Here is a 72,089-nt window from a genome sequence, read left to right as displayed (position 1 = left end):
TGTATCTCTTATGTATCTCTTATGTATCTCTTATGTATCTCTTATATATCTTTTTTATATCTCTTATATATCTCTTATGTATCTCTTATGTATCTCTTATATATCTCTTATATATCTCTTATATATCTCTTATGTATCTCTTATATATCTCTTATATATCTCTTATGTATCTCTTATCTCTTATATATCTCTTATGTATCTCTTATCTCTTATATATCTCTTATGTATCTCTTATGTATCTCTTATGTATCTCTTATGTATCTCTTATGTATCTCTTATGTATCTCTTATGTATCTCTCACGTATCTCTCACGTATCTCTCATGTATCTCTCATGTATCTCTCATGTATCTCTCATGTATCTCTCATGTATCTCTCCTGTATCTCTCCTGTATCTCTCCTGTATCTCTCCTGTATCTCTCCTGTATCTCTCCTGTATCTCTCCTGTATCTCTCATGTATCTCTTATGTATCTCTTATGTATCTCCTATGTATCTCCTATATCTCTCCTATATCTCTCCTATATCTCTCCTATATCTCTCCTATATCTCTTATATATCTCTTATATATCTCTTATCTCTTATATATCTCTTATATAAGAGATATAGGAGATATATAAGAGATATATAAGAGATATATAAGAGATAAGAGATATATAAGAGATATATAAGAGATATATAAGAGATATATAAGAGATATATAAGAGATATATAAGAGATATAGGAGATATATAAGAGATATATATCTCTTATGTATCTCTTATATATCTCTTATATATCTCTTATATATCTCTTATATATCTCTTATATATCTCTTATATATCTCTTATATATCTCTTATATATCTCTTATATATCTCTTATATATCTCTTATCTCTTATGTATCTCTTATGTATCTCTTATGTATCTCTTATGTATCTCTTATATATCTCTTATGTATCTCTTATATATCTCTTATATATCTCTTATATATCTCCTATATCGCTTATATATCTCTTATATATCTCTTATATATCTCTTATATATCTCTTATATATCTCTATATCTCTTATATATCTCTTATATATCTCTATCTCTTATATATCTTATATATCTCCTATATATCTCCTATATATCTCCTATATATCTCTTATGTATCTCTTATATATATCTCTTATATATCTCTTATGTATCTCTTATATATCTCTTATATATCTCTTATATCTTATATATCTCTTGTATATCTCTTATATATCTCCTATATCTCTTATATATCTCTTATATATCTCTTATATATCTCTATATATCTCTTATGTATCTCTTATATATATCTCTTATATATATCTTATATATCTCTATATCTCTTATATATCTCTTATATATCTCCTATATTTCTAATGTATCTCTTATATATCTCTTATATATCTCTTATATATCTCTTATATATCTCTTATATATCTCTTATCTCCTATATATCTCTTATATATCTCTTATATATCTCTTATATATCTCTTATATATCTCTTATCTCCTATATATCTCTTATATATCTCTTATATATCTCTTATATATCTCTTATGGCTTATATATCTCTTATGTATCTCTTATATATCTCTTATATATCTCTTATCTCTTATATATCTCTTATATATCTCTTATATATCTCTTATATATCTCTTATCTCTTATATATCTCTTATATATCTCTTATATACCTCTTATCTCCTATATATCTCTTATATATCTCTTATGTATCTCTTATATATCTCTTATATATCTCTTATATATCTCTTATATATCTCTTATATATCTCTTATATCTCTTATATATCTCTTATCTCTTATATATCTCTTATCTCTTATATATCTCTTATTTATCTCTTATATATCTCTTATTTATCTCTTATATATCTCTTATATATCTCTTATATATCTCTTATATATCTCTTATATATCTCTTATGTATCTCTTATATATCTCTTATATATCTCTTATATATCTCTTATCTCTTATATATCTCTTATGTATCTCTTATGTATCTCTTATGTATCTCTTATATATCTCTTATGTATCTCTTATATATCTCTTATATATCTCTTATATATCTCCTATATCGCTTATATATCTCTTATATATCTCTTATATATCTCTTATATATCTCTATATCTCTTATATATCTCTTATGTATCTCTTATATATCTTTTTTATATCTCTTATATATCTCTTATATATCTCTTATGTATCTCTTATATATCTCCTATATCTCTTATATATCTCTTATATATCTCTTATGTATCTTTTTTATATCTCTTATATATCTCTTATATATCTCTTATATATCTCTTATATATCTTTTTTGTATCTCTTATATATCTCCTATATCTCTCCTATATCTCTCCTATATCTCTCATATATCTCTTATATATCTCTTATATATCTCCTATATCTCTCCTATATCTCTCCTATATCTCTCCTGTATCTCTCATGTATCTCTCATGTATCTCTTATATATCTCTTATATATCTCTTATATATCTCTTATATATCTCTTATATATATATATATATATATATATATATATCTTATATATCTCTTATATATCTCTTATATATCTCTTATCTCTTATATATCTCTTATATATCTCTTATGTATCTCTTATGTATCTCTTATGTATCTCTTATATATCTCTTATATATCTCTTATATATCTCTTATATATCTTTTTTATATCTCTTATATATCTCTTATGTATCTCTTATGTATCTCTTATATATCTCTTATATATCTCTTATATATCTCTTATGTATCTCTTATATATCTCTTATATATCTCTTATGTATCTCTTATCTCTTATATATCTCTTATGTATCTCTTATCTCTTATATATCTCTTATGTATCTCTTATCTCTTATGTATCTCTTATGTATCTCTTATGTATCTCTTATATATCTCTTATGTATCTCTTATCTCTTATGTATCTCTTATGTATTTCTTATGTATCTCTTATGTATCTCTCATGTATCTCTCATGTATCTCTCATGTATCTCTCCTGTATCTCTCCTGTATCTCTCCTGTATCTCTCCTGTATCTCTCCTGTATCTCTCCTGTATCTCTCCTGTATCTCTCCTGTATCTCTCCTGTATCTCTCCTGTATCTCTCCTGTATCTCTCCTGTATCTCCTATGTATCTCCTATATCTCTCCTATATCTCTCCTATATCTCTCCTATATCTCTCCTATATCTCTTATATATCTCTTATCTCTTATATATCTCTTATATAAGAGATATAGGAGATATATAAGAGATATATAAGAGATATATAAGAGATAAGAGATATATAAGAGATATATAAGAGATATATAAGAGATATATAAGAGATATATAAGAAATATAGGAGATATATAAGAGATATATATCTCTTATATATCTCTTATATATCTCTTATATATCTCTTATATATCTCTTATATATCTCTTATGTATCTCTTATGTATCTCTTATGTATCTCTTATGTATCTCTTATATATCTCTTATATATCTCTTATATATCTCTTATATCTCTTATATATCTCTTATCTCTTATATATCTCTTATCTCTTATATATCTCTTATTTATCTCTTATATATCTCTTATTTATCTCTTATATATCTCTTATATATCTCTTATATATCTCTTATATATCTCTTATATATCTCTTATGTATCTCTTATATATCTCTTATATATCTCTTATATATCTCTTATCTCTTATATATCTCTTATGTATCTCTTATGTATCTCTTATGTATCTCTTATATATCTCTTATGTATCTCTTATATATCTCTTATATATCTCTTATATATCTCCTATATCGCTTATATATCTCTTATATATCTCTTATATATCTCTTATATATCTCTTATATATCTCTATATCTCTTATATATCTCTTATGTATCTCTTATATATCTTTTTTATATCTCTTATATATCTCTTATATATCTCTTATGTATCTCTTATATATCTCCTATATCTCTTATATATCTCTTATATATCTCTTATGTATCTTTTTTATATCTCTTATATATCTCTTATATATCTCTTATATATCTCTTATATATCTTTTTTGTATCTCTTATATATCTCCTATATCTCTCCTATATCTCTCATATATCTCTCATATATCTCTCATATATCTCTTATGTATCTCTTATGTATCTCTTATGTATCTCTTATGTATCTCTTATGTATCTCTTATATATCTCTTATATATCTCCTATATCTCTCCTATATCTCTCCTATATCTCTCCTGTATCTCTCATGTATCTCTCATGTATCTCTTATATATCTCTTATATATCTCTTATATATCTCTTATCTCTTATATATCTCTTATATATCTCTTATGTATCTCTTATGTATCTCTTATGTATCTCTTATATATCTCTTATATATCTCTTATATATCTCTTATATATCTTTTTTATATCTCTTATATATCTCTTATGTATCTCTTATGTATCTCTTATATATCTCTTATATATCTCTTATATATCTCTTATGTATCTCTTATATATCTCTTATATATCTCTTATGTATCTCTTATCTCTTATATATCTCTTATGTATCTCTTATCTCTTATATATCTCTTATGTATCTCTTATCTCTTATGTATCTCTTATGTATCTCTTATGTATCTCTTATATATCTCTTATGTATCTCTTATCTCTTATGTATCTCTTATGTATTTCTTATGTATCTCTTATGTATCTCTCATGTATCTCTCATGTATCTCTCATGTATCTCTCATGTATCTCTCCTGTATCTCTCCTGTATCTCTCCTGTATCTCTCCTGTATCTCTCCTGTATCTCTCCTGTATCTCTCCTGTATCTCTCCTGTATCTCTCCTGTATCTCTCCTGTATCTCTCCTGTATCTCCTATGTATCTCCTATATCTCTCCTATATCTCTCCTATATCTCTCCTATATCTCTCCTATATCTCTTATATATCTCTTATCTCTTATATATCTCTTATATAAGAGATATAGGAGATATATAAGAGATATATAAGAGATATATAAGAGATAAGAGATATATAAGAGATATATAAGAGATATATAAGAGATATATAAGAGATATATAAGAAATATAGGAGATATATAAGAGATATATATCTCTTATATATCTCTTATATATCTCTTATATATCTCTTATATATCTCTTATATATCTCTTATGTATCTCTTATGTATCTCTTATGTATCTCTTATGTATCTCTTATATATCTCTTATATATCTCTTATATATCTCTTATATCTCTTATATATCTCTTATCTCTTATATATCTCTTATCTCTTATATATCTCTTATTTATCTCTTATATATCTCTTATTTATCTCTTATATATCTCTTATATATCTCTTATATATCTCTTATATATCTCTTATATATCTCTTATGTATCTCTTATATATCTCTTATATATCTCTTATATATCTCTTATCTCTTATATATCTCTTATGTATCTCTTATGTATCTCTTATGTATCTCTTATATATCTCTTATGTATCTCTTATATATCTCTTATATATCTCTTATATATCTCCTATATCGCTTATATATCTCTTATATATCTCTTATATATCTCTTATATATCTCTTATATATCTCTATATCTCTTATATATCTCTTATGTATCTCTTATATATCTTTTTTATATCTCTTATATATCTCTTATATATCTCTTATGTATCTCTTATATATCTCCTATATCTCTTATATATCTCTTATATATCTCTTATGTATCTTTTTTATATCTCTTATATATCTCTTATATATCTCTTATATATCTCTTATATATCTTTTTTGTATCTCTTATATATCTCCTATATCTCTCCTATATCTCTCATATATCTCTCATATATCTCTCATATATCTCTTATGTATCTCTTATGTATCTCTTATGTATCTCTTATGTATCTCTTATGTATCTCTTATATATCTCTTATATATCTCCTATATCTCTCCTATATCTCTCCTATATCTCTCCTGTATCTCTCATGTATCTCTCATGTATCTCTTATATATCTCTTATATATCTCTTATATATCTCTTATCTCTTATATATCTCTTATATATCTCTTATGTATCTCTTATGTATCTCTTATATATCTCTTATATATCTCTTATATATCTCTTATATATCTTTTTTATATCTCTTATATATCTCTTATGTATCTCTTATATATCTCTTATATATCTCTTATATATCTCTTATGTATCTCTTATATATATCTTATATATCTCTTATGTATCTCTTATCTCTTATATATCTCTTATGTATCTCTTATCTCTTATATATCTCTTATGTATCTCTTATCTCTTATGTATCTCTTATGTATCTCTTATGTATCTCTTATGTATCTTTTATCTCTTATGTATCTCTTATGTATTTCTTATGTATCTCTTATGTATCTCTTATGTATCTCTCATGTATCTCTCATGTATCTCTCATGTATCTCTCATGTATCTCTCCTGTATCTCTCCTGTATCTCTCCTGTATCTCTCCTGTATCTCTCCTGTATCTCTCCTGTATCTCTCCTGTATCTCTCCTGTATCTCTCCTGTATCTCTCCTGTATCTCCTATGTATCTCCTATGTATCTCCTATGTATCTCCTATATCTCTCCTATATCTCTCCTATATCTCTCCTATATCTCTCCTATATCTCTTATATATCTCTTATCTCTTATATATCTCTTATATAAGAGATATAGGAGATATATAAGAGATATATAAGAGATATATAAGAGATAAGAGATATATAAGAGATATATAAGAGATATATAAGAGATATATAAGAGATATATAAGAGATATAGGAGATATATAAGAGATATATATCTCTTATATATCTCTTATATATCTCTTATATATCTCTTATATATCTCTTATATATCTCTTATGTATCTCTTATGTATCTCTTATGTATCTCTTATATATCTCTTATGTATCTCTTATATATCTCTTATATATCTCTTATATATCTCCTATATCGCTTATATATCTCTTATATATCTCTTATATATCTCTTATATATCTCTTATATATCTCTATATCTCTTATATATCTCTTATATATCTCTATCTCTTATATATCTTATATATCTCCTATATATCTCCTATATATCTCTTATATATCTCCTATATATCTCTTATGTATCTCTTATATATATCTCTTATATATCTCTTATGTATCTCTTATATATCTCTTATATATCTCTTATATCTTATATATCTCTTGTATATCTCTTATATATCTCCTATATCTCTTATATATCTCTTATATATCTCTTATATATCTCTATATATCTCTTATGTATCTCTTATATATATCTTATATATCTCTATATCTCTTATATATCTCTTATATATCTCTTATATATCTCTTATCTCTTATATATCTCTTATATATCTCTTATATATCTCTTATCTCCTATATATCTCTTATATATCTCTTATGTATCTCTTATATATCTCTTATATATCTCTTATATATCTCTTATATATCTCTTATATATCTCTTATATATCTCTTATATATCTCTTATATATCTCTTATATCTCTTATATATCTCTTATTTATCTCTTATTTATCTCTTATATATCTCTTATATATCTCTTATATATCTCTTATATATCTCTTATCTCTTATATATCTCTTATGTATCTCTTATGTATCTCTTATGTATCTCTTATATATCTCTTATGTATCTCTTATATATCTCTTATATATCTCTTATATATCTCCTATATCGCTTATATATCTCTTATGTATCTCTTATGTATCTCTTATGTATCTCTTATGTATCTCTTATGTATCTCCTATGTATCTCCTGTATCTCTCCTGTATCTCTCTTGTATCTCTTATGTATCTCTTATGTATCTCCTATGTATCTCCTATATCTCTCCTATATCTCTCCTATATCTCTCCTATATCTCTCATATATCTCTTATATATCTCTTATCTCTTATATATCTCTTATATAAGAGATATAGGAGATATATAAGAGATATATAAGAGATATATAAGAGAAAAGAGATATATAAGAGATATATAAGAGATATATAAGAGATATATAAGAGATATATAAGAGATATATAAGAGATATAGGAGATATATAAGAGATATATATCTCTTATATATCTCTTATATATCTCTTATATATCTCTTATATATCTCTTATATATCTCTTATATATCTCTTATGTATCTCTTATGTATCTCTTATGTATCTCTTATGTATCTCTTATATATCTCTTATGTATCTCTTATGTATCTCTTATGTATCTCTTATGTATCTCTTATGTATCTCTTATATATCTCTTATGTATCTCTTATATATCTCTTATATATCTCTTATATATCTCCTATATCGCTTATATATCTCTTATATATCTCTTATATATCTCTTATATATCTCTTATATATCTCTATCTCTTATATATCTTATATATCTCCTATATATCTCCTATATATCTCTTATATATCTCCTATATATCTCTTATGTATCTCTTATATATATCTCTTATATATCTCTTATGTATCTCTTATATATCTCTTATATATCTCTTATATCTTATATATCTCTTATATATCTCTTATATATCTCTATATATCTCTTATGTATCTCTTATATATATCTCTTATATATATCTTATATATCTCTATATCTCTTATATATCTCTTATATATCTCCTATATTTCTAATGTATCTCTTATATATCTCTTATATATCTCTTATATATCTCTTATATATCTCTTATATATCTCTTATCTCCTATATATCTCTTATATATCTCTTATATATCTCTTATATATCTCTTATATATCTCTTATCTCCTATATATCTCTTATATATCTCTTATATATCTCTTATATATCTCTTATATATCTCTTATGGCTTATATATCTCTTATGTATCTCTTATATATCTCTTATATATCTCTTATCTCTTATATATCTCTTATATATCTCTTATATATCTCTTATATATCTCTTATCTCTTATATATCTCTTATATGTCTCTTATATATCTCTTATCTCCTATATATCTCTTATATATCTCTTATCTCTTATATATCTCTTATCTCTTATATATCTCTTATCTCTTATATATCTCTTATTTATCTCTTATATATCTCTTATTTATCTCTTATATATCTCTTATATATCTCTTATATATCTCTTATATATCTCTTATATATCTCTTATATATCTCTTATGTATCTCTTATATATCTCTTATATATCTCTTATATATCTCTTATCTCTTATATATCTCTTATGTATCTCTTATGTATCTCTTATGTATCTCTTATATATCTCTTATGTATCTCTTATATATCTCTTATATATCTCTTATATATCTCCTATATCGCTTATATATCTCTTATATATCTCTTATTTATCTCTTATATATCTCTTATATATCTCCTATATCTCTTATATATCTCTTATATATCTCTTATGTATCTCTTATGTATCTCTTATGTATCTCTTATATATCTCTTATGTATCTCTTATATATCTCTTATATATCTCTTATATATCTCCTATATCGCTTATATATCTCTTATATATCTCTTATATATCTCTTATATATCTCTTATATATCTCCTATATCTCTTATATATCTCTTATATATCTCTTATGTATCTCTTATGTATCTCTTATGTATCTCTTATGTATCTCTTATGTATCTCTTATATATCTCTTATGTATCTCTTATATATCTCTTATATATCTCTTATATATCTCCTATATCGCTTATATATCTCTTATATATCTCTTATATATCTCTTATATATCTCTTATATATCTCTATATCTCTTATATATCTCTTATGTATCTCTTATATATCTTTTTTATATCTCTTATATATCTCTTATATATCTCTTATGTATCTCTTATATATCTCCTATATCTCTTATATATCTCTTATATATCTCTTATGTATCTTTTTTATATCTCTTATATATCTCTTATATATCTCTTATATATCTCTTATATATCTTTTTTGTATCTCTTATATATCTCCTATATCTCTCCTATATCTCTCATATATCTCTCATATATCTCTCATATATCTCTTATGTATCTCTTATGTATCTCTTATGTATCTCTTATGTATCTCTTATGTATCTCTTATATATCTCTTATATATCTCCTATATCTCTCCTATATCTCTCCTATATCTCTCCTGTATCTCTCATGTATCTCTCATGTATCTCTTATATATCTCTTATATATCTCTTATATATCTCTTATATATCTCTTATATATCTCTTATATATATATATATATATATATATATATATATATATATCTCTTATATATCTCTTATATATCTCTTATATATCTCTTATCTCTTATATATCTCTTATATATCTCTTATGTATCTCTTATATATCTCTTATATATCTTTTTTATATCTCTTATATATCTCTTATGTATCTCTTATGTATCTCTTATATATCTCTTATATATCTCTTATATATCTCTTATGTATCTCTTATATATCTCTTATGTATCTCTTATATATCTCTTATATATCTCTTATGTATCTCTTATCTCTTATGTATCTCTTATGTATCTCTTATCTCTTATATATCTCTTATGTATCTCTTATCTCTTATGTATCTCTTATGTATCTCTTATGTATCTCTTATGTATCTCTTATGTATCTCTCATGTATCTCTCCTGTATCTCTCCTGTATCTCTCCTGTATCTCTCCTGTATCTCTCCTGTATCTCTCCTGTATCTCTCCTGTATCTCTCCTGTATCTCTCCTGTATCTCTCCTGTATCTCTCCTATATCTCTCCTATATCTCTCCTATATCTCTCCTATATCTCTTATATATCTCTTATCTCTTATATATCTCTTATATAAGAGATATAGGAGATATATAAGAGATATATAAGAGATATATAAGAGATATATAAGAGATATATAAGAGATATATAAGAGATATAGGAGATATATAAGAGATATATATCTCTTATATATCTCTTATATATCTCTTATATATCTCTTATATATCTCTTATATATCTCTTATGTATCTCTTATGTATCTCTTATGTATCTCTTATGTATCTCTTATGTATCTCTTATATATCTCTTATGTATCTCTTATATATCTCTTATATATCTCTTATATATCTCCTATATCGCTTATATATCTCTTATATATCTCTTATATATCTCTTATATATCTCTATATCTCTTATATATCTCTTATATATCTCTATCTCTTATATATCTTATATATCTCCTATATATCTCCTATATATCTCTTATATATCTCCTATATATCTCTTATGTATCTCTTATATATATATCTCTTATATATCTCTTATATATCTCTTATATATCTCTTATGTATCTCTTATATATCTCTTATATATCTCTTATATCTTATATATCTCTTATATATCTCTTATATATCTCTATATATCTCTTATGTATCTCTTATATATATCTTATATATCTCTATATCTCTTATATATCTCTTATATATCTCCTATATTTCTAATGTATCTCTTATATATCTCTTATATATCTCTTATATATCTCTTATATATCTCTTATATATCTCTTATATATCTCTTATCTCCTATATATCTCTTATATATCTCTTATATATCTCTTATATATCTCTTATATATCTCTTATATATCTCTTATATATCTCTTATCTCCTATATATCTCTTATTTATCTCTTATATATCTCTTATATATCTCTTATATATCTCTTATCTCCTATATATCTCTTATATATCTCTTATGTATCTCTTATATATCTCTTATATATCTCTTATATATCTCTTATATATCTCTTATATATCTCTTATATATCTCTTATATATCTCTTATATCTCTTATATATCTCTTATTTATCTCTTATTTATCTCTTATATATCTCTTATATATCTCTTATGTATCTCTTATATATCTCTTATATATATATCTCTTATATATCTCTTATATATCTCTTATATATCTCTTATCTCTTATATATCTCTTATATATCTCTTATGTATCTCTTATGTATCTCTTATGTATCTCTTATGTATCTCTTATGTATCTCTTATATATCTCTTATATATCTCTTATATATCTTTTTTATATCTCTTATATATCTCTTATGTATCTCTTATGTATCTCTTATGTATCTCTTATATATCTCTTATGTATCTCTTATGTATCTCTTATATATCTCTTATATATCTCTTATGTATCTCTTATGTATCTCTTATATATCTCTTATATATCTCTTATGTATCTCTTATCTCTTATATATCTCTTATGTATCTCTTATATATCTCTTATGTATCTCTTATGTATCTCTTATGTATCTCTTATGTATCTCTTATCTCTTATATATCTCTTATGTATCTCTTATCTCTTATATATCTCTTATATATCTCTTATATGTCTCTTATGTATCTCTTATATATCTCTTATATATCTCTTATGTATCTCTTATCTCTTATATATCTCTTATATATCTCTTATATATCTCCTATATCGCTTATATATCTCTTATGTATCTCTTATGTATCTCTTATGTATCTCTTATGTATCTCTTATATATCTCTTATATATCTCTTATATATCTCTTATATATCTCCTATATCTCTTATATATCTCTTATATATCTCTTATATATCTCTTATGTATCTCTTATGTATCTCTTATGTATCTCTTATGTATCTCTTATGTATCTCTTATATATCTCTTATATATCTCTTATGTATCTCTTATATATCTCTTATATATCTCTTATATATCTCCTATATCGCTTATATATCTCTTATATATCTCTTATATATCTCTTATATATCTCTTATATATCTCTATATCTCTTATATATCTCTTATGTATCTCTTATATATCTTTTTTATATCTCTTATATATCTCTTATATATCTCTTATGTATCTCTTATATATCTCCTGTATCTCTTATATATCTCTTATATATCTCTTATTTATCTCTTATATATCTCTTATGTATCTTTTTTATATCTCTTATATATCTCTTATATATCTCTTATATATCTCTTATATCTCTTATATATCTCTTATCTCTTATATATCTCTTATCTCTTATATATCTCTTATTTATCTCTTAAATATCTCTTATATATCTCTTATATATCTCTTATCTCTTATATATCTCTTATGTATCTCTTATGTATCTCTTATATATCTCTTATGTATCTCTTATATATCTCTTATATATCTCTTATATATCTCTTATATATCTCCTATATCGCTTATATATCTCTTATATATCTCTTATATATCTCTTATATATCTCCTATATCTCTTATATATCTCTTATATATCTCTTATATATCTCTTATGTATCTCTTATGTATCTCTTATGTATCTCTTATGTATCTCTTATGTATCTCTTATATATCTCTTATATATCTCTTATATATCTCTTATATATCTCTATATCTCTTATATATCTCTTATGTATCTCTTATATATCTTTTTTATATCTCTTATATATCTCTTATATATCTCTTATGTATCTCTTATATATCTCCTATATCTCTTATATATCTCTTATATATCTCTTATTTATCTCTTATATATCTCTTATATATCTCTTATGTATCTTTTTTATATCTCTTATATATCTCTTATATATCTCTTATATATCTCTTATATATCTTTTTTGTATCTCTTATGTATCTCTTATGTATCTCTTATGTATCTCTTATATATCTCTTATATATCTCCTATATCTCTCCTATATCTCTCATATATCTCTCATATATCTCTCATATATCTCTTATGTATCTCTTATGTATCTCTTATGTATCTCTTATATATCTCTTATATATCTCTTATATATCTCCTATATCGCTTATATATCTCTTATATATCTCTTATATATCTCTTATATATCTCTATATCTCTTATATATCTCTTATGTATCTCTTATATATCTTTTTTATACCTCTTATATATCTCTTATATATCTCTTATGTATCTCTTATATATCTCCTATATCTCTTATATATCTCTTATATATCTCTTATTTATCTCTTATATATCTCTTATATATCTCTTATGTATCTTTTTTATATCTCTTATATATCTCTTATATATCTCTTATATATCTCTTATATCTCTTATATATCTCTTATCTCTTATATATCTCTTATCTCTTATATATCTCTTATTTATCTCTTATATATCTCTTATTTATCTCTTATATATCTCTTATATATCTCTTATATATCTCTTATATATCTCTTATGTATCTCTTATATATCTCTTATATATCTCTTATATATCTCTTATATATCTCTTATCTCTTATATATCTCTTATGTATCTCTTATGTATCTCTTATGTATCTCTTATGTATCTCTTATATATCTCTTATGTATCTCTTATGTATCTCTTATATATCTCTTATATATCTCTTATATATCTCCTATATCGCTTATATATCTCTTATATATCTCTTATATATCTCTTATATATCTCTTATATATCTCCTATATCTCTTATATATCTCTTATATATCTCTTATATATCTCTTATATATCTCTTATATATCTCTTATGTATCTCTTATGTATCTCTTATGTATCTCTTATGTATCTCTTATGTATCTCTTATGTATCTCTTATGTATCTCTTATATATCTCTTATATATCTCTTATATATCTCTTATGTATCTCTTATATATCTCTTATGTATCTCTTATATATCTCTTATATATCTCTTATGTATCTCTTATCTCTTATGTATCTCTTATGTATCTCTTATCTCTTATATATCTCTTATGTATCTCTTATCTCTTATGTATCTCTTATGTATCTCTTATGTATCTCTTATGTATCTCTTATGTATCTCTCATGTATCTCTCCTGTATCTCTCCTGTATCTCTCCTGTATCTCTCCTGTATCTCTCCTGTATCTCTCCTGTATCTCTCCTGTATCTCTCCTGTATCTCTCCTGTATCTCTCCTGTATCTCTCCTATATCTCTCCTATATCTCTCCTATATCTCTCCTATATCTCTTATATATCTCTTATCTCTTATATATCTCTTATATAAGAGATATAGGAGATATATAAGAGATATATAAGAGATATATAAGAGATATATAAGAGATATATAAGAGATATATAAGAGATATATAAGAGATATAGGAGATATATAAGAGATATATATCTCTTATATATCTCTTATATATCTCTTATATATCTCTTATATATCTCTTATATATCTCTTATGTATCTCTTATGTATCTCTTATGTATCTCTTATGTATCTCTTATATATCTCTTATGTATCTCTTATATATCTCTTATATATCTCTTATATATCTCCTATATCGCTTATATATCTCTTATATATCTCTTATATATCTCTATATCTCTTATATATCTCTTATATATCTCTATCTCTTATATATCTTATATATCTCCTATATATCTCCTATATATCTCTTATATATCTCCTATATATCTCTTATGTATCTCTTATATATATATCTCTTATATATCTCTTATATATCTCTTATGTATCTCTTATGTATCTGTTATGTATCTCTTATGTATCTCTTATGTATCTCTTATATATCTCTTATATATCTCTTATATATCTTTTTTATATCTCTTATATATCTCTTATGTATCTCTTATGTATCTCTTATGTATCTCTTATATATCTCTTATGTATCTCTTATGTATCTCTTATATATCTCTTATATATCTCTTATGTATCTCTTATGTATCTCTTATATATCTCTTATATATCTCTTATGTATCTCTTATCTCTTATATATCTCTTATGTATCTCTTATATATCTCTTATGTATCTCTTATGTATCTCTTATGTATCTCTTATGTATCTCTTATGTATCTCTTATCTCTTATATATCTCTTATGTATCTCTTATCTCTTATGTATCTCTTATATATCTCTTATGTATCTCTTATATATCTCTTATATATCTCTTATATATCTCCTATATCGCTTATATATCTCTTATATATCTCTTATATATCTCTATATCTCTTATATATCTCTTATATATCTCTATCTCTTATATATCTTATATATCTCCTATATATCTCCTATATATCTCTTATATATCTCCTATATATCTCTTATGTATCTCTTATATATATATCTCTTATATATCTCTTATATATCTCTTATGTATCTCTTATGTATCTCTTATGTATCTCTTATGTATCTCTTATGTATCTCTTATATATCTCTTATATATCTCTTATATATCTTTTTTATATCTCTTATATATCTCTTATGTATCTCTTATGTATCTCTTATGTATCTCTTATATATCTCTTATGTATCTCTTATGTATCTCTTATATATCTCTTATATATCTCTTATGTATCTCTTATGTATCTCTTATATATCTCTTATATATCTCTTATGTATCTCTTATCTCTTATATATCTCTTATGTATCTCTTATATATCTCTTATGTATCTCTTATGTATCTCTTATGTATCTCTTATGTATCTCTTATGTATCTCTTATCTCTTATATATCTCTTATGTATCTCTTATCTCTTATATATCTCTTATATATCTCTTATATATCTCTTATGTATCTCTTATATATCTCTTATATATCTCTTATGTATCTCTTATCTCTTATATATCTCTTATATATCTCTTATATATCTCCTATATCGCTTATATATCTCTTATGTATCTCTTATGTATCTCTTATGTATCTCTTATGTATCTCTTATGTATCTCTTATATATCTCTTATATATCTCTTATATATCTCTTATATATCTCCTATATCTCTTATATATCTCTTATATATCTCTTATATATCTCTTATGTATCTCTTATGTATCTCTTATGTATCTCTTATGTATCTCTTATGTATCTCTTATATATCTCTTATATATCTCTTATATATCTCTTATATATCTCCTATATCGCTTATATATCTCTTATATATCTCTTATATATCTCTTATATATCTCTTATATATCTCTATATCTCTTATATATCTCTTATGTATCTCTTATATATCTTTTTTATATCTCTTATATATCTCTTATATATCTCTTATGTATCTCTTATATATCTCCTGTATCTCTTATATATCTCTTATATATCTCTTATTTATCTCTTATATATCTCTTATGTATCTTTTTTATATCTCTTATATATCTCTTATATATCTCTTATATATCTTATATATCTCTTATCTCTTATATATCTCTTATCTCTTATATATCTCTTATTTATCTCTTAAATATCTCTTATATATCTCTTATATATCTCTTATCTCTTATATATCTCTTATATATCTCCTATATCTCTTATATATCTCTTATATATCTCTTATATATCTCTTATGTATCTCTTATGTATCTCTTATGTATCTCTTATGTATCTCTTATGTATCTCTTATATATCTCTTATATATCTCTTATATATCTCTTATATATCTCTATATCTCTTATATATCTCTTATGTATCTCTTATATATCTTTTTTATATCTCTTATATATCTCTTATATATCTCTTATGTATCTCTTATATATCTCCTATATCTCTTATATATCTCTTATATATCTCTTATTTATCTCTTATATATCTCTTATATATCTCTTATGTATCTTTTTTATATCTCTTATATATCTCTTATATATCTCTTATATATCTCTTATATATCTTTTTTGTATCTCTTATGTATCTCTTATGTATCTCTTATGTATCTCTTATATATCTCTTATATATCTCCTATATCTCTCCTATATCTCTCATATATCTCTCATATATCTCTCATATATCTCTTATGTATCTCTTATGTATCTCTTATGTATCTCTTATATATCTCTTATATATCTCTTATATATCTCCTTTATCGCTTATATATCTCTTATATATCTCTTATATATCTCTTATATATCTCTATATCTCTTATATATCTCTTATGTATCTCTTATATATCTTTTTTATACCTCTTATATATCTCTTATATATCTCTTATGTATCTCTTATATATCTCTTATATATCTCTTATGTATCTTTTTTATATCTCTTATATATCTCTTATATATCTCTTATATATCTCTTATATCTCTTATATATCTCTTATCTCTTATATATCTCTTATCTCTTATATATCTCTTATTTATCTCTTATATATCTCTTATTTATCTCTTATATATCTCTTATATATCTCTTATATATCTCTTATATATCTCTTATGTATCTCTTATATATCTCTTATATATCTCTTATCTCTTATATATCTCTTATGTATCTCTTATGTATCTCTTATGTATCTCTTATGTATCTCTTATATATCTCTTATGTATCTCTTATGTATCTCTTATATATCTCTTATATATCTCTTATATATCTCCTATATCGCTTATATATCTCTTATATATCTCTTATATATCTCTTATATATCTCTTATATATCTCCTATATCTCTTATATATCTCTTATATATCTCTTATATATCTCTTATATATCTCTTATATATCTCTTATGTATCTCTTATGTATCTCTTATGTATCTCTTATGTATCTCTTATGTATCTCTTATGTATCTCTTATGTATCTCTTATATATCTCTTATATATCTCCTATATCGCTTATATATCTCTTATATATCTCTTATATATCTCTTATATATCTCTATATCTCTTATATATCTCTTATGTATCTCTTATATATCTTTTTTATATCTCTTATATATCTCTTATATATCTCTTATGTATCTCTTATATATCTCCTATATCTCTTATATATCTCTTATATATCTCTTATGTATCTCTTATGTATCTTTTTTATATCTCTTATATATCTCTTATATATCTCTTATATATCTCTTATATATCTTTTTTGTATCTCTTATGTATCTCTTATGTATCTCTTATATATCTCTTATATATCTCCTATATCTCTCCTATATCTCTCCTATATCTCTCATGTATCTCTCATGTATCTCTTATGTATCTCTTATGTATCTCTTATATATCTCTTATATATCTCTTATATATCTCTTATATATCTCTTATATATCTTTTTTATATCTCTTATATATCTCTTATGTATCTCTTATGTATCTCTTATATATCTCTTATATATCTCTTATATATCTCTTATGTATCTCTTATATATCTCTTATATATCTCTTATGTATCTCTTATCTCTTATATATCTCTTATGTATCTCTTATATATCTCTTATGTATCTCTTATGTATCTCTTATGTATCTCTTATGTATCTCTTATGTATCTCTCATGTATCTCTCATGTATCTCTCATGTATCTCTCATGTATCTCTCATGTATCTCTCATGTATCTCTCATGTATCTCTCCTGTATCTCTCCTGTATCTCTCCTGTATCTCTCCTGTATCTCTCCTGTATCTCTCCTGTATCTCTCCTGTATCTCTCCTGTATCTCTCATGTATCTCTTATGTATCTCTTATGTATCTCCTATGTATCTCCTATGTATCTCCTATGTCTCTCCTATATCTCTCCTATATCTCTTATATATCTCTTATCTCTTATATATCTCTTATATAAGAGATATAGGAGATATATAAGAGATATATAAGAGATATATAAGAGATAAGAGATATATAAGAGATATATAAGAGATATATAAGAGATATATAAGAGATATAGGAGATATATAAGAGATATATATCTCTTATATATCTCTTATATATCTCTTATATATCTCTTATATATCTCTTATATATCTCTTATGTATCTCTTATGTATCTCTTATGTATCTCTTATGTATCTCTTATGTATCTCTTATATATCTCTTATGTATCTCTTATATATCTCTTATATATCTCTTATATATCTCCTATATCGCTTATATATCTCTTATATATCTCTTATATATCTCTTATATATCTCTATATCTCTTATATATCTCTTATATATCTCTATCTCTTATATATCTTATATATCTCCTATATATCTCCTATATATCTCTTATATATCTCCTATATATCTCTTATGTATCTCTTATATATATCTCTTATATATCTCTTATGTATCTCTTATATATCTCTTATATATCTCTTATATCTTATATATCTCTTGTATATCTCTTATATATCTCCTATATCTCTTATATATCTCTTATATATCTCTTATATATCTCTATATATCTCTTATGTATCTCTTATATATATCTCTTATATATATCTTATATATCTCTATATCTCTTATATATCTCTTATATATCTCCTATATTTCTAATGTATCTCTTATATATCTCTTATATATCTCTTATATATCTCTTATATATCTCTTATCTCCTATATATCTCTTATATATCTCTTATATATCTCTTATATATCTCTTATATATCTCTTATATATCTCTTATATATCTCTTATCTCCTATATATCTCTTATATATCTCTTATATATCTCTTATATATCTCTTATATATCTCTTATGGCTTATATATCTCTTATGTATCTCTTATATATCTCTTATATATCTCTTATCTCTTATATATCTCTTATATATCTCTTATATATCTCTTATATATCTCTTATCTCTTATATATCTCTTATATATCTCTTATATATCTCTTATCTCCTATATATCTCTTATATATCTCTTATGTATCTCTTATATATCTCTTATATATCTCTTATATATCTCTTATATATCTCTTATATATCTCTTATATATCTCTTATATATCTCTTATATCTCTCTTATATCTCTTATATATCTCTATCTCTTATATATCTTATATATCTCCTATATATCTCCTATATATCTCTTATATATCTCCTATATATCTCTTATGTATCTCTTATATATATCTCTTATATATCTCTTATGTATCTCTTATATATCTCTTATATATCTCTTATATCTTATATATCTCTTGTATATCTCTTATATATCTCCTATATCTCTTATATATCTCTTATATATCTCTTATATATCTCTATATATCTCTTATGTATCTCTTATATATATCTTATATATCTCTATATCTCTTATATATCTCTTATATATCTCTTATATATCTCTTATCTCTTATATATCTCTTATATATCTCTTATATATCTCTTATCTCCTATATATCTCTTATATATCTCTTATGTATCTCTTATATATCTCTTATATATCTCTTATATATCTCTTATATATCTCTTATATATCTCTTATATATCTCTTATATATCTCTTATATATCTCTTATATCTCTTATATATCTCTTATTTATCTCTTATTTATCTCTTATATATCTCTTATATATCTCTTATATATCTCTTATATATCTCTTATATATCTCTTATCTCTTATATATCTCTTATGTATCTCTTATGTATCTCTTATGTATCTCTTATATATCTCTTATGTATCTCTTATATATCTCTTATATATCTCTTATATATCTCCTATATCGCTTATATATCTCTTATGTATCTCTTATGTATCTCTTATGTATCTCTTATGTATCTCCTATGTATCTCCTGTATCTCTCCTGTATCTCTCCTGTATCTCTTATGTATCTCTTATGTATCTCCTATGTATCTCCTATATCTCTCCTATATCTCTCCTATATCTCTCCTATATCTCTCATATATCTCTTATATATCTCTTATCTCTTATATATCTCTTATATAAGAGATATAGGAGATATATAAGAGATATATAAGAGATATATAAGAGAAAAGAGATATATAAGAGATATATAAGAGATATATAAGAGATATATAAGAGATATATAAGAGATATATAAGAGATATAGGAGATATATAAGAGATATATATCTCTTATATATCTCTTATATATCTCTTATATATCTCTTATATATCTCTTATATATCTCTTATATATCTCTTATATATCTCTTATGTATCTCTTATGTATCTCTTATGTATCTCTTATGTATCTCTTATGTATCTCTTATATATCTCTTATGTATCTCTTATGTATCTCTTATGTATCTCTTATGTATCTCTTATGTATCTCTTATATATCTCTTATGTATCTCTTATATATCTCTTATATATCTCTTATATATCTCCTATATCGCTTATATATCTCTTATATATCTCTTATATATCTCTTATATATCTCTTATATATCTCTATCTCTTATATATCTTATATATCTCCTATATATCTCCTATATATCTCTTATATATCTCCTATATATCTCTTATGTATCTCTTATATATATCTCTTATATATCTCTTATGTATCTCTTATATATCTCTTATATATCTCTTATATCTTATATATCTCTTATATATCTCTTATATATCTCTATATATCTCTTATGTATCTCTTATATATATCTCTTATATATATCTTATATATCTCTATATCTCTTATATATCTCTTATATATCTCCTATATTTCTAATGTATCTCTTATATATCTCTTATATATCTCTTATATATCTCTTATATATCTCTTATATATCTCTTATCTCCTATATATCTCTTATATATCTCTTATATATCTCTTATATATCTCTTATATATCTCTTATCTCCTATATATCTCTTATATATCTCTTATATATCTCTTATATATCTCTTATATATCTCTTATGGCTTATATATCTCTTATGTATCTCTTATATATCTCTTATATATCTCTTATCTCTTATATATCTCTTATATATCTCTTATATATCTCTTATCTCTTATATATCTCTTATATGTCTCTTATATATCTCTTATCTCCTATATATCTCTTATATATCTCTTATCTCTTATATATCTCTTATCTCTTATATATCTCTTATCTCTTATATATCTCTTATTTATCTCTTATATATCTCTTATTTATCTCTTATATATCTCTTATATATCTCTTATATATCTCTTATATATCTCTTATATATCTCTTATTTATCTCTTATATATCTCTTATGTATCTCTTATGTATCTCTTATGTATCTCTTATATATCTCTTATGTATCTCTTATATATCTCTTATATATCTCTTATATATCTCCTATATCGCTTATATATCTCTTATATATCTCTTATTTATCTCTTATATATCTCTTATATATCTCCTATATCTCTTATATATCTCTTATATATCTCTTATGTATCTCTTATGTATCTCTTATGTATCTCTTATATATCTCTTATGTATCTCTTATATATCTCTTATATATCTCTTATATATCTCCTATATCGCTTATATATCTCTTATATATCTCTTATATATCTCTTATATATCTCTTATATATCTCCTATATCTCTTATATATCTCTTATATATCTCTTATGTATCTCTTATGTATCTCTTATGTATCTCTTATGTATCTCTTATGTATCTCTTATATATCTCTTATGTATCTCTTATATATCTCTTATATATCTCTTATATATCTCCTATATCGCTTATATATCTCTTATATATCTCTTATATATCTCTTATATATCTCTTATATATCTCTTATATATCTCTATATCTCTTATATATCTCTTATGTATCTCTTATATATCTTTTTTATATCTCTTATATATCTCTTATATATCTCTTATGTATCTCTTATATATCTCCTATATCTCTTATATATCTCTTATATATCTCTTATGTATCTTTTTTATATCTCTTATATATCTCTTATATATCTCTTATATATCTCTTATATATCTTTTTTGTATCTCTTATATATCTCCTATATCTCTCCTATATCTCTCATATATCTCTCATATATCTCTCATATATCTCTCATATATCTCTTATGTATCTCTTATGTATCTCTTATGTATCTCTTATGTATCTCTTATGTATCTCTTATATATCTCTTATATATCTCCTATATCTCTCCTATATCTCTCCTATATCTCTCCTGTATCTCTCATGTATCTCTCATGTATCTCTTATATATCTCTTATATATCTCTTATATATCTCTTATATATCTCTTATATATCTCTTATATATCTCTTATATATATATATATATATATATCTCTTATATATCTCTTATATATCTCTTATATATCTCTTATCTCTTATATATCTCTTATATATCTCTTATGTATCTCTTATATATCTCTTATATATCTTTTTTATATCTCTTATATATCTCTTATGTATCTCTTATGTATCTCTTATATATCTCTTATATATCTCTTATATATCTCTTATCTATCTCTTATATATCTCTTATGTATCTCTTATATATCTCTTATATATCTCTTATGTATCTCTTATCTCTTATGTATCTCTTATGTATCTCTTATCTCTTATATATCTCTTATGTATCTCTTATCTCTTATGTATCTCTTATGTATCTCTTATGTATCTCTTATGTATCTCTTATGTATCTCTCATGTATCTCTCCTGTATCTCTCCTGTATCTCTCCTGTATCTCTCCTGTATCTCTCCTGTATCTCTCCTGTATCTCTCCTGTATCTCTCCTGTATCTCTCCTGTATCTCTCCTGTATCTCTCCTGTATCTCTCCTGTATCTCTCCTATATCTCTCCTATATCTCTCCTATATCTCTCCTATATCTCTTATATATCTCTTATCTCTTATATATCTCTTATATAAGAGATATAGGAGATATATAAGAGATATATAAGAGATATATAAGAGATATATAAGAGATATATAAGAGATATATAAGAGATATAGGAGATATATAAGAGATATATATATCTCTTATATATCTCTTATATATCTCTTATATATCTCTTATATATCTCTTATATATCTCTTATGTATCTCTTATGTATCTCTTATGTATCTCTTATGTATCTCTTATGTATCTCTTATATATCTCTTATGTATCTCTTATATATCTCTTATATATCTCTTATATATCTCCTATATCGCTTATATATCTCTTATATATCTCTTATATATCTCTTATATATCTCTATATCTCTTATATATCTCTTATATATCTCTATCTCTTATATATCTTATATATCTCCTATATATCTCCTATATATCTCTTATATATCTCCTATATATCTCTTATGTATCTCTTATATATATATCTCTTATATATCTCTTATATATCTCTTATGTATCTCTTATATATCTCTTATATATCTCTTATATCTTATATATCTCTTATATATCTCTTATATATCTCTATATATCTCTTATGTATCTCTTATATATATCTTATATATCTCTATATCTCTTATATATCTCTTATATATCTCCTATATTTCTAATGTATCTCTTATATATCTCTTATATATCTCTTATATATCTCTTATATATCTCTTATATATCTCTTATATATCTCTTATCTCCTATATATCTCTTATATATCTCTTATATATCTCTTATATATCTCTTATATATCTCTTATATATCTCTTATATATCTCTTATCTCCTATATATCTCTTATATATCTCTTATATATCTCTTATATATCTCTTATATATCTCTTATCTCCTATATATCTCTTATATATCTCTTATGTATCTCTTATATATCTCTTATATATCTCTTATATATCTCTTATATATCTCTTATATATCTCTTATATATCTCTTATATATCTCTTATATCTCTTATATATCTCTTATTTATCTCTTATTTATCTCTTATATATCTCTTATATATCTCTTATGTATCTCTTATATATCTCTTATATATATATATCTCTCTTATATATCTCTTATATATCTCTTATATATCTCTTATCTCTTATATATCTCTTATATATCTCTTATGTATCTCTTATGTATCTCTTATGTATCTCTTATGTATCTCTTATGTATCTCTTATGTATCTCTTATATATCTCTTATATATCTCTTATATATCTTTTTTATATCTCTTATATATCTCTTATGTATCTCTTATGTATCTCTTATGTATCTCTTATATATCTCTTATGTATCTCTTATGTATCTCTTATATATCTCTTATATATCTCTTATGTATCTCTTATGTATCTCTTATATATCTCTTATATATCTCTTATGTATCTCTTATCTCTTATATATCTCTTATGTATCTCTTATATATCTCTTATGTATCTCTTATGTATCTCTTATGTATCTCTTATGTATCTCTTATCTCTTATATATCTCTTATGTATCTCTTATCTCTTATATATCTCTTATATATCTCTTATATATCTCTTATGTATCTCTTATATATCTCTTATATATCTCTTATGTATCTCTTATCTCTTATATATCTCTTATATATCTCTTATATATCTCCTATATCGCTTATATATCTCTTATGTATCTCTTATGTATCTCTTATGTATCTCTTATGTATCTCTTATATATCTCTTATATATCTCTTATATATCTCTTATATATCTCCTATATCTCTTATATATCTCTTATATATCTCTTATATATCTCTTATGTATCTCTTATGTATCTCTTATGTATCTCTTATGTATCTCTTATGTATCTCTTATATATCTCTTATATATCTCTTATGTATCTCTTATATATCTCTTATATATCTCTTATATATCTCCTATATCGCTTATATATCTCTTATATATCTCTTATATATCTCTTATATATCTCTTATATATCTCTATATCTCTTATATATCTCTTATGTATCTCTTATATATCTTTTTTATATCTCTTATATATCTCTTATATATCTCTTATGTATCTCTTATATATCTCCTGTATCTCTTATATATCTCTTATATATCTCTTATTTATCTCTTATATATCTCTTATGTATCTTTTTTATATCTCTTATATATCTCTTATATATCTCTTATATATCTCTTATATCTCTTATATATCTCTTATCTCTTATATATCTCTTATCTCTTATATATCTCTTATTTATCTCTTAAATATCTCTTATATATCTCTTATATATCTCTTATCTCTTATATATCTCTTATGTATCTCTTATGTATCTCTTATATATCTCTTATGTATCTCTTATATATCTCTTATATATCTCTTATATATCTCTTATATATCTCCTATATCGCTTATATATCTCTTATATATCTCTTATATATCTCTTATATATCTCCTATATCTCTTATATATCTCTTATATATCTCTTATATATCTCTTATGTATCTCTTATGTATCTCTTATGTATCTCTTATGTATCTCTTATGTATCTCTTATATATCTCTTATATATCTCTTATATATCTCTTATATATCTCTATATCTCTTATATATCTCTTATGTATCTCTTATATATCTTTTTTATATCTCTTATATATCTCTTATATATCTCTTATGTATCTCTTATATATCTCCTATATCTCTTATATATCTCTTATATATCTCTTATTTATCTCTTATATATCTCTTATATATCTCTTATGTATCTTTTTTATATCTCTTATATATCTCTTATATATCTCTTATATATCTCTTATATATCTTTTTTGTATCTCTTATGTATCTCTTATGTATCTCTTATGTATCTCTTATATATCTCTTATATATCTCCTATATCTCTCCTATATCTCTCATATATCTCTCATATATCTCTCATATATCTCTTATGTATCTCTTATGTATCTCTTATGTATCTCTTATATATCTCTTATATATCTCTTATATATCTCCTATATCGCTTATATATCTCTTATATATCTCTTATATATCTCTTATATATCTCTATATCTCTTATATATCTCTTATGTATCTCTTATATATCTTTTTTATACCTCTTATATATCTCTTATATATCTCTTATGTATCTCTTATATATTTCCTATATCTCTTATATATCTCTTATATATCTCTTATTTATCTCTTATATATCTCTTATATATCTCTTATGTATCTTTTTTATATCTCATATATATCTCTTATATATCTCTTATATATCTCTTATATCTCTTATATATCTCTTATCTCTTATATATCTCTTATCTCTTATATATCTCTTATTTATCTCTTATATATCTCTTATTTATCTCTTATATATCTCTTATATATCTCTTATATATCTCTTATATATCTCTTATGTATCTCTTATATATCTCTTATATATCTCTTATATATCTCTTATATATCTCTTATCTCTTATATATCTCTTATGTATCTCTTATGTATCTCTTATGTATCTCTTATGTATCTCTTATATATCTCTTATGTATCTCTTATGTATCTCTTATATATCTCTTATATATCTCTTATATATCTCCTATATCGCTTATATATCTCTTATATATCTCTTATATATCTCTTATATATCTCTTATATATCTCCTATATCTCTTATATATCTCTTATATATCTCTTATATATCTCTTATATATCTCTTATATATCTCTTATGTATCTCTTATGTATCTCTTATGTATCTCTTATGTATCTCTTATGTATCTCTTATGTATCTCTTATGTATCTCTTATGTATCTCTTATATATCTCTTATATATCTCCTATATCGCTTATATATCTCTTATATATCTCTTATATATCTCTTATATATCTCTATATCTCTTATATATCTCTTATGTATCTCTTATATATCTTTTTTATATCTCTTATATATCTCTTATATATCTCTTATGTATCTCTTATATATCTCCTATATCTCTTATATATCTCTTATATATCTCTTATGTATCTCTTATGTATCTTTTTTATATCTCTTATATATCTCTTATATATCTCTTATATATCTCTTATATATCTTTTTTGTATCTCTTATGTATCTCTTATGTATCTCTTATATATCTCTTATATATCTCCTATATCTCTCCTATATCTCTCCTATATCTCTCATGTATCTCTCATGTATCTCTTATGTATCTCTTATGTATCTCTTATATATCTCTTATATATCTCTTATATATCTCTTATATATCTCTTATATATCTTTTTTATATCTCTTATATATCTCTTATGTATCTCTTATGTATCTCTTATATATCTCTTATATATCTCTTATGTATCTCTTATATATCTCTTATATATCTCTTATGTATCTCTTATCTCTTATATATCTCTTATGTATCTCTTATATATCTCTTATGTATCTCTTATGTATCTCTTATGTATCTCTTATGTATCTCTCATGTATCTCTCATGTATCTCTCATGTATCTCTCATGTATCTCTCATGTATCTCTCATGTATCTCTCATGTATCTCTCCTGTATCTCTCCTGTATCTCTCCTGTATCTCTCCTGTATCTCTCCTGTATCTCTCCTGTATCTCTCCTGTATCTCTCCTGTATCTCTCATGTATCTCTTATGTATCTCTTATGTATCTCCTATGTATCTCCTATGTCTCTCCTATATCTCTCCTATATCTCTTATATATCTCTTATCTCTTATATATCTCTTATATAAGAGATATAGGAGATATATAAGAGATATATAAGAGATATATAAGAGATAAGAGATATATAAGAGATATATAAGAGATATATAAGAGATATATAAGAGATATAGGAGATATATAAGAGATATATATCTCTTATATATCTCTTATATATCTCTTATATATCTCTTATATATCTCTTATATATCTCTTATGTATCTCTTATGTATCTCTTATGTATCTCTTATGTATCTCTTATGTATCTCTTATGTATCTCTTATGTATCTCTTATATATCTCTTATATATCTCTTATATATCTCCTATATCGCTTATATATCTCTTATATATCTCTTATATATCTCTTATATATCTCTATATCTCTTATATATCTCTTATATATCTCTATCTCTTATATATCTTATATATCTCCTATATATCTCCTATATATCTCTTATATATCTCCTATATATCTCTTATGTATCTCTTATATATATCTCTTATATATCTCTTATGTATCTCTTATATATCTCTTATATATCTCTTATATCTTATATATCTCTTGTATATCTCTTATATATCTCCTATATCTCTTATATATCTCTTATATATCTCTTATATATCTCTATATATCTCTTATGTATCTCTTATATATATCTCTTATATATATCTTATATATCTCTATATCTCTTATATATCTCTTATATATCTCCTATATTTCTAATGTATCTCTTATATATCTCTTATATATCTCTTATATATCTCTTATATATCTCTTATCTCCTATATATCTCTTATATATCTCGTATATATCTCTTATATATCTCTTATATATCTCTTATATATCTCTTATATATCTCTTATCTCCTATATATCTCTTATATATCTCTTATATATCTCTTATATATCTCTTATATATCTCTTATGGCTTATATATCTCTTATGTATCTCTTATATATCTCTTATATATCTCTTATCTCTTATATATCTCTTATATATCTCTTATATATCTCTTATATATCTCTTATCTCTTATATATCTCTTATATATCTCTTATATATCTCTTATCTCCTATATATCTCTTATATATCTCTTATGTATCTCTTATATATCTCTTATATATCTCTTATATATCTCTTATATATCTCTTATATATCTCTTATATATCTCTTATATATCTCTTATATATCTCTTATATCTCTTATATATCTCTATCTCTTATATATCTTATATATCTCCTATATATCTCCTATATATCTCTTATATATCTCCTATATATCTCTTATGTATCTCTTATATATATCTCTTATATATCTCTTATGTATCTCTTATATATCTCTTATATATCTCTTATATCTTATATATCTCTTGTATATCTCTTATATATCTCCTATATCTCTTATATATCTCTTATATATCTCTTATATATCTCTATATATCTCTTATGTATCTCTTATATATATCTTATATATCTCTATATCTCTTATATATCTCTTATATATCTCTTATATATCTCTTATCTCTTATATATCTCTTATATATCTCTTATATATCTCTTATCTCCTATATATCTCTTATATATCTCTTATGTATCTCTTATATATCTCTTATATATCTCTTATATATCTCTTATATATCTCTTATATATCTCTTATATATCTCTTATATATCTCTTATATATCTCTTATATCTCTTATATATCTCTTATTTATCTCTTATTTATCTCTTATATATCTCTTATATATCTCTTATATATCTCTTATATATCTCTTATATATCTCTTATCTCTTATATATCTCTTATGTATCTCTTATGTATCTCTTATGTATCTCTTATATATCTCTTATGTATCTCTTATATATCTCTTATATATCTCTTATATATCTCCTATATCGCTTATATATCTCTTATGTATCTCTTATGTATCTCTTATGTATCTCTTATGTATCTCTTATGTATCTCCTATGTATCTCCTGTATCTCTCCTGTATCTCTCCTGTATCTCTTATGTATCTCTTATGTATCTCCTATGTATCTCCTATATCTCTCCTATATCTCTCCTATATCTCTCCTATATCTCTCATATATCTCTTATATATCTCTTATCTAAGAGATATAGGAGATATATAAGAGATATATAAGAGATATATAAGAGAAAAGAGATATATAAGAGATATATAAGAGATATATAAGAGATATATAAGAGATATATAAGAGATATATAAGAGATATAGGAGATATATAAGAGATATATATCTCTTATATATCTCTTATATATCTCTTATATATCTCTTATATATCTCTTATATATCTCTTATATATCTCTTATATATCTCTTATGTATCTCTTATGTATCTCTTATGTATCTCTTATGTATCTCTTATGTATCTCTTATATATCTCTTATGTATCTCTTATGTATCTCTTATGTATCTCTTATGTATCTCTTATATATCTCTTATGTATCTCTTATATATCTCTTATATATCTCTTATATATCTCCTATATCGCTTATATATCTCTTATATATCTCTTATATATCTCTTATATATCTCTTATATATCTCTATCTCTTATATATCTTATATATCTCCTATATATCTCCTATATATCTCTTATATATCTCCTATATATCTCTTATGTATCTCTTATATATATCTCTTATATATCTCTTATGTATCTCTTATATATCTCTTATATATCTATTATATCTTATATATCTCTTATATATCTCTTATATATCTCTATATATCTCTTATGTATCTCTTATATATATCTCTTATATATATCTTATATATCTCTATATCTCTTATATATCTCTTATATATCTCCTATATTTCTAATGTATCTCTTATATATCTCTTATATATCTCTTATATATCTCTTATATATCTCTTATATATCTCTTATCTCCTATATATCTCTTATATATCTCTTATATATCTCTTATATATCTCTTATGGCTTATATATCTCTTATGTATCTCTTATATATCTCTTATATATCTCTTATCTCTTATATATCTCTTATATATCTCTTATATATCTCTTATATATCTCTTATCTCTTATATATCTCTTATATGTCTCTTATATATCTCTTATCTCCTATATATCTCTTATATATCTCTTATCTCTTATATATCTCTTATCTCTTATATATCTCTTATCTCTTATATATCTCTTATTTATCTCTTATATATCTCTTATTTATCTCTTATATATCTCTTATATATCTCTTATATATCTCTTATATATCTCTTATATATCTCTTATGTATCTCTTATGTATCTCTTATATATCTCTTATATATCTCTTATATATCTCTTATCTCTTATATATCTCTTATGTATCTCTTATGTATCTCTTATGTATCTCTTATATATCTCTTATGTATCTCTTATATATCTCTTATATATCTCTTATATATCTCCTATATCGCTTATATATCTCTTATATATCTCTTATTTATCTCTTATATATCTCTTATATATCTCCTATATCTCTTATATATCTCTTATATATCTCTTATGTATCTCTTATGTATCTCTTATGTATCTCTTATATATCTCTTATGTATCTCTTATATATCTCTTATATATCTCTTATATATCTCCTATATCGCTTATATATCTCTTATATATCTCTTATATATCTCTTATATATCTCCTATATCTCTTATATATCTCTTATATATCTCTTTTGTATCTCTTATGTATCTCTTATGTATCTCTTATGTATCTCTTATGTATCTCTTATATATCTCTTATGTATCTCTTATATATCTCTTATATATCTCTTATATATCTCCCATATCACTTATATATCTCTTATATATCTCTTATATATCTCTTATATATCTCTTATATATCTCTATATCTCTTATATATCTCTTATGTATCTCTTATATATCTTTTTTATATCTCTTATATATCTCTTATATATCTCTTATGTATCTCTTATATATCTCCTATATCTCTTATATATCTCTTATATATCTCTTATGTATCTTTTTTATATCTCTTATATATCTCTTATATATCTCTTATATATCTCTTATATATCTTTTTTGTATCTCTTATATATCTCCTATATCTCTCCTATATCTCTCATATATCTCTCATATATCTCTCATATATCTCTTATGTATCTCTTATGTATCTCTTATGTATCTCTTATGTATCTCTTATGTATCTCTTATATATCTCTTATATATCTCCTATATCTCTCCTATATCTCTCCTATATCTCTCCTGTATCTCTCATGTATCTCTCATGTATCTCTTATATATCTCTTATATATCTCTTATATATCTCTTATATATCTCTTATATATCTCTTATATATCTCTTATATATATATATATATATATATATATATATATATATCTCTTATATATCTCTTATATATCTCTTATATATCTCTTATCTCTTATATATCTCTTATATATCTCTTATGTATCTCTTATATATCTCTTATATATCTTTTTTATATCTCTTATATATCTCTTATGTATCTCTTATGTATCTCTTATATATCTCTTATATATCTCTTATATATCTCTTATGTATCTCTTATATATCTCTTATGTATCTCTTATATATCTCTTATATATCTCTTATGTATCTCTTATCTCTTATGTATCTCTTATGTATCTCTTATCTCTTATATATCTCTTATGTATCTCTTATCTCTTATGTATCTCTTATGTATCTCTTATGTATCTCTTATGTATCTCTTATGTATCTCTCATGTATCTCTCCTGTATCTCTCCTGTATCTCTCCTGTATCTCTCCTGTATCTCTCCTGTATCTCTCCTGTATCTCTCCTGTATCTCTCCTGTATCTCTCCTGTATCTCTCCTGTATCTCTCCTATATCTCTCCTATATCTCTCCTATATCTCTCCTATATCTCTTATATATCTCTTATCTCTTATATATCTCTTATATAAGAGATATAGGAGATATATAAGAGATATATAAGAGATATATAAGAGATATATAAGAGATATATAAGAGATATATAAGAGATATAGGAGATATATAAGAGATATATATCTCTTATATATTTCTTATATATCTCTTATATATCTCTTATATATCTCTTATATATCTCTTATGTATCTCTTATGTATCTCTTATGTATCTCTTATGTATCTCTTATGTATCTCTTATATATCTCTTATGTATCTCTTATATATCTCTTATATATCTCTTATATATCTCCTATATCGCTTATATATCTCTTATATATCTCTTATATATCTCTTATATATCTCTATATCTCTTATATATCTCTTATATATCTCTATCTCTTATATATCTTATATATCTCCTATATATCTCCTATATATCTCTTATATATCTCCTATATATCTCTTATGTATCTCTTATATATATATATATCTCTTATATATCTCTTATATATCTCTTATGTATCTCTTATATATCTCTTATATATCTCTTATATCTTATATATCTCTTATATATCTCTTATATATCTCTATATATCTCTTATGTATCTCTTATATATATCTTATATATCTCTATATCTCTTATATATCTCTTATATATCTCCTATATTTCTAATGTATCTCTTATATATCTCTTATATATCTCTTATATATCTCTTATATATCTCTTATATATCTCTTATATATCTCTTATCTCCTATATATCTCTTATATATCTCTTATATATCTCTTATATATCTCTTATATATCTCTTATATATCTCTTATATATCTCTTATCTCCTATATATCTCTTATATATCTCTTATATATCTCTTATATATCTCTTATATATCTCTTATCTCCTATATATCTCTTATATATCTCTTATGTATCTCTTATATATCTCTTATATATCTCTTATATATCTCTTATATATCTCTTATATATCTCTTATATATCTCTTATATATCTCTTATATATCTCTTATATCTCTTATATATCTCTTATTTATCTCTTATTTATCTCTTATATATCTCTTATATATCTCTTATGTATCTCTTATATATCTCTTATATATATATATATATATATCTCTTATATATCTCTTATATATCTCTTATATATCTCTTATCTCTTATATATCTCTTATATATCTCTTATGTATCTCTTATGTATCTCTTATGTATCTCTTATGTATCTCTTATGTATCTCTTATGTATCTCTTATATATCTCTTATATATCTCTTATATATCTTTTTTATATCTCTTATATATCTCTTATGTATCTCTTATGTATCTCTTATGTATCTCTTATATATCTCTTATGTATCTCTTATGTATCTCTTATATATCTCTTATATATCTCTTATGTATCTCTTATCTCTTATATATCTCTTATGTATCTCTTATATATCTCTTATGTATCTCTTATGTATCTCTTATGTATCTCTTATGTATCTCTTATCTCTTATATATCTCTTATGTATCTCTTATCTCTTATATATCTCTTATATATCTCTTATATATCTCTTATGTATCTCTTATATATCTCTTATATATCTCTTATGTATCTCTTATCTCTTATATATCTCTTATATATCTCTTATATATCTCCTATATCGCTTATATATCTCTTATGTATCTCTTATGTATCTCTTATGTATCTCTTATATATCTCTTATATATCTCTTATATATCTCTTATATATCTCTTATATATCTCCTATATCTCTTATATATCTCTTATATATCTCTTATATATCTCTTATGTATCTCTTATGTATCTCTTATGTATCTCTTATGTATCTCTTATATATCTCTTATATATCTCTTATGTATCTCTTATATATCTCTTATATATCTCTTATATATCTCCTATATCGCTTATATATCTCTTATATATCTCTTATATATCTCTTATATATCTCTTATATATCTCTATATCTCTTATATATCTCTTATGTATCTCTTATATATCTTTTTTATATCTCTTATATATCTCTTATATATCTCTTATGTATCTCTTATATATCTCCTGTATCTCTTATATATCTCTTATATATCTCTTATTTATCTCTTATATATCTCTTATGTATCTTTTTTATATCTCTTATATATCTCTTATATATCTCTTATATATCTCTTATATCTCTTATATATCTCTTATCTCTTATATATCTCTTATCTCTTATATATCTCTTATTTATCTCTTAAATATCTCTTATGTATCTCTTATCTCTTATATATCTCTTATGTATCTCTTATGTATCTCTTATATATCTCTTATGTATCTCTTATATATCTCTTATATATCTCTTATATATCTCTTATATATCTCCTATATCGCTTATATATCTCTTATATATATCTCTTATATATCTCTTATATATCTCCTATATCTCTTATATATCTCTTATATATCTCTTATATATCTCTTATGTATCTCTTATGTATCTCTTATGTATCTCTTATGTATCTCTTATGTATCTCTTATATATCTCTTATATATCTCTTATATATCTCTTATATATCTCTATATCTCTTATATATCTCTTATGTATCTCTTATATATCTTTTTTATATCTCTTATATATCTCTTATATATCTCTTATGTATCTCTTATATATCTCCTATATCTCTTATATATCTCTTATATATCTCTTATTTATCTCTTATATATCTCTTATATATCTCTTATGTATCTTTTTTATATCTCTTATATATCTCTTATATATCTCTTATGTATCTTTTTTATATCTCTTATATATCTCTTATATATCTCTTATATATCTCTTATATATCTTTTTTGTATCTCTTATGTATCTCTTATGTATCTCTTATGTATCTCTTATATATCTCTTATATATCTCCTATATCTCTCCTATATCTCTCATATATCTCTCATATATCTCTCATATATCTCTTATGTATCTCTTATGTATCTCTTATGTATCTCTTATATATCTCTTATATATCTCTTATATATCTCCTATATCGCTTATATATCTCTTATATATCTCTTATATATCTCTTATATATCTCTATATCTCTTATATATCTCTTATGTATCTCTTATATATCTTTTTTATACCTCTTATATATCTCTTATATATCTCTTATGTATCTCTTATATATCTCCTATATCTCTTATATATCTCTTATATATCTCTTATTTATCTCTTATATATCTCTTATATATCTCTTATGTATCTTTTTTATATCTCTTATATATCTCTTATATATCTCTTATATATCTCTTATATCTCTTATATATCTCTTATCTCTTATATATCTCTTATCTCTTATATATCTCTTATTTATCTCTTATATATCTCTTATTTATCTCTTATATATCTCTTATATATCTCTTATATATCTCTTATATATCTCTTATGTATCTCTTATATATCTCTTATATATCTCTTATATATCTCTTATATATCTCTTATATATCTCTTATCTCTTATATATCTCTTATGTATCTCTTATGTATCTCTTATGTATCTCTTATGTATCTCTTATATATCTCTTATGTATCTCTTATGTATCTCTTATATATCTCTTATATATCTCTTATATATCTCCTATATCGCTTATATATCTCTTATATATCTCTTATATATCTCTTATATATCTCTTATATATCTCCTATATCTCTTATATATCTCTTATATATCTCTTATATATCTCTTATATATCTCTTATATATCTCTTATGTATCTCTTATGTATCTCTTATGTATCTCTTATGTATCTCTTATGTATCTCTTATGTATCTCTTATGTATCTCTTATATATCTCTTATATATCTCCTATATCGCTTATATATCTCTTATATATCTCTTATATATCTCTTATATATCTCTATATCTCTTATATATCTCTTATGTATCTCTTATATATCTTTTTTATATCTCTTATATATCTCTTATATATCTCTTATGTATCTCTTATATATCTCCTATATCTCTTATATATCTCTTATATATCTCTTATGTATCTCTTATGTATCTTTTTTATATCTCTTATATATCTCTTATATATCTCTTATATATCTCTTATATATCTTTTTTGTATCTCTTATGTATCTCTTATGTATCTCTTATATATCTCTTATATATCTCCTATTTCTCTCCTATATCTCTCCTATATCTCTCATGTATCTCTCATGTATCTCTTATGTATCTCTTATGTATCTCTTATATATCTCTTATATATCTCTTATATATCTCTTATATATCTCTTATATATCTTTTTTATATCTCTTATATATCTCTTATGTATCTCTTATGTATCTCTTATATATCTCTTATATATCTCTTATATATCTCTTATGTATCTCTTATATATCTCTTATATATCTCTTATGTATCTCTTATCTCTTATATATCTCTTATGTATCTCTTATATATCTCTTATGTATCTCTTATGTATCTCTTATGTATCTCTTATGTATCTCTTATGTATCTCTCATGTATCTCTCATGTATCTCTCATGTATCTCTCATGTATCTCTCATGTATCTCTCATGTATCTCTCATGTATCTCTCATGTATCTCTCCTGTATCTCTCCTGTATCTCTCCTGTATCTCTCCTTTATCTCTCCTGTATCTCTCCTGTATCTCTCCTGTATCTCTCCTGTATCTCTCATGTATCTCTTATGTATCTCTTATGTATCTCCTATGTATCTCCTATGTATCTCCTATGTCTCTCCTATATCTCTCCTATATCTCTTATATATCTCTTATCTCTTATATATCTCTTATATAAGAGATATAGGAGATATATAAGAGATATATAAGAGATATATAAGAGATAAGAGATATATAAGAGATATATAAGAGATATATAAGAGATATATAAGAGATATAGGAGATATATAAGAGATATATATCTCTTATATATCTCTTATATATCTCTTATATATCTCTTATATATCTCTTATATATCTCTTATGTATCTCTTATGTATCTCTTATGTATCTCTTATGTATCTCTTATGTATCTCTTATGTATCTCTTATGTATCTCTTATATATCTCTTATATATCTCTTATATATCTCCTATATCGCTTATATATCTCTTATATATCTCTTATATATCTCTTATATATCTCTATATCTCTTATATATCTCTTATATATCTCTATCTCTTATATATCTTATATATCTCCTATATATCTCCTATATATCTCTTATATATCTCCTATATATCTCTTATGTATCTCTTATATATATCTCTTATATATCTCTTATGTATCTCTTATATATCTCTTATATCTTATATATCTCTTGTATATCTCTTATATATCTCCTATATCTCTTATATATCTCTTATATATCTCTTATATATCTCTATATATCTCTTATGTATCTCTTATATATATCTCTTATATATATCTTATATATCTCTATATCTCTTATATATCTCTTATATATCTCCTATATTTCTAATGTATCTCTTATATATCTCTTATATATCTCTTATATATCTCTTATATATCTCTTATATATCTCTTATCTCCTATATATCTCTTATATATCTCTTATATATCTCTTATATATCTCTTATATATCTCTTATCTCCTATATATCTCTTATATATCTCTTATATATCTCTTATATATCTCTTATCTCTTATATATCTCTTATATATCTCTTATATATCTCTTATCTCCTATATATCTCTTATATATCTCTTATGTATCTCTTATATATCTCTTATATATCTCTTATATATCTCTTATATATCTCTTATATATCTCTTATATATCTCTTATATATCTCTTATATCTCTTATATATCTCTTATCTCTTATATATCTCTTATCTCTTATATATCTCTTATTTATCTCTTATATATCTCTTATTTATCTCTTATATATCTCTTATATATCTCTTATATATCTCTTATATATCTCTTATATATCTCTTATGTATCTCTTATATATCTCTTATATATCTCTTATATATCTCTTATCTCTTATGTATCTCTTATGTATCTCTTATGTATCTCTTATGTATCTCTTATATATCTCTTATGTATCTCTTATATATCTCTTATATATCTCTTATATATCTCTTATATATCTCCTATATCGCTTATATATCTCTTATGTATCTCTTATGTATCTCTTATGTATCTCTTATGTATCTCTTATATATCTCTTATGTATCTCTTATATATCTCTTATATATCTCTTATATATCTCCTATATCGCTTATATATCTCTTATATATCTCTTATATATCTCTTATATATCTCTTATATATCTCTATATCTCTTATATATCTCTTATATATCTCCTATATATCTCCTATATCGCTTATATATCTCTTATATATCTCTTATATATCTCTTATATATCTCCTATATCTCTTATATATCTCTTATATATCTCTTATATATCTCTTATATATATCTTATATATCTCTTATATATCTCTTATGTATCTCTTATGTATCTCTTATGTATCTCTTATGTATCTCTTATATATCTCTTATGTATCTCTTATATATCTCTTATATATCTCTTATATATCTCCTATATCGCTTATATATCTCTTATATATCTCTTATATATCTCTTATATATCTCTTATATATCTCTATATCTCTTATATATCTCTTATGTATCTCTTATATATCTTTTTTATATCTCTTATATATCTCTTATATATCTCTTATGTATCTCTTATATATCTCCTATATCTCTTATATATCTCTTATATATCTCTTATTTATCTCTTATATATCTCTTATATATCTCTTATGTATCTTTTTTATATCTCTTATATATCTCTTATATATCTATTATATATCTCTTATATCTCTTATATATCTCTTATCTCTTATATATCTCTTATCTCTTATATATCTCTTATTTATCTCTTATATATCTCTTATTTATCTCTTATATATCTCTTATATATTGTGAGGTTATCAGATTCACTGTAAATCTGTAATTACTATATTTTATTAGGTGTAGTAATTAATGTACTATTTTAGTCCGTCGGTACCCTCTTGTTCTCCATATATGTCTATATACTCCCTATATGTGTGTGTAGTTCCAGATCAGATCGCTCTCGCCCTAATATGGTCTGCCAGGAAATACCCAGGAAATAAGTCACCAAAAGGTTATGTCCCATTACCATACTTTTGTTCCTGCTATCACAGGAGGGTGGAAGCTGAGGGGCAATCTCCACAGGGGGGTTTACAATTCTTTGCAAACCTCTGGGCTCTAGCAGACTTTGTGGAACCGGCCACCACAGGGGGTGATCAGCCCATAATGTAATCAGCCGATTATTGTTCCTGCTGTTTACATGAGGGGGATAGCTGAAGGACAATCACCACAGGGGGTGATCAAATTCCCCTACTATCAACAGGAGGGTTGTCCACAGGGGGTGACCACCACATAATGTAATCAGACTGTGTTTTATATCTTGTGTTGACTCTGCTATGCATATCTTGGCTACTTCCAGACTTTCTGGAACCGACCCCAGCAGGGGGCAGAAGCAGATGGGCAGCAGCAGTACCTGGGAGGGGGGATAAACCTGACTTGAATCCACCAATAGGGATTGAGTGCAAGCCCACTGATGGTATGGAGAAGCGTGGGAAATTGGAAGTTTTTAAAATGACTTGTACACCTGCCAGCTCAGTATGTTAGTCGCAATCCGGTCTCAGGGGTCCTACCCTTCACTGGATCTTGTGGAACACATCGTTTGCCCGGGAAGGGGGCATCCTACCAAGCTCTGGTGTGGAGCGTCTGTGTTGTGTGGATTTACACAAGGTATCGTGTGGACTTATATGCTATCACTGCTGTGTGGGCTAAGTGATAGTTTGCCCTGTGGAACTGATCTGGGACTGTGACTATACAAGGACTGTCTGTTTGGGCCTGCTACCTGAATATCTTTCTACTCTGCAATTTACCTTTGCCACTGTTTATTGTCTATTTGTGCGTGCTGTGGAAAATAAACCATTCTTCTGGTTTCATCTGCTCGGTGTCTGAGTGATTGAGGAACTCGTACCCTCACATTTGGCGGCAGCGACAGTGGGATCATTCAGACACCAACCATCGAGCACAGAAAGCACAGAGAACAGAGGATCAGACCATATGTAAGGAAACGGAAAATGCAATAAGGTGATGTTCAGCAAGTGAGCAGGTGTCATTCCTGTGAAAGGGAAAATGTTTCCAAGGAAAGAAAATCGATGCCTCAAGACCCCTGTAGCAGAGGAGCTCAGGGATGGAGGTTCTTCAGTGTATCGGCAGGCTGGGAAGCCGGATCTGTTATTTATTGTCAGGAAAATGCAGTATATCTGGAAGTACTGGGAAGACGCTCAGCAGATGGTCAGCGGGTGGAGAGTATCCAGCATACAGGACAAAGTGTGTTACCTGGGGGATGCATTCCTGCACTGTAAAGGTGAGGCCACTTCTTGGAATCTGCTAGGAGAGCCAGAGTTTGTAGAATTTACAGAGGAAGTGATTGCTACAGTTACCCAGATGCTACAAAGAGGACAATATTCTGAGGCTGAAGGACAAGTCCAGAATAAATTGATGCCCCAGATAGAACCAGAGGAAAGGTCTAGAAGGGGGCTACTGCAATCTGGGCAGACAACCGAGGGGTCTGCCACAGAATTAATTGTTACCGCAAGAGAAGGGTCGTTGTCAGGGGGGCCCCTAACTGCCCTTGAAGAAATGAGTATGGAGGAGCTGATAGCAGAAGGTCAGCTGCGAGGTATACCCATCCAATCCTGCACTCGCGGGGAAATCCTTCAGCAGATCCTTCACGATCAGGGAGATCCTACAAATGCATTTGCTGATTATCGAGCCTGGATCCTCCATTTCGGTGCCCAGTTGAGTGTGTGGGAACAATTGCAGTGTCTGGAGGAGTGCTTCGTGGTGGCAGAGGAAGAGGCGATTGATCGGGGGCTCCTGGATACCCCAGCATGGCAAGATCAGTGTCGCAGGGGGCGTGATGAAAGGCACCGTTTGCAATTGCTTCTCCCCCATCCTAGGGAGGAAGCTGCTCAGTGTTCTCTGCAGGGGGAGGTTATCCCCAAAGTGAAGGAGGTTATTCAGGAGGAGCTGCACTACTGCTTCCCTTTTGCTGAGGTGGGAGATGCAGAGCTATTATCTTGCTGCCAGGGGATCTATGAGGACTGCGTCCAAGAAGAGATCGCCGTGGTTAGAGGAGTATCCGACAACATCCAGGCCACCAGCCCACCAGTCACAGATGACGTCGTGTTTCGGGCTGCCCAGCATACTCAGCTGGGGAAGGAGGCTATCGCGGAGAAGGAGGTGTGCGCAGAAGTAGCTGCAGGTGAGCGTCTGGCTTTTAAGGGGACAGAGCTGACACAGCCTGTCCTGCAGCCACCAGCGGAATTGTTTGTGATGGAGGGTCCCTCCTCAGCCCTGGACATTGAGACCAAATGCTGGACTGAAATGTGCCATGCCCCTAGTTTGGGTTTGGGGGAGGAAGGACATGACGGGGTGGTGGAAGTGCCAGGGCCAGAGCCCCTATATTGGCCTGCTGTTTGGCCCCTGTTCCTTGGGCAAGAGGGGGAGGTGGAAAGTGGTCCCTGCCCCATTGTGCCCGAGGCAAAAGTATTAGTAGGTTACAATGTTGCAGAGGGGGGGTACCCAGAATCTGAAGAAGAGGAATTGCTACAGCCCTTGTTAGTTCCAATGTATGACTTAGACTGTAATCATGCCCTTGCTGGTTCTGCAAACCAGCCGCCTTTTACAAGATGGGTTTGGTATGATGTCACCCTGTGGGACTCAGGTGGTATATCCAAACCCCAGATTCTCGGCTCTGCATCCCGCTATTCCAGGTTGTTATTGGTTCCTGAACAGCTGGGTACCGGGACTACAATAGTAGGGGAAGGAATGTGAGGTTATCAGATTCACTGTAAATCTGTAATTACTATATTTTATTAGGTGTAGTAATTAATGTACTATTTTAGTCCGTCGGTACCCTCTTGTTCTCCATATATGTCTATATACTCCCTATATGTGTGTGTAGTTCCAGATCAGATCGCTCTCGCCCTAATATGGTCTGCCAGGAAATACCCAGGAAATAAGTCACCAAAAGGTTATGTCCCATTACCATACTTTTGTTCCTGCTATCACAGGAGGGTGGAAGCTGAGGGGCAATCTCCACAGGGGGGTTTACAATTCTTTGCAAACCTCTGGGCTCTAGCAGACTTTGTGGAACCGGCCACCACAGGGGGTGATCAGCCCATAATGTAATCAGCCGATTATTGTTCCTGCTGTTTACATGAGGGGGATAGCTGAAGGACAATCACCACAGGGGGTGATCAAATTCCCCTACTATCAACAGGAGGGTTGTCCACAGGGGGTGACCACCACATAATGTAATCAGACTGTGTTTTATATCTTGTGTTGACTCTGCTATGCATATCTTGGCTACTTCCAGACTTTCTGGAACCGACCCCAGCAGGGGGCAGAAGCAGATGGGCAGCAGCAGTACCTGGGAGGGGGGATAAACCTGACTTGAATCCACCAATAGGGATTGAGTGCAAGCCCACTGATGGTATGGAGAAGCGTGGGAAATTGGAAGTTTTTAAAATGACTTGTACACCTGCCAGCTCAGTATGTTAGTCGCAATCCGGTCTCAGGGGTCCTACCCTTCACTGGATCTTGTGGAACACATCGTTTGCCCGGGAAGGGGGCATCCTACCAAGCTCTGGTGTGGAGCGTCTGTGTTGTGTGGATTTACACAAGGTATCGTGTGGACTTATATGCTATCACTGCTGTGTGGGCTAAGTGATAGTTTGCCCTGTGGAACTGATCTGGGACTGTGACTATACAAGGACTGTCTGTTTGGGCCTGCTACCTGAATATCTTTCTACTCTGCAATTTACCTTTGCCACTGTTTATTGTCTATTTGTGCGTGCTGTGGAAAATAAACCATTCTTCTGGTTTCATCTGCTCGGTGTCTGAGTGATTGAGGAACTCGTACCCTCACATATATCTCTTATATATCTCTTATATATCTCTTATGTATCTCTTATATATCTCTTATATATCTCTTATATATCTCTTATCTCTTATATATCTCTTATGTATCTCTTATGTATCTCTTATGTATCTCTTATATATCTCTTATGTATCTCTTATATATCTCTTATATATCTCTTATATATCTCCTATATCGCTTATATATCTCTTATATATCTCTTATATATCTCTTATATATCTCCTATATCTCTTATATATCTCTTATATATCTCTTATATATCTCTTATATATCTCTAATATATCTCTTATGTATCTCTTATGTATCTCTTATGTATCTCTTATGTATCTCTTATGTATCTCTTATATATCTCTTATGTATCTCTTATATATCTCTTATATATCTCTTATATATCTCCTATATCGCTTATATATCTCTTATATATCTCTTATATATCTCTTATATATCTCTATATCTCTTATATATCTCTTATGTATCTCTTATATATCTTTTTATATCTCTTATATATCTCTTATATATCTCTTATGTATCTCTTATATATCTCCTATATCTCTTATATATCTCTTATATATCTCTTATTTATCTCTTATATATCTCTTATATATCTCTTATGTATCTTTTTTATATCTCTTATATATCTCTTATATATCTCTTATATATCTCTTATATATCTTTTTTGTATCTCTTATGTATCTCTTATGTATCTCTTATATATCTCTTATATATCTCCTATATCTCTCCTATATCTCTCATATATCTCTCATATATCTCTCATATATCTCTTATGTATCTCTTATGTATCTCTTATGTATCTCTTATATATATCTCTTATATATCTCTTATATATCTCCTATATCGCTTATATATCTCTTATATATCTCTTATATATCTCTTATATATCTCTTATATATCTCTATATCTCTTATATATCTCTTATGTATCTCTTATATATCTTTTTTATATCTCTTATATATCTCTTATATATATCTTATGTATCTCTTATATATCTCCTATATCTCTTATATATCTCTTATATATCTCTTATTTATCTCTTATATATCTCTTATATATCTCTTATGTATCTTTTTTATATCTCTTATATATCTCTTATATATCTCTTATATATCTCTTATATCTCTTATATATCTCTTATCTCTTATATATCTCTTATCTCTTATATATCTCTTATTTATCTCTTATATATCTCTTATTTATCTCTTATATATCTCTTATATATCTCTTATATATCTCTTATATATCTCTTATGTATCTCTTATATATCTCTTATATATCTCTTATATATCTCTTATCTCTTATATATCTCTTATGTATCTCTTATGTATCTCTTATGTATCTCTTATATATCTCTTATGTATCTCTTATATATCTCTTATATATCTCTTATATATCTCCTATATCGCTTATATATCTCTTATATATCTCTTATATATCTCTTATATATCTCCTATATCTCTTATATATCTCTTATATATATCTTATATATCTCTTATATATCTCTTATATATCTCTTATGTATCTCTTATGTATCTCTTATGTATCTCTTATGTATCTCTTATGTATCTCTTATGTATCTCTTATATATCTCTTATGTATCTCTTATATATCTCTTATATATCTCTTATATATCTCCTATATCGCTTATACATCTCTTATATATCTCTTATATATCTCTTATATATCTCTTATATATCTCTATATCTCTTATATATCTCTTATGTATCTCTTATATATCTTTTTTATATCTCTTATATATCTCTTATATATCTCTTATGTATCTCTTATATATCTCCTATATCTCTTATATATCTCTTATTTATCTCTTATTTATCTCTTATATATCTCTTATATATCTCTTATGTATCTTTTTTATATCTCTTATATATCTCTTATATATCTCTTATATATCTCTTATATATCTTTTTTGTATCTCTTATGTATCTCTTATGTATCTCTTATATATCTCTTATATATCTCCTATATCTCTCCTATATCTCTCATATATCTCTCATATATCTCTCATATATCTCTTATGTATCTCTTATGTATCTCTTATGTATCTCTTATGTATCTCTTATGTATCTCTTATGTATCTCTTATATATCTCTTATATATCTCCTATATCTCTCCTATATCTCTCCTATATCTCTCATGTATCTCTCATGTATCTCTTATGTATCTCTTATATATCTCTTATATATCTCTTATATATCTCTTATATATCTCTTATATATCTCTTATATATCTCTTATATATCTCTTATATATCTCTTATCTCTTATATATCTCTTATATATCTCTTATGTATCTCTTATGTATCTCTTATGTATCTCTTATGTATCTCTTATGTATCTCTTATATATCTCTTATATATCTCTTATATATCTCTTATATATCTCTTATATATCTTTTTTATATCTCTTATATATCTCTTATATATCTCTTATGTATCTCTTATTTATCTCTTATATATCTCTTATATATATCTTATATATCTCTTATGTATCTCTTATATATCTCTTATATATCTCTTATGTATCTCTTATCTCTTATATATCTCTTATGTATCTCTTATCTCTTATATATCTCTTATGTATCTCTTATCTCTTATATATCTCTTATGTATCTCTTATGTATCTCTTATGTATCTCTTATGTATCTCTTATGTATCTCTTATGTATCTCTCATGTATCTCTCATGTATCTCTCATGTATCTCTCATGTATCTCTCATGTATCTCTCCTGTATCTCTCCTGTATCTCTCCTGTATCTCTCCTGTATCTCTCCTGTATCTCTCCTGTATCTCTCCTGTATCTCTCCTGTATCTCTTATGTATCTCCTATGTATCTCCTATATCTCTCCTATATCTCTCCTATATCTCTCCTATATCTCTCCTATATCTCTCCTATATCTCTCCTATATCTCTTATATATCTCTTATCTCTTATATATCTCTTATATAAGAGATATAGGAGATATATAAGAGATATATAAGAGATATATAAGAGATAAGAGATATATAAGAGATATATAAGAGATATATAAGAGATATATAAGAGATATATAAGAGATATATAAGAGATATAGGAGATATATAAGAGATATATATCTCTTATATATCTCTTATATATCTCTTATATATCTCTTATATATCTCTTATATATCTCTTATATATCTCTTATGTATCTCTTATGTATCTCTTATATATCTCTTATGTATCTCTTATATATCTCTTATATATCTCTTATATATCTCCTATATCGCTTATATATCTCTTATATATCTCTTATATATCTCTTATATATCTCTATATCTCTTATATATCTCTTATATATCTCTATCTCTTATATATCTTATATATCTCCTATATATCTCCTATATATCTCTTATATATCTCCTATATATCTCTTATGTATCTCTTATATATATCTCTTATATATCTCTTATGTATCTCTTATATATCTCCTATATCTCTTATATATCTCTTATATATCTCTTATATATCTCTATATATCTCTTATGTATCTCTTATATATATCTCTTATATATATCTTATATATCTCTATATCTCTTATATATCTCTTATATATCTCCTATATTTCTAATGTATCTCTTATATATCTCTTATATATCTCTTATATATCTCTTATATATCTCTATCTCTTATATATCTTATATATCTCCTATATATCTCCTATATATCTCTTATATATCTCCTATATATCTCTTATGTATCTCTTATATATATCTCTTATATATCTCTTGTATATCTCTTATATATCTCCTATATCTCTTATATATCTCTTATATATCTCTTATATATCTCTATATATCTCTTATGTATCTCTTATATATATCTCTTATATATATCTTATATATCTCTATATCTCTTATATATCTCTTATATATCTCCTATATTTCTAATGTATCTCTTATATATCTCTTATATATCTCTTATATATCTCTTATATATCTCTTATATATCTCTTATATATCTCTTATATATCTCTTATCTCCTATATATCTCTTATATATCTCTTATATATCTCTTATATATCTCTTATATATCTCTTATATATCTCTTATCTCCTATATATCTCTTATATATCTCTTATATATCTCTTATATATCTCTTATATATCTCTTATATATCTCTTATATATCTCTTATCTCCTATATATCTCTTATATATCTCTTATGGCTTATATATCTCTTATGTATCTCTTATATATCTCTTATATATCTCTTATCTCTTATATATCTCTTATATATCTCTTATATATCTCTTATATATCTCTTATCTCTTATATATCTCTTATATATCTCTTATATATCTCTTATCTCCTATATATCTCTTATATATCTCTTATGTATCTCTTATGTATCTCTTATATATCTCTTATATATCTCTTATATATCTCTTATATATCTCTTATATATCTCTTATATCTCTTATATATCTCTTATCTCTTATATATCTCTTATCTCTTATATATCTCTTATTTATCTCTTATATATCTCTTATTTATCTCTTATATATCTCTTATATATCTCTTATATATCTCTTATATATCTCTTATGTATCTCTTATGTATCTCTTATATATCTCTTATATATCTCTTATATATCTCTTATCTCTTATATATCTCTTATGTATCTCTTATGTATCTCTTATGTATCTCTTATATATCTCTTATGTATCTCTTATATATCTCTTATATATCTCTTATATATCTCTTATATATCTCCTATATCGCTTATATATCTCTTATATATCTCTTATATATCTCTTATATATCTCTTATATATCTCCTATATCTCTTATATATCTCTTATATATCTCTTATGTATCTCTTATGTATCTCTTATGTATCTCTTATGTATCTCTTATGTATCTCTTATATATCTCTTATGTATCTCTTATATATCTCTTATATATCTCTTATATATCTCCTATATCGCTTATATATCTCTTATATATCTCTTATATATCTCTTATATATCTCTATATCTCTTATATATCTCTTATGTATCTCTTATATATCTTTTTTATATCTCTTATATATCTCTTATATATCTCTTATGTATCTCTTATATATCTCCTATATCTCTTATATATCTCTTATATATCTCTTATTTATCTCTTATATATCTCTTATATATCTCTTATGTATCTTTTTTATATCTCTTATATATCTCTTATATATCTCTTATATATCTTTTTTGTATCTCTTATGTATCTCTTATGTATCTCTTATATATCTCTTATATATCTCTTATATATCTCCTATATCTCTCCTATATCTCTCATATATCTCTCATATATCTCTCATGTATCTCTTATGTATCTCTTATGTATCTCTTATGTATCTCTTATGTATCTCTTATGTATCTCTTATGTATCTCTTATATATCTCTTATATATCTCCTATATCTCTCCTATATCTCTCCTATATCTCTCCTGTATCTCTCATGTATCTCTCATGTATCTCTTATATATCTCTTATATATCTCTTATATATCTCTTATATATCTCATATATATATATATATATATATATATATATATATATATATATATATATCTTATATATCTCTTATATATCTCTTATATATCTCTTATATATCTCTTATCTCTTATATATCTCTTATATATCTCTTATGTATCTCTTATGTATCTCTTATGTATCTCTTATGTATCTCTTATATATCTCTTATATATCTCTTATATATCTTTTTTATATCTCTTATATATCTCTTATGTATCTCTTATGTATCTCTTATGTATCTCTTATATATCTCTTATATATCTCTTATATATCTCCTATATCTCTTATATATCTCTTATGTATCTCCTATATCTCTCCTATATCTCTCATATATCTCTTATATATCTCTTATATATCTCCTATATCTCTTATATATCTCTTATATATCTCTTATATATCTCTTATATATCTCTTATATATCTCTTATATATCTCTTATATATCTCTTATATATCTCTTATATATCTCCTATATCTCTTATATATCTCTTATTTATCTCTTTTATATCTCTTATATATCTCTTATATATCTCTTATGTATCTCTTATATATCTCTTATATATCTCTTATATATCTCTTATATATCTCTTATATATCTCTTATATATCTCTTATATATCTCTTATATATCTCTCCTATATCTCTCCTATATCTCTCCTATATCTCTCCTATATCTCTCCTATATCTCTTATATATCTCTTATATATCTCTTATATATCTCTTATCTCTTATATATCTCCTATATCTCTTATATATCTCTTATATATCTCTTATATATCTCTTATGTATCTCTTATGTATCTCTTATGTATCTCTTATGTATCTCTTATGTATCTCTTATATATCTCTTATATATCTCTTATGTATCTCTTATGTATCTCTTATATATCTCTTATAGATCTCTTATAGATCTCTTATAGATCTCTTATAGATCTCTTATATATCTCTTATATATCTCTTATCTCTTATATATCTCTTATATATCTCTTATATATCTCTTATATATCTCTTATATATCTCTTATATATCTCTTATGTATCTCTTATATATCTCTTATATATCTCTTATCTCTTATATATCTCTTATCTCTTATGTATCTCTTATGTATCTCTTATGTATCTCTTATGTATCTCTTATGTATCTCTTATATATCTCATGTATCTCTTATGTATCTCTTATATATCTCTTATGTATCTCTTATGTATCTCTTATAGATCTCTTATAGATCTCTTATAGATCTCTTATAGATCTCTTATAGATCTCTTATAGATCTCTATATCTCTTATATATCTCTTATCTCTTATATATCTCTTATGTATCTCTTATGTATCTCTTATGTATCTCTTATGTATCTCTTATGTATCTCTTATGTATCTCTTATGTATCTCTTATGTATCTCCTATATCTCTCCTATATCTCTCCTATATCTCTCCTATATCTCTCATATATCTCTTATATATCTCTTATATATCTCTTATCTCTTATATATCTCTTATATATCTCTTATATATCTCTTATATATCTCTTATATATCTCTTATATATCTCTTATATATCTCTTATGTATCTCTTATATATCTCTTATATATCTCTTATCTCTTATGTATCTCTTATATATCTCTTATATATCTCTTATCTCTTATGTATCTCTTATATATCTCTTATATATCTCTTATATCTTATATATCTCTTGTATATCTCTTATATATCTCCTATATCTCTTATATATCTCTTATATATCTCTTATATATCTCTATATATCTCTTATGTATCTCTTATATATATCTCTTATATATATCTTATATATCTCTATATCTCTTATATATCTCTTATATATCTCCTATATTTCTAATGTATCTCTTATATATCTCTTATATATCTCTTATATATCTCTTATATATCTCTTATATATCTCTTATATATCTCTTATCTCCTATATATCTCTTATATATCTCTTATATATCTCTTATATATCTCTTATATATCTCTTATATATCTCTTATATATCTCTTATCTCCTATATATCTCTTATATATCTCTTATATATCTCTTATATATCTCTTATATATCTCTTATGGCTTATATATCTCTTATGTATCTCTTATATATCTCTTATATATCTCTTATCTCTTATATATCTCTTATATATCTCTTATATATCTCTTATATATCTCTTATCTCTTATATATCTCTTATATATCTCTTATATATCTCTTATCTCCTATATATCTCTTATATATCTCTTATGTATCTCTTATATATCTCTTATATATCTCTTATATATCTCTTATATATCTCTTATATATCTCTTATATATCTCTTATATATCTCTTATATATCTCTTATGTATCTCTTATATATCTCTTATATATCTCTTATCTCTTATATATCTCTTATATATCTCTTATCTCTTATATATCTCTTATATATATCTTATCTCTTATATATCTCTTATGTATCTCTTATGTATCTCTTATGTATCTCTTATATATCTCTTATATATCTCTTATATATCTCCTATATCTCTTATATATCTCTTATATATCTCTTATATATCTCTTATATATCTCTTATGTATCTCTTATGTATCTCTTATGTATCTCTTATATATCTCTTATGTATCTCTTATATATCTCTTATATATCTCTTATATATCTCCTATATCTCTTATATATCTCTTATATATCTCTTATATATCTCTTATATATCTCTATATCTCTTATGTATCTCTTATGTATCTCTTATATATCTTTTTTATATCTCTTATATATCTCTTATGTATCTCTTATATATCTCCTATATCTCTTATGTATCTCTTATATATCTCTTATATATCTCTTATATATCTCTTATATATCTCTTATATATCTCCTATGTATCTCTTATGTATCTCTTATATCTCTTATATATCTCTTATATATCTCTTATATATCTCTTATATATCTCTTATATATCTCTTATATATCTCTTATATATCTCTTATGTATCTCTTATATATCTCTTATATATCTCTTATCTCTTATGTATCTCTTATATATCTCTTATATATCTCTTATCTCTTATGTATCTCTTATATATCTCTTATATATCTCTTATATCTTATATATCTCTTGTATATCTCTTATATATCTCCTATATCTCTTATATATCTCTTATATATCTCTTATATATCTCTATATATCTCTTATGTATCTCTTATATATATCTCTTATATATATCTTATATATCTCTATATCTCTTATATATCTCTTATATATCTCCTATATTTCTAATGTATCTCTTATATATCTCTTATATATCTCTTATATATCTCTTATATATCTCTTATATATCTCTTATATATCTCTTATATATCTCTTATCTCCTATATATCTCTTATATATCTCTTATATATCTCTTATATATCTCTTATATATCTCTTATATATCTCTTATATATCTCTTATCTCCTATATATCTCTTATATATCTCTTATATATCTCTTATATATCTCTTATATATCTCTTATGGCTTATATATCTCTTATGTATCTCTTATATATCTCTTATATATCTCTTATCTCTTATATATCTCTTATATATCTCTTATATATCTCTTATATATCTCTTATCTCTTATATATCTCTTATATATCTCTTATATATCTCTTATATATCTCTTATCGCTTATATATCTCTTATATATCTCTTATATATCTCTTATATATCTCTTATATATCTCTTATATATCTCTTATATATCTCTTATCTCCTATCTCCTATATATCTCTTATATATCTCTTATATATCTCTTATCTCCTATATATCTCTTATATATCTCTTATATATCTCTTATATATCTCTTATATATCTCTTATATATCTCTTATATATCTCTTATATATCTCTTATATATCTCCTATATCTCTTATATATCTCTTATATATCTCTTATATATCTCTTATATATCTCTTATGTATCTCTTATGTATCTCTTATATATCTCTTATGTATCTCTTATATATCTCTTATCTCTAATATATCTTATATATCTCTTATATATCTCCTATATCTCTTATGTATCTCTTATATATATCTTATATATCTCTTATATATCTCTTATATATCTCCTATATATCTTATGTATCTCTTATATATCTCTTATATATCTCTTATATATCTCTTATCTCTTATCTCTTATATATCTCTTATATATCTCTTATATATCTCTTATATATCTCTTATATATCTCTTATATATCTCTTATATATCTCTTATCTCTTATATATCTCTTATATATCTCCTATATCTCTTATGTATCTCTTATATATCTCTTATATATCTCTATATCTCTTATATATCTCTATATCTCTTATATATCTCTTATATATCTCTTATATATCTCTTATATATCTCTTATATATCTCTTATATATCTCTTATCTCTTATATATATCTTATATATCTCCTATATTTCTTATATATCTCTTATATATCTCTATATCTCTTATATATATCTTATATATCTCTTATCTCTTATGTATCTCTTATATATCTCTTATAAATCTCTTATATATCTCTTATATATCTCTTATCTCCTATATATCTCCTATATATCTCTTATATATCTCTTATATATCTCTTATATATCTCTTATATATCTCTTATATATCTCTTATATATCTCCTATATCTCTTATGTATCTCTTATATATATCTTATATATCTCTTATATATCTCTTATATATCTCTTATGTATCTCTTATGTATCTCTTATGTATCTCTTATGTATCTCTTATGTATCTCTTATGTATCTCTTATATATCTCTTATGTATCTCTTATATATCTCTTATATATCTCTTATCTCTTATCTCTTATATATCTCTTATATATCTCTTATATATCTCTTATATATCTCTTATATATCTCTTATATATCTCTTATATATCTCTATCTTATATCTCTTATATATCTCTTATATATCTCTTATATATCTCTTATATATCTCTTATATATCTCCTATATCTCATGTATCTCTTATGTATCTCTTATATATCTCTTATGTATCTCTTATGTATCTCTTATATATCTCTTATATATCTCCTATATCTCATGTATCTCTTATGTATCTCTTATATATCTCTTATGTATCTCTTATGTATCTCTTATGTATCTCTTATGTATCTCTATATCTCTTATATATCTCCTATATATCTCTTATATATCTCTTATATATCTCTTATATATCTCTTATATATCTCTTATATATCTCTTATCGCTTATATATCTCTTATATATCTCTTATATATCTCTTATATATCTCCTATATATCTCCTATGTATCTCTTATGTATCTCTTATATCTCTTATATATCTCTTATATATCTCTTATATATCTCTTATATATCTCTTATCTCTTATATATCTCTTATATATCTCTTATATATCTCTTATATATCTCTTATATATCTCTTATATATCTCTTATATATCTCTTATGTATCTCTTATGTATCTCTTATGTATCTCTTATGTATCTCTTATATATCTCTTATATATCTCTTATATATCTCTTATATATCTCTTATATATCTCTTATATATATCTTATATATCTCTTATATATCTCTTATATATCTCTTATATATCTCTTATCTCTTATATATCTCTTATATATCTCTTATATATCTCTTATATATCTCTTATGTATCTCTTATGTATCTCTTATGTATCTCTTATATATCTCTTATATATCTCTTATATATCTCTTATATATCTCTTATATATCTCTTATATATCTCTTATATATCTCCTATATCTCATGTATCTCTTATGTATCTCTTATATATCTCTTATGTATCTCTTATGTATCTCTTATGTATCTCTTATGTATCTCTATATCTCTTATATATCTCCTATATATCTCTTATATATCTCTTATATCTCTTATATATCTCTTATGTATCTCTTATATATCTCTTATATATCTCTTATCTCTTATATATCTCTTATATATCTCTTATCTCTTATATATCTCTTATATATATCTTATCTCTTATATATCTCTTATGTATCTCTTATGTATCTCTTATGTATCTCTTATATATCTCTTATATATCTCTTATATATCTCCTATATCTCTTATATATCTCTTATATATCTCTTATATATCTCTTATATATCTCTTATGTATCTCTTATGTATCTCTTATATATCTCTTATGTATCTCTTATATATCTCTTATATATCTCTTATATATCTCCTATATCTCTTATATATCTCTTATATATCTCTTATATATCTCTTATATATCTCTTATATATCTCTATATCTCTTATGTATCTCTTATGTATCTCTTATATATCTTTTTTATATCTCTTATATATCTCTTATGTATCTCTTATATATCTCCTATATCTCTTATGTATCTCTTATATATCTCTTATATATCTCTTATATATCTCTTATATATCTCTTATATATCTCCTATGTATCTCTTATGTATCTCTTATATCTCTTATATATCTCTTATATATCTCTTATATATATCTTATATATCTCTTATCTCTTATATATCTCTTATATATCTCTTATATATCTCTTATATATCTCTTATATATCTCTTATATATCTCTTATATATCTCTTATATATCTCTTATCTCTTATATATCTCTTATCTCCAATCTCCTATATATCTCTTATATATCTCTTATATATCTCTTATATATCTCTTATATATCTCTTATCTCCTATATATCTCTTATATATCTCTTATATATCTCTTATATATCTCTTATATATCTCTTATATATCTCTTATATATCTCTTATATATCTCTTATCTCCTATATATCTCTAATATATCTCTTATATATCTCTTATATATCTCCTATATCTCTTATGTATCTCTTATATATATCTTATATATCTCTTATATATCTCTTATATATCTCTTATGTATCTCTTATGTATCTCTTATGTATCTCTTATGTATCTCTTATGTATCTCTTATGTATCTCTTATATATCTCTTATGTATCTCTTATATATCTCTTATATATCTCTTATCTCTTATCTCTTATATATCTCTTATATATCTCTTATATATCTCTTATATATCTCTTATATATCTCTTATATATATATCTTATATATCTCTTATATATCTCTTATATATCTCTTATATATCTCTTATATATCTCTTATATATCTCCTATATCTCATGTATCTCTTATGTATCTCTTATATATCTCTTATGTATCTCTTATGTATCTCTTATATATCTCTTATATATCTCCTATATCTCATGTATCTCTTATGTATCTCTTATATATCTCTTATGTATCTCTTATGTATCTCTTATGTATCTCTTATGTATCTCTATATCTCTTATATATCTCCTATATATCTCTTATATATCTCTTATATATCTCTTATATATCTCTTATATATCTCTTATATATCTCTTATCGCTTATATATCTCTTATATATCTCTTATATATCTCTTATATATCTCCTATATATCTCCTATGTATCTCTTATGTATCTCTTATATCTCTTATATATCTCTTATATATCTCTTATATATCTCTTATATATCTCTTATCTCTTATATATCTCTTATATATCTCTTATATATCTCTTATATATCTCTTATATATCTCTTATATATCTCTTATATATCTCTTATGTATCTCTTATGTATCTCTTATGTATCTCTTATGTATCTCTTATATATCTCTTATATATCTCTTATATATCTCTTATATATCTCTTATATATCTCTTATATATATCTTATATATCTCTTATATATCTCTTATATATCTCTTATCTCTTATATATCTCTTATATATCTCTTATATATCTCTTATATATCTCTTATGTATCTCTTATGTATCTCTTATGTATCTCTTATATATCTCTTATATATCTCTTATATATCTCTTATATATCTCTTATATATCTCTTATATATCTCTTATATATCTCCTATATCTCATGTATCTCTTATGTATCTCTTATATATCTCTTATGTATCTCTTATGTATCTCTTATGTATCTCTATATCTCTTATATATCTCCTATATATCTCTTATATATCTCTTATATATCTCTTATATATCTCTTATCTCCTATATATCTCTAATATATCTCTTATATATCTCTTATATATCTCTTATATATCTCCTATATCTCTTATGTATCTCTTATATATATCTTATATATCTCTTATATATCTCTTATATATCTCTTATATATCTCTTATGTATCTCTTATGTATCTCTTATGTATCTCTTATGTATCTCTTATGTATTTCTTATATATCTCTTATATATCTCTTATATATCTCTTATATATCTCTTATATATCTCTTATATATCTCTTATATATCTCTTATATATATCTCTTATATATCTCTTATATATCTCTTATATATCTCTTATATATCTCTTATATATCTCTTATATATCTCCTATATCTCATGTATCTCTTATGTATCTCTTATATATCTCTTATGTATCTCTTATGTATCTCTTATATATCTCTTATATATCTCCTATATCTCATGTATCTCTTATGTATCTCTTATATATCTCTTATGTATCTCTTATGTATCTCTTATGTATCTCTTATGTATCTCTATATCTCTTATATATCTCCTATATATCTCTTATATATCTCTTATATATCTCTTATATATCTCTTATATATCTCTTATCGCTTATATATCTCTTATATATCTCTTATATATCTCTTATATATCTCTTATATATCTCTTATATATCTCTTATATATCTCTTATCTCCTATCTCCTATATATCTCTTATATATCTCTTATATATCTCTTATCTCCTATATATCTCTTATATATCTCTTATATATCTCTTATATATCTCTTATATATCTCTTATATATCTCTTATATATCTCTTATATATCTCTTATATATCTCTTATCTCTTATATATCTCTTATATATCTCCTATATCTCTTATGTATCTCTTATATATCTCTTATATATCTCTATATCTCTTATATATCTCTATATCTCTTATATATCTCTTATATATCTCTTATATATCTCTTATATATCTCTTATATATCTCTTATATATCTCTTATCTCTTATATATATCTTATATATCTCCTATATCTCTTATATATCTCTTATATATCTCTTATCTCTTATCTCTTATATATCTCTTATATATCTCTTATATATCTCTTATATATCTCTTATATATATATATCTTATATATCTCTTATATATCTCTTATATATCTCTTATATATCTCTTATATATCTCTTATATATCTCTTATATATCTCCTATATCTCATGTATCTCTTATATATCTCTTATGTATCTCTTATGTATCTCTTATATATCTCTTATATATCTCCTATATCTCATGTATCTCTTATGTATCTCTTATATATCTCTTATGTATCTCTTATGTATCTCTTATGTATCTCTTATGTATCTCTATATCTCTTATATATCTCCTATATATCTCTTATATATCTCTTATATATCTCTTATATATCTCTTATATATCTCTTATATATCTCTTATCGCTTATATATCTCTTATATATCTCTTATATATCTCTTATATATCTCTTATATATCTCTTATATATCTCTTATATATCTCTTATCTCCTATCTCCTATATATCTCTTATATATCTCTTATATATCTCTTATATATCTCTTATATATCTCTTATCTCCTATATATCTCTTATATATCTCTTATATATCTCTTATATATCTCTTATATATCTCTTATATATCTCTTATATATCTCTTATATATCTCTTATCTCTAATATATCTTATATATCTCTTATATATCTCCTATATCTCTTATGTATCTCTTATATATATCTTATATATCTCTTATATATCTCTTATATATCTCCTATATATCTTATGTATCTCTTATATATCTCTTATATATCTCTTATATATCTCTTATCTCTTATCTCTTATATATCTCTTATATATCTCTTATATATCTCTTATATATCTCTTATATATCTCTTATATATCTCTTATATATCTCTTATCTCTTATATATCTCTTATATATCTCCTATATCTCTTATGTATCTCTTATATATCTCTTATATATCTCTATATCTCTTATATATCTCTATATCTCTTATATATCTCTTATATATCTCTTATATATCTCTTATATATCTCTTATATATCTCTTATATATCTCTTATCTCTTATATATATCTTATATATCTCCTATATTTCTTATATATCTCTTATATATCTCTATATCTCTTATATATATCTTATATATCTCTTATCTCTTATGTATCTCTTATATATCTCTTATAAATCTCTTATATATCTCTTATATATCTCTTATCTCCTATATATCTCCTATATATCTCTTATATATCTCTTATATATCTCTTATATATCTCTTATATATCTCTTATATATCTCTTATATATCTCCTATATATCTCTTATATATCTCTTATGTATCTCTTATATATCTCTTATATATCTCTTATATATCTCTTATGTATCTCTTATGTATCTCTTATGTATCTCTTATATATCTCTTATATATCTCTTATATATCTCTTATATATCTCCTATATATCTCCTATATATCTCTTATATATCTCTTATATATCTCTTATATATCTCTTATATATCTCTTATATATCTCCTATATATCTCTTATATATCTCTTATGTATCTCTTTTATATCTCTTATATATCTCTTATATATCTCTTATATATCTCTTATATATCTCTTATATATTTCTTATATATCTCCTATGTATCTCTTATGTATCTCTTATATCTCTTATATATCTCTTATATATCTCTTATATATCTCTTATATATCTCTTATCTCTTATCTCTTATATATCTCTTATATATCTCTTATATATCTCTTATCTCTTATCTCTTATATATCTCTTATATATCTCTTATCTCTTATCTCTTATATATCTCTTATATATCTCTTATATATCTATTATATATCTCTTATCTCTTATATATCTCTTATATATCTCTTATATATCTCTTATATATCTCTTATATATCTCTTATATATCTCTTATATATCTCTTATATATCTCTTATCTCTTATATATCTCTTATGTATCTCTTATGTATCTCTTATGTATCTCTTATATATCTCTTATGTATCTCTTATGTATCTCTTATGTATCTCTTATGTATCTCTTATATATCTCTTATATATCTCTTATATATCTCTTATCTCTTATCTCTTATCTCTTATATATCTCTTATATATCTCTTATCTCTTATCTCTTATATATCTCTTATATATTTCTTATATATCTCTTATGTATCTCTTATGTATCTCTTATGTATTTCTTATATATCTCTTATGTATCTCTTATATATCTCTTATATATCTCTTATATATCTCCTATATCTCTTATATATCTCTTATATATCTCTTATATATCTCTTATATATCTCTATATCTCTTATGTATCTCTTATGTATCTCTTATATATCTCCTATATCTCTTATATATCTCTTATATATCTCTTATTTATCTCTTATATATCTCTTATATATCTCTTATGTATCTTTTTTATATCTCTTATATATCTCTTATATATCTTTTTTGTATCTCTTATGTATCTCTTATATATCTCTTATATATCTCCTATATCTCTCCTATATCTCTCCTATATCTCTTATATATCTCTTATATATCTCTTATATATCTCTTATGTATCTCTTATATATCTCTTATGTATCTCTTATGTATCTCTTATGTATCTCTTATCTCTTATATATCTCTTATATATCTCTTATATATCTCTTATCTCATATATCTCCTATATCTCTTATAGATCTCTTATAGATCTCTTATAGATCTCTTATAGATCTCTTATAGATCTCTTATATATCTCTATATCTCTTATATATCTCTTATCTCTTATATATCTCTTATGTATCTCTTATGTATCTCTTATGTATCTCTTATGTATCTCTTATGTATCTCTTATGTATCTCTTATATATCTCTTATATATCTCTTATATATCTCTTATCTCTTATATATCTCTTATATATCTCCTATATCTCTCCTATATCTCTTATAGATCTCTTATATATCTCTTATATATCTCTTATATATCTCTTATCTCTTATATATCTCTTATATATCTCTTATATATCTCTTATATATCTCTTATATATCTCTTATATATCTCTTATGTATCTCTTATGTATCTCTTATGTATCTCTTATGTATCTCTTATGTATCTCTTATGTATCTCCTATATCTCTCCTATATCTCTCCTATATCTCTCCTATATCTCTCATATATCTCTCATATATCTCCTATATCTCTTATGTATCTCTTATATATCTCTTATATATCTCTTATGTATCTCTTATGTATCTCTTATGTATCTCTTATGTATCTCTTATGTATCTCTTATATATCTCTTATGTATCTCTTATGTATCTCTTATGTATCTTTTTTATATCTCTTATATATCTCTTATGTATCTCTTATATATCTCTTATGTATCTCTTATGTATCTCTTATGTATCTCTTATGTATCTCTTATGTATCTCTTATGTATCTCTTATGTATCTCTTATGTATCTCTTATGTATCTTTTTTATATCTCTTATATATCTCTTATATATCTCTTATATATCTCTTATGTATCTCTTATATATCTCTTATGTATCTCTTATGTATCTCTTATGTATCTCTTATATATCTCTTATATATCTCTTATATATCTCTTATATATCTCTTATGTATCTCTTATCTCTTATATATCTCTTATATATCTCTTATATATCTCTTATATATCTCTTATGTATCTCTTATATATCTCTTATATATCTCTTATGTATCTCTTATGTATCTCTTATGTATCTCTTATGTATCTCTTATGTATCTCTTATCTCTTATATATCTCTTATATATCTCTTATATATATCTTATATATCTCTTATATATCTCTTATATATCTCTTATATATCTCTTATATATCTCTTATCTCTTATATATTTCTTATATATCTCTTATATATCTCCTATATCTCTTATATATCTCTTATATATCTCTTATATATCTCTTATGTATCTCTTATGTATCTCTTATGTATCTCTTATATATCTCTTATATATCTCTTATATATCTCTTATATATCTCTTATATATCTCTTATATATATCTTATATATCTCTTATATATCTCTTATATATCTCTTATCTCTTATATATTTCTTATATATCTCTTATATATCTCCTATATCTCTTATATATCTCTTATATATCTCTTATATATCTCTTATGTATCTCTTATATATCTCTTATGTATCTCTTATATATCTCTTATATATCTCCTATATCTCTTATATATCTCTTATATATCTCTTATATATCTCTTATATATCTCTTATATATCTCTTATATATCTCTTATCTCTTATATATTTCTTATATATCTCTTATATATCTCCTATATCTCTTATATATCTCTTATATATCTCTTATATATCTCTTATGTATCTCTTATATATCTCTTATGTATCTCTTATATATCTCTTATATATCTCCTATATCTCTTATATATCTCTTATATATCTCTTATTTATCTCTTATATATCTCTTATATATCTCTTATGTATCTTTTTTATATCTCTTATATATCTCTTATATATCTCTTATATATCTCTTATATATCTCTTATATATCTCTTATGTATCTCTTATGTATCTCTTATATATCTCTTATATATCTCTTATATATCTCTTATATATCTCTTATATATCTCTTATATATCTCTTATCTCTTATATATCTCTTATATATCTCCTATATCTCTTATATATCTCTTATATATCTCTTATATATCTCTTATATATCTCTTATATATCTCTTATCTCTTATATATTTCTTATATATCTCTTATATATCTCCTATATCTCTTATATATCTCTTATCTCTTATATATCTCTTATATAAGAGATATAGGAGATATATAAGAGATATATAAGAGATATATAAGAGATAAGAGATATATAAGAGATATATAAGAGATATAGAGATATATAAGAGATATATAAGCGATATATAAGAGATATATAAGAGATATATAAGAGATATAGAAGAGATATAGGAGATATATAAGAGATATATATCTCTTATATATCTCTTATATATCTCTTATATATCTCTATATCTCTTATATATCTCTTATATATCGCTTATATATCTCTTATCGCTTATATATCTCCTATATCTCTTATATATCTCTTATATATCTCTATCTCTTATATATCTTATATATCTCCTATATATCTCCTATATATCTCTTATATATCTCCTATATATCTCTTATGTATCTCTTATATATCTCTTATATATCTCTTGTATATCTCTTATATATCTCCTATATCTCTTATATATCTCTTATAAATCTCTTATATATCTCTATATATCTCTTATGTATCTCTTATATATATCTCTTATATATATCTTATATATCTCCTATATCTCTTATATATCTCCTATATTTCTAATGTATCTCTTATATATCTCTTATATATCTCTTATATATCTCTTATATATCTCTTATATATCTCTTATATATCTCTTATCTCCTATATATCTCTTATATATCTCTTATATATCTCTTATATATCTCTTATATATCTCTTATATATCTCTTATATATCTCTTATATATCTCTTATCTCCTATATATCTCTTATATATCTCTTATATATCTCTTATATATCTCTTATGGCTTATATATCTCTTATGTATCTCTTATATATCTCTTATCTCTTATATATCTCTTATATATCTCTTATATATCTCTTATATATCTCTTATATATCTCTTATATATCTCTTATATATCTCTTATATATCTCTTATATATCTCTTATATATCTCTTATATCTCTTATATATCTCTTATATATCTCTTATATCTCTTATATATCTCTTATCTCTTATATATCTCTTATATATCTCTTATATATCTCTTATATATCTCTTATGTATCTCTTATGTATCTCTTATATATCTCTTATATATCTCTTATATATCTCTTATATATCTCTTATATATCTCTTATATATCTCTTATATATCTCTTATATATCTCTTATATATCTCTTATATATCTCCTATATCTCTTATATATCTCTTATCTCTTATATATCTCTTATATAAGAGATATAGGAGATATATAAGAGATATATAAGAGATATATAAGAGATATATAAGAGATAAGAGATATATAAGAGATATATAAGAGATATATAAGAGATATATAAGAGATATATAAGAGATATATAAGAGATATAGGAGATATATAAGAGATATATATCTCTTATATATCTCTTATATATCTCTTATATATCTCTTATATATCTCTATATCTCTTATATATCTCTTATATATCGCTTATATATCTCTTATCGCTTATATATCTCCTATATCTCTTATATATCTCTTATATATCTCTATCTCTTATATATCTTATATATCTCCTATATATCTCCTATATATCTCTTATATATCTCCTATATATCTCTTATGTATCTCTTATATATATCTCTTATATATCTCTTATGTATCTCTTATATATCTCTTATATATCTCTTATATCTTATATATCTCTTGTATATCTCTTATATATCTCCTATATCTCTTATATATCTCTTATATATCTCTTATGTATCTCTTATATATCTCTTATGTATCTCTTATGTATCTCTTATATATCTCTTATATATCTCTTATATATCTCTTATATATCTCTTATATATCTCTTATATATCTCTTATATATCTCTTATATATCTCTTATCTCTTATATATTTCTTATATATCTCTTATATATCTCCTATATCTCTTATATATCTCTTATATATCTCTTATATATCTCTTATGTATCTCTTATATATCTCTTATGTATCTCTTATATATCTCCTATATCTCTTATATATCTCTTATATATCTCTTATATATCTCTTATATATCTCTTATATATCTCTTATCTCTTATATATTTCTTATATATCTCTTATATATCTCCTATATCTCTTATATATCTCTTATATATCTCTTATATATCTCTTATGTATCTCTTATATATCTCTTATGTATCTCTTATATATCTCTTATATATCTCTTATATATCTCTTATATATCTCTTATATATCTCTTATCTCTTATATATCTCTTATATATCTCTTATATATCTCCTATATCTCTTATATATCTCTTATATATCTCTTATTTATCTCTTATATATCTCTTATATATCTCTTATGTATCTTTTTTATATCTCTTATATATCTCTTATATATCTCTTATATATCTCTTATATATCTCTTATATATCTCTTATGTATCTCTTATGTATCTCTTATATATCTCTTATATATCTCTTATATATCTCTTATATATCTCTTATATATCTCTTATATATCTCTTATATATCTCTTATCTCTTATATATCTCTTATATATCTCCTATATCTCTTATATATCTCTTATATATCTCTTATATATCTCTTATATATCTCTTATCTCTTATATATTTCTTATATATCTCTTATATATCTCCTATATCTCTTATATATCTCTTATCTCTTATATATCTCTTATATAAGAGATATAGGAGATATATAAGAGATATATAAGAGATATATAAGAGATAAGAGATATATAAGAGATATATAAGAGATATAGAGATATATAAGAGATATATAAGCGATATATAAGAGATATATAAGAGATATATAAGAGATATATAAGAGATATATAAGAGATATAGGAGATATATAAGAGATATATATCTCTTATATATCTCTTATATATCTCTTATATATCTCTTATATATCTCTATATCTCTTATATATCTCTTATATATCGCTTATATATCTCTTATCGCTTATATATCTCCTATATATCTCCTATATATCTCTTATATATCTCCTATATATCTCTTATGTATCTCTTATATATCTCTTATATATCTCTTGTATATCTCTTATATATCTCCTATATCTCTTATATATCTCTTATATATCTCTTATATATCTCTATATATCTCTTATGTATCTCTTATATATATCTCTTATATATATCTTATATATCTCCTATATCTCTTATATATCTCCTATATTTCTAATGTATCTCTTATATATCTCTTATATATCTCTTATATATCTCTTATATATCTCTTATATATCTCTTATATATCTCTTATATATCTCTTATCTCCTATATATCTCTTATATATCTCTTATATATCTCTTATATATCTCTTATATATCTCTTATATATCTCTTATATATCTCTTATATATCTCTTATATATCTCTTATATATCTCTTATCTCCTATATATCTCTTATATATCTCTTATATATCTCTTATATATCTCTTATATATCTCTTATGTATCTCTTATATATCTCTTATATATCTCTTATCTCTTATATATCTCTTATATATCTCTTATATATCTCTTATATATCTCTTATATATCTCTTATATATCTCTTATATATCTCTTATATATCTCTTATATCTCTTATATATCTCTTATATATCTCTTATATCTCTTATATATCTCTTATCTCTTATATATCTCTTATATATCTCTTATATATCTCTTATATATCTCTTATATATCTCTTATGTATCTCTTATATATCTCTTATATATCTCTTATCTCTTATATATCTCTTATGTATCTCTTATGTATCTCTTATATATCTCTTATATATCTCTTATATATCTCTTATATATCTCTTATATATCTCTTATATATCTCTTATATATCTCTTATATATCTCTTATATATCTCTTATATATCTCTTATATATCTCTTATATATCTCTTATCTCTTATATATTTCTTATATATCTCTTATATATCTCCTATATCTCTTATATATCTCTTATCTCTTATATATCTCTTATATAAGAGATATAGGAGATATATAAGAGATATATAAGAGATATATAAGAGATAAGAGATATATAAGAGATATATAAGAGATATATAAGAGATATATAAGAGATATATAAGAGATATAAAAGAGATATAGGAGATATATAAGAGATATATATCTCTTATATATCTCTTATATATCTCTTATATATCTCTTATATATCTCTATATCTCTTATATATCTCTTATATATCGCTTATATATCTCTTATCGCTTATATATCTCTTATATATCTCTATCTCTTATATATCTTATATATCTCCTATATATCTCCTATATATCTCTTATATATCTCCTATATATCTCTTATGTATCTCTTATATATATCTCTTATATATCTCTTATGTATCTCTTATATATCTCTTATATATCTCTTATATCTTATATATCTCTTGTATATCTCTTATATATCTCCTATATCTCTTATATATCTCTTATATATCTCTTATATATCTCTATATATCTCTTATGTATCTCTTATATATATCTCTTATATATATCTTATATATCTCTATATCTCTTATATATCTCTTATATATCTCTTATATATCTCTTATATATCTCTTATCTCTTATATATCTCTTATATATCTCTTATATATCTCTTATATCCTATATATCTCTTATATATATCTTATATATCTCTTATATATCTCTTATATATCTCTTATGGCTTATATATCTCTTATGTATCTCTTATATATCTCTTATATATCTCTTATCTCTTATATATCTCTTATATATCTCTTATATATCTCTTATATATCTCTTATCTCTTATATATCTCTTATATATCTCTTATATATCTCTTATCTCCTATATATCTCTTATATATCTCTTATGTATCTCTTATATATCTCTTATATATCTCTTATATATCTCTTATATATCTCTTATATATCTCTTATATATCTCTTATATATCTCTTATCTCTTATATATCTCTTATTTATCTCTTATATATCTCTTATTTATCTCTTATATATCTCTTATATATCTCTTATATATCTCTTATATATCTCTTATGTATCTCCTATATATCTCCTATATATCTCTTATATATCTCCTATATATCTCTTATGTATCTCTTATATATCTCTTATATATCTCTTGTATATCTCTTATATATCTCCTATATCTCTTATATATCTCTTATATATCTCTTATATATCTCTATATATCTCTTATGTATCTCTTATATATATCTCTTATATATATCTTATATATCTCTATATCTCTTATATATCTCTTATATATCGCTTATATATCTCTTATCGCTTATATATCTCTTATATATCTCTATCTCTTATATATCTTATATATCTCCTATATATCTCCTATATATCTCTTATATATCTCCTATATATCTCTTATGTATCTCTTATATATATCTCTTATATATCTCTTATGTATCTCTTATATATCTCTTATATATCTCTTATATCTTATATATCTCTTGTATATCTCTTATATATCTCCTATATCTCTTATATATCTCTTATATATCTCTTATATATCTCTATATATCTCTTATGTATCTCTTATATATATCTCTTATATATATCTTATATATCTCTATATCTCTTATATATCTCTTATATATCTCTTATATATCTCTTATATATCTCTTATCTCTTATATATCTCTTATATATCTCTTATATATCTCTTATCTCCTATATATCTCTTATATATCTCTTATATATCTCTTATATATCTCTTATATATCTCTTATGGCTTATATATCTCTTATGTATCTCTTATATATCTCTTATATATCTCTTATCTCTTATATATCTCTTATATATCTCTTATATATCTCTTATATATCTCTTATCTCTTATATATCTCTTATATATCTCTTATATATCTCTTATCTCCTATATATCTCTTATATATCTCTTATGTATCTCTTATATATCTCTTATATATCTCTTATATATCTCTTATATATCTCTTATATATCTCTTATATATCTCTTATATATCTCTTATCTCTTATATATCTCTTATCTCTTATATATCTCTTATTTATCTCTTATATATCTCTTATTTATCTCCTATATATCTCCTATATATCTCTTATATATCTCCTATATATCTCTTATGTATCTCTTATATATCTCTTATATATCTCTTGTATATCTCTTATATATCTCCTATATCTCTTATATATCTCTTATATATCTCTTATATATCTCTATATATCTCTTATGTATCTCTTATATATATCTCTTATATATATCTTATATATCTCCTATATCTCTTATATATCTCCTATATTTCTAATGTATCTCTTATATATCTCTTATATATCTCTTATATATCTCTTATATATCTCTTATATATCTCTTATATATCTCTTATCTCCTATATATCTCTTATATATCTCTTATATATCTCTTATATATCTCTTATATATCTCTTATATATCTCTTATATATCTCTTATCTCCTATATATCTCTTATATATCTCTTATATATCTCTTATATATCTCTTATGGCTTATATATCTCTTATGTATCTCTTATATATCTCTTATATATCTCTTATCTCTTATATATCTCTTATATATCTCTTATATATCTCTTATCTCTTATATATCTCTTATATATCTCTTATATATCTCTTATATATCTCTTATATATCTCTTATATATCTCTTATATATCTCTTATATATCTCTTATATCTCTTATATATCTCTTATATATCTCTTATATATCTCTTATATATCTCTTATGTATCTCTTATGTATCTCTTATATATCTCTTATCTCTTATATATCTCTTATGTATCTCTTATGTATCTCTTATGTATCTCTTATATATCTCTTATCTCTTATATATCTCTTATATATCTCTTATCTCTTATATATCTCTTATATATCTCTTATATATCTCTTATATATCTCTTATCTCTTATATATCTCTTATATATCTCTTATATATCTCTTATATATCTCTTATATATCTCTTATATATCTCTTATATATCTCTTATATATCTCTTATATCTCTTATATATCTCTTATCTCTTATATATCTCTTATATATCTCTTATATATCTCTTATATATCTCTTATATATCTCTTATGTATCTCTTATGTATCTCTTATATATCTCTTATCTCTTATATATCTCTTATGTATCTCTTATATATCTCTTATATATCTCTTATATATCTCTTATATATCTCTTATATATCTCTTATATATCTCTTATGTATCTCTTATGTATCTCTTATGTATCTCTTATGTATCTCTTATATATCTCTTATGTATCTCTTATATATCTCTTATATATCTCTTATATATCTCCTATATCGCTTATATATCTCTTATATATCTCTTATATATCTCTTATATATCTCTTATATATCTCT

This window comes from Crinia signifera, chromosome 12 (assembly GCF_055691185.1).
Source record: "Crinia signifera chromosome 12, ASM5569118v1, whole genome shotgun sequence".
Lineage (NCBI taxonomy): Eukaryota > Metazoa > Chordata > Amphibia > Anura > Myobatrachidae > Crinia > Crinia signifera.
This window is presented reverse-complemented; position numbering follows the sequence as displayed.